General features: G+C 47.1%; 1 protein-coding gene across 2 annotated transcripts; it reads right to left on the bottom strand.

The window, feature by feature from the left end:
- Positions 1 to 26,460: 26,460 nt before the first annotated feature.
- On the bottom strand, positions 26,461 to 71,380 carry CWF19L1 (CWF19 like cell cycle control factor 1). 2 transcript variants are annotated; one of them, XM_066590519.1, is made up of 14 exons: positions 71,276 to 71,380; positions 61,004 to 61,088; positions 59,848 to 59,932; positions 57,979 to 58,080; positions 57,620 to 57,834; positions 55,208 to 55,326; positions 54,975 to 55,059; positions 54,546 to 54,689; positions 48,169 to 48,274; positions 44,894 to 44,973; positions 43,187 to 43,396; positions 36,520 to 36,639; positions 33,221 to 33,318; positions 26,461 to 30,882 (listed from the first exon to the last, which is right to left on the bottom strand). In XM_066590519.1, the coding sequence occupies exons 1-14, from the start codon at positions 71,296 to 71,298 to the stop codon at positions 30,738 to 30,740; spliced, it is 1,617 nt and encodes a 538-aa protein (XP_066446616.1). In that variant the 5' UTR covers positions 71,299 to 71,380; the 3' UTR covers positions 26,461 to 30,737. The 2 variants fall into 2 exon arrangements, with proteins under 2 accessions (XP_066446616.1, XP_066446617.1); XM_066590520.1 differs by lacking the exons at positions 57,979 to 58,080; positions 59,848 to 59,932; positions 61,004 to 61,088; positions 71,276 to 71,380 and having other exon boundaries at positions 55,204 to 55,326; positions 57,620 to 57,758.
- Positions 71,381 to 72,089: the final 709 nt, after the last annotated feature.

Below are 72,089 nucleotides of genomic sequence, written 5' to 3'. Positions count from 1 at the left end.
GGGTGCACAGAACAGGCGACAACTATTGCGTCCCATCTTGTTTGTTTGTATAGATTATCTAGCTCCTATATCGTCTCCATCTCCTAGTCATTGCATTCTGTAATTTCTTCTGTGTCAAAGATTTCCCTTTAAAAAGGAGAATTTCAAGAGATTTTCACATAATATGATGTGTAAATAGGAAACTCTTTTTCAAGATGGATGACTCAACATTAGAGAGCATTTTCCAATGACAGTCAGTGACGTCACTAATAACACTACACGGGAGTGGAGGTGCCCCCTACGGATTAATCATGTGCATTAATACATTTGTGTTATCTAGGTTCTGTTTCTGCTTTTAACAATTGCATTCCTCCCACCACAGCTCTTGTGCAATGAGGACCTGTTTCTCCAGCTTGGTAGGATAGGAGCTCTCAGAGGTTTGCCCTAACCAATATGGCATTAGGACGTAATGGCCTGATGGTAACGTGAAAATGCAAGCGTGTGACCTCGTTATGCGTATCCGTGTCAGCATCACTATTCTAAGGGAGTAGCTTCCTGCCAAGAGAGGAGTCAGGTGACTGGGAGTGTAAGGGTCCTTTTACACGGGATGACCTGTTGGGCGCAGATGCCCGATAGGTGGTCCCAGTGATGATCTTTCCTGTGCTTTTACACAGGCATGATCATTGCTAGTCCATAGATCCCTGACTGCTCGGCCTTGCAGTCTGGGCTGTTGGGGAGTTATGTGCCATGAGTGTTAATTCTCCACCACCCCTTTAAGAAAATGTATTCTCAATACCCAGATTATACCAGCATGCTCTATATCACTACAGGGATAATTTATATCAGCTGTAATTATATATATATATATATATATATATATATATATATATATATATATATATATATATATATATATATATATATATATATATATATATATACACACACACACACACACACACACACACACACAGGAGATACCCAGGTTATACCAGCATGTTCCATATCACTGTATACAGGGGAATGCATAATTTATACCAGCTGTACTTATATAATTATATACAGGAGACGCCCAAGTTATACCAGCATGTTTCCTATCACTACAAACAGGATAATAACTTATATTAGCTATACATATATAATTATATACAGGAGATACCCAGGTTATACCAGCATGCTCCATATCACTGTATACAACAGGAAGATGTACATCCCCCTGTATATAGTGATAGGGAGTATGCTTTTGTAACTCTACTCCCCTCCTCTAATACACTGTCAGTGCGCTGCCGGCCGGACCAATGACACGGTTGGCAGTGCACAGTTTTCATATTGAAAACCTTCCAGCAAGAAATTGGAATGCCTCGGGACCCTTGGTGCACTGGCGCTGATGCCAGTCCATGGTTTCTGATGCCCTTGCTCTCTCCCGCTCATTCTTAAGTCGTTGTTCACTTGTCTCACTCACTTGCAATAATTTCCATTTACTTGCTTTCGGCTATCTAGAGGATAGGTCATCAGTTTAAATGAACCCAAACAACCCCTTAAAAGGTTACTGGACAACTCCACTTCAATAGGACTCCCTGTATTAAAATAATAAAGTGAACTATACTTACCCCTCTGCAGCCGCTGTGATCCCGGTGATTGCTGTGACAGATGATGTCATAGGTGACTACTGCAGCCAATGAGGGTCTGCAGTGTTACAACTCATATCCTGAGCACCATAATGCCATGACTTAGAGAACGTGAACGTTATAATTTTAATACTGGGGATTGTCCACTAATGGACAACCCCTTTGACAGCTTCATTTCTATTTCTTGCGAATAGGTTAAGAATAGAGATGAGCGAGCGTACTCGGATAAGCACTACTCGCTCGAGTAATTGGCTTTATCCGAGTATCGCTGTGCTCGGGGCTAAAGATTCGGGTGCCGCTGCGGCTGACAGGTGAGTCGCAGGGGAGAGCGGGCGGGAGAGAAGGAGAGAAAGATCTCCCCTCCGTTCCTCCCCGCTCTCCCCTGCAGCTCCCCGCTCCGTGCCGGCACCCGAATCTTCAGGGACGAGCACAGCCATACTCGGATAAAGCAAATTTCTCGAGCGAGTAGTGCTTATCAGAGTACGCTCGCTCATCTCTAGTTAAGAACAGTAAGTCCTAGAGAGCTGAATTAGGTGTACAAGCACTTTAGGCTCTCTAATTTGCGCATTGCAGGTGGTATTACTTGGGCAACGTATAGCACATTCAGTTGAGGGGGAACTTGCTGTATTACTTGAACACTATGTGGATATCATGTGGATATTATATGGTATTATGAACTCTACAGTTGCTTTGGAAGGACTGTTGGGACTGTCTCGGTTCATTCTAATATAGAGGCTGGAAAATGTACATATTTTACGGGTAGCTCGTACCTCGCTGGATATTTTTACTTTCCCTCCATTTAAAAAAAAAGAAAGGGGGCGCCACACAGTGTTTTGTTCAGTGGCTTTCACAGCTCTTGATCCACCATGTGTTGGCAGAGGGCAATTACTGCCCGACTACTGGGTTGTTCTGGATCAGTGATCTACCACCATTGGCTGAAAGGGCATCCTGGGAGTTGTAGTTTTACAATTGTAGGAGATCCACAGGTTGGAGACCAGGGGTCTGAAGAAGGCCTCCCTTTATGTCTGGCGTTTCTATATAACAGAAGATGTCCTTGCCAATTTCCAACTTCCAAGCAGGTGAGGCTTGTATGGGCATCGGATACCAGCTTTGACTATAGAAATACATATTTGCATCACAAAAGTAACTAGGATCACAAATCAACCACAATAGAAGGAGTTCAAAGTCCAGCACACCTGTCTTAAAGGGGCCATCCACTGTCAGCAATGATGAGCAGCACACCTGTGTTAAGGTTACCATCCACTGTCAGCAATGATGAGCAGCACACCTGTCTTAAGGGGGCCATCCACTGTCAGCAATGATGAGCAGCACACCTGTCTTAAGGGGACCATCCACTGTCAGCAATGATGAGCAGCACACCTGTCTTAAGGGGACCATCCACTGTCAGCAATAATGAGCAGCACACCTGTCTTAAGGGGGCCATCCACTGTCAGCAATGATGAGCAGCACACCTGTCTTAAGAGGACCATCCACTGTCAGCAATAATGAGGACACCTGTCTTAAAAGGACTGCAGCATCCGAGGAGTGGGCCCAAGCCGAGTAGACAGCAGTGTAGAGTTTGGGCCTTGTCACAAGGCTCTACCATCTCCTACCCTGAGGGTAGCACGGGACCCGTCGAAGTTGCTTGTTGGAAACTTTCACGGGAGTAACCCAATATGTGGTTTACTTTGTACAGTCTTGTCACGGGTGACGCCATCGTTCCTTCACCTGCGCTGAATCCAGATGATTAAATAAGTGGTCCACATGCACAGGGAAACTTTTAGGAGCAAAGCCGGGAATAGTCGGCAGCGCTTGTTTACTGGAACAACATTTACAGTCTAACAGTTGAATTACACACGATAGCAGGAAAAATGGTGCAGGATCACAAAGTGGTGCGACAGGGAGGAAATCACAGGATATCAGAAGAGTCTACAGTCTTCGTTATCTGCAGGATTCTGTTCCCGGTACAAACTCCTTCACTCTCGCCAGCTCTCTACCGGTCGGCACTCACATTTGGTAGGCAGGCACTCCATGCTGCATGGTGGATCCACTCTCTCCCAGGGAAGGCTAGGGTTACTTCCCAGACTCTAACATTCAGGCCCACACAGAACTGATGGTGTCTGTGTGGGTTACTTGCAGTTCCTCCAAAATGCTCTTTACACTGGCAAGACCGGAACAGAACCACACCTTGCATTCACATATATAAAGCACGATCATGTGACAAACAACAAGATACATTTCTCAGACATCTCACATACCAGGCGGTTAAACCCATTCAGTGCTGCAGATATGCAATTCACATCATATTCATTCAACATAAAAGACACTGACAACACATAGGCACGAAACAAATGCATTCATACAATATGGAGGGGCCCCGTTAACTTCGGGCCACTACAGGACCATCCATGACCTGGAGTCCTTAGGATGGAACACTTGCAATGTCCACGTGGAAAATTACCCTGAATACAAGTTAAAGCTTGTTGCTGGGTACACTAATAGAGGAGGGTGTTCATGAACCAGGAAGCTCAGGATGAGCAGAGCCATAGCTAACAAAATGCAGTGAAATGATAGTAAGGCCCACTTCATAGGAGCATATGTGCAATTTTTGCGCACTGAACAAGGTTTTTCTTTTATCGTATCGACATATTTCTGCCTGTATGTTCATCTCTGTTTATACAGTACTTTTTCTGCCTGTATGTTCGTCTCTTCTTGTGTATTGCGCACCCCCTATTGACTTCTATGGGGACCTTTGGTGCACAAACACACAGAAAAATAGGAACTTGTTCTGTTTTTTTTTTTTGTTTGACCGAAATACACATGCAAAATACAGAAATGTGAATCAAGCCATGGAAATCAATGAGTTCTATTGTCTGCTTGGCACACGCAAATACGTCCATGTAAAACCGGCCTAATAGTGTGCAACCGAATACAGTTAGATCCGCCCCCCCTCTTCTCCCAACACATTTTCCGTGTTTCTGGTCTAGCGTGTGGATGGAGCTCAATAACTCTTCTCTCTGTGGAATATGTGTTTGACATCCACCCCGGGTATTATTTTTAGTGCTTTGTGGTGTTTGTACACCGGACTCTGCTTCATTTGTATCCTTACCCTCGCCAAGATCTGTTCTTGTGCAGCTTTTAATGTAAGCAAATCTTAAAGTATTCATGCGTCATTCCATCCATCCAGGGCCAGATTAAGAAAGCCCACAGTACAGAGCAGTCAAGTATAATGGGGCCCCTCATGCCCTCAACCATGGTGACTAGAGATGAGCGAGTATATTCGCTAAGGCACATTACTCGAGCGAGTAGTGCCTTAGCCGAGTATCTCCCCACTCGTCTCTAAAGATTCGGGGGGCGGCGGGGGAGAGCGGGGAGGAACAGAGGGGAGATCTTTCTCTCCCTCTCTCCCCCCGCAACTCACCTGTCACCCGCGCCGGCCCACGAATCTTTAGAGATGAGCGGGGAGATACTCGGCTAAGGCACTACTCGCTCGAGTATTGCGCCTTAGCGAGTAAGCTCGCTCATCTCTAATGGTGACCTCTCTCTAGTGCAGTAATCTTGCAGTAATGCCCCTTTTGTGCCCGCATAAGTAATAATGCCCACTTTCTGCCCCCATAATAAATAATGTAGCCTTTTCTGCCCAACAGGTGAAAATGTAATCTTGTCTGCGCCGGTAGGCAATAAATGACGCCATTCTTTCTGACCGGATAATAGATATCTTCATGAGTAATACATTTTGCCAATGCTACCTTTTCAGCCGTCGTAGCTAACATTGCCCCTCTTCTGCTGCCGTAATAATAGCAAATCTGGCTTTTTTTTAGTTACCATTCACCGTGCGGTTAACAGACATAACATTTTTATAGTGCAGTTCTTTATGAAAGCAGAATTTTCTTTTTTTTTTTAATTTAAACTTTTTAAAAACTTTTTTTCCCCTTGTCCCTCTAATGGACTTAATGCAATAATGCGACTGTTCGTTTACTAAATGCCACTACTAACGCACGTGTGCCAAGCATCCCAGATGGTTACTTTAAGGCCGGCTTCACATGGACAATAGAAGTCGCGCAAGATTTGTGCGTTTTGAGATGCACAAATATGAACCCCATTCTTTTGCACGGGGTCATGCACATGAGCGATGTTTTCCCGCACGGCACTGCGATGCCATACTATGCGGGGAAAAAAATTGCGGCATGTTCTATCTGGCTGCGAGATCTCACATCACAGCCCCATTGTTTTCAATGAGGTTGGCAGCAGCAGCATCGGCCACAATGAAAGCAATGGGAAACACTCAGTGATCCTCTGCCGCAGCTGTGACAGCCACGCCGGAGGATCCCCTCATCCAAAAAGTGATGTGAGGCCATTTTGCCATGAAAACACCTTGCTTCCTTGGGGATTGCACATGGTGGGGAGCGTGATATGGGGGCGGGATTCATGGCCCCATATTGCACTCACCCGTGTGAAGTTAGCCTTATACTAAAGGGGTCACTAAAGGACAATACTATGGGATATGGAGGGTGTGGCTTAGCATAAAGTGGCTCAACCAGTCCTAAACATTTTCTATAGTTGACCCTATTTTCATTGCTGGGAGGTATGATGTATAACAAGTGGATTTTCTCTCTCTGAAATTGAACAACAAACACATTTTGTATCCAAGTGAGAGGCGGTACAACAGGGTACTATAGCCTCCATGCCCACCTGTATCACATCTTGTATCCACGCTAGAGGCGGCACAAAGAATACTAGAGCCCCCATACCTGCCTGTATCCAATCTTGTATCCAAGCTAGAGGCAGTACAACAGAGTACTAGAGCCCCCATGCCTGCCTGTATCACATCTTGTATCCAAGCTAGCAGCGGTACAACAGGGTAATAGAGCCTCCATGCCCACCTGTATCACATCTTGTATCCAAGCTAGAGGCGGTACAACAAGGTACTAGAGCCTCCATGCCCACCTGTATCACATCTTGTATCCAAGCTAGAGGCGGTACAACAGGGTAATAGAGCCTCCATGCCCACCTGTATCACATCTTGTATCCACGCTAGAGGCGGCACAAAGAATACTAGAGCCCCCATACCTGCCTGTATCCAATCTTGTATCCAAGCTAGAGGCAGTACAACAGAGTACTAGAGCCCCCATGCCTGCCTGTATCACATCTTGTATCCAAGCTAGCAGCGGTACAACAGGGTAATAGAGCCTCCATGCCCACCTGTATCACATCTTGTATCCAAGCTAGAGGCGGTACAACAAGGTACTAGAGCCTCCATGCCCACCTGTATCACATCTTGAATCCACGCTAGAGGTAGTACAACAGGGTCCTAGAGCCTCCATGCCTGCCAGTATGACATCTTGTATCCACGTTAGAGGTAGTACAACAGGGTCCTAGAGCCTCCATGCCTGCCCGTATCACATCTTGTATCCACGCTAGAGGTTGTACAACAGGGTCCTAGAGCCTCCATGCCTGCCCGTATCACATCTTGTATCCACACTAGAGGCGGTACAACAGGGTACTAGAGCATCCATGCTCGCCTGTATCACATCTTGTATCCAAGCTAGAGGTGGTACAACAGGGTACGAGAGCCTCCATGCCTGCCTGTATCACATCCTGTATCTAAGCTAGAGGTGGTACAACAGGGTACTAGAGCCTCCATGTCCACCTGTATCACATCTTCTATCCAAGCTAGAGGCGGTACAACAGGGTAGTAGAGCCTCCATGCCCACCCGTATCACATCTTGTATCCACACTAGAGGTTGTACAACAGGGTACTAGAGCATCCATCCTTTATCACATCTTGTATCCAAGCTAGAGGCGGTACAACAGGGTACGAGAGCCTCCATGCCTGCCTGTATCACATCCTGTATCCAAGCTAGAGCCGGTACAACAGGGTACTAGAGCCTCCATGTCCACCTGTATCACATCTTGTATCCAAGCTAGAGGCGGTACAACAGGGTACTAGAGCCTCCATGCCCACCTGTATCACTCCTTGTATCCAAGCTAGAGGCGGTACAACAACAGGGTACTAGAGCCTCCATGCCTGCCAGTATGACATCTTGTATCCAAGCTAGAGGCGGTACAACAGGGTACTAGAGCCTCCATGCCCACCAGTATCACATCTTGTATCCACGCTAGAGGTTGTACAACAGGGTACTAGAGCATCCATGCCCGCCTGTATCACATCTAGTATCCAAGCTAGAGGCAGCACAACAGAGTACTAGAGCCCCCATGCCTGCCTGTATCACATCTTATATCCAAGCTAGAGGTGGTACAACAGGGTACTAGAGCCTCCATGCCCACCCGTATCACATCTTGTATCCACGCTAGAGGTTGTACAACAGGGTACTAGAGCCTCCATGCTCGACTGTATCACATCCTGTATCCAAGCTAGAGGCGGTACAGCAGGGTACTAGAGCCTCCATGTCCACCTGTATCACATCTTGTATCCAAGCTAGAGGCGGTACAGCAGGGTACTAGAGCCCCCCTACAAGGGGTCAGTTTTCCACGATAAATTCTCCTTTTGCTCTGTAATCACTTACTTATATCCACGTTATAATCACACAGAGAAAGTTACATTCAACTCTGACAACTCCTTCTTGGTTACTAATTGTTTTGACAACGAGAGTATTTCTCATCTAGCCCTTCTATCGCGCCGTCATGGGATGAGAATAAACATACGATCCTCATCCATATTATTCCACTCACTGAAATAGTAAAAAAAAACATATTTTGCAAAAACTATCTGAAAACCAGACATTATACGTTCAGCACTGAAGCTGTGGAAATTCCGCCCTCCCACCTCTCCCTAAAGTAACTCGGCCTTTAAAGTAGGCGGAAAGATTTTCCTGCTCGTTTGCTAGGTCCTGCCTTCTTTTCCCTCATTTAGGAAACATTCATTACAGGAAATAGCATGTTGCCTTTCCCCCAGCTTTCCATTTTCTGATTCCAAAACAAACAACAAGCAATATTTAAATAAAGTTTATTTTGGAAGTTAAAAAAAAAAAAAAAAGTTTAGTTGGACACAGACTGTACACTTAGTACACTTAGTAAGGACAGGAATGACACCTGGTGGTGAGAGAGGTGTCAGGAAGGGTCCGATAAGTACATCCTCTATGCTGCTTGGCAGCCGTAACGTTTAACATTTTAGTAAAAGTTTTAATGATTACTTTCTCAGGCAAAAAGTTTTTTTAATTAATCAAAAAGAATTATTTTTTTTTTTTTTACAATTTTTTACAAAAATGTTGATATGAACGCAAGAGGAAGCAAGGATATTTGTGACTTCGTAATTTTATTTTTTAACACTTTAAGATCTGTAGTACTTACTTTTTGTAGACTTTGTTGTGATGATCAGAAGGTAACATGGAGCCTCCCCCCCCCTCCCCCACAGGAAAATAATGAGGTCACCCCTCCCCAATTTTTCCATATCAGAGTTGAAACTCCATGTTGCTGTAAGGTGCATGTCTTGGAGAATGTATGTGCCGCTTTTCTGCTTTGATCTAAAGATTTGAGTAATGGATCACGGAGGTGAATCTACCTTGGAGATAGGGAATGGGGTCCAATAAGAAGGGGTATTAAATACCCCCTGCACAAGTAATCAGATTGGCGCTCAGGCTAAGAATATTTTGTCTGTCCTTTATATGGCTTTTTGGAAAAATCAGGACATAACAAAACCCTCCATGTCTTGAGCAGGGGAGGGAGCTCTTATTCGGGGGCGGGGTTTAGGATCGAGCACACATTGGCTGAAACAGCATGAAAATGGAAAAATAGTATTATTGTGCGTTCTTATATAAAAGAGGATTAGAACTCTATCCTGAGATGGTCCAACAACTACAAATGTTACACCAAGTTCAGCAACCAAGTAAGGCTGCTTGTCCTGCAGGGTCAGCTTACTAGATCTCATCATGCATCATCCATCCTCCCCCAAAAACTCACAGTAAATTAGATTCACTACATTCTCACTCTTAACAATGTGTATTACTTACATTATAAGTACCCATACTGATTGTATCTCTATTTTAAAAAAAGCTACTCAAGAGGAAATTCTGCTTAATTGCTTCCTTGTTTTTATAAAACACTTCCATGTATTTTATAGGGTCACATCGCCAAGTGTTTTACTCTGAAAACAAGAGAGGAAGCTGCAGGGTGTAAGTGACAAGTCCCCAAGGATATACTCAGAGGTAATACAAAAACATCCATAAATCTAGTTTTCTGGTTCTTAGGGCGGACACCCACTGGCGTTTTTTTCTCCACTGTGCTGCGAGAGTAAGTGAAAACTCTCGCAGCGCAGTGCAAGAAAAAAAACAGGATCACGCCGGGATATCGCCAGTCTTTTCAATGGGACCAGCGGCAGCAGCGCTAGCCCGACTGAAAAGATAGGGAGAGTACCGCGGACTTCTGCCACAGCTGTGGCATGAGTTTCCTTCATTCCCGCGGGGACAGCGGGATGACGGAATCCTCTGCCACAGCTGTCACAGTTGTGACAACTGTGGCAGAAGTGCAGCATGCTATCCCATTGCTTTCAATGGGATCGGCGCTGCTGCCGGTCCCATTGAAAGCAGTGATTTGTGGCAAACCCTGCAGTATGATTTTCGGGGAAGGGCTTGAAATATAAGCCCTTTCCTGAAAATCATCAATAAGTGGTAAAAAAAAAAAAAAATTACTCACCTCTCCGCCGCTCAGATGCGTCCTCCGGCTGGCTCCCCGACACTGCTGTCCAGCACTTTCAGCAGGCGGGGATTTAAAAATCCCCGCCTCCTGAAAGGGCTCTGCTGATTGGCTGAGCGCTCAGCCAATAGCAGCTAGTGCTTAGCTATTGGCTGAGCGCTCAGCCAATTACACACAGTGCTTAGCTATTCATTCATGAATAGCTAAGATAGTGCTTAGCTATTCATTCATGAATAGCACTATCTGTAATTGGCTGAGCGCTCAGCCAATCAGCACAGCCCTTTCAGGAGGGCAGAGAGGTGAGTAATTTAAAAAAAAAAGATTTTTTACCACTTATTGATGATTTTCAAGGAAGGGCTTATATTTCAAGCCCTTCCCTGAAAATCATACTGCAGGGTTTGCCACAAACCGCTGCTTTCAATGGGACCGGCAGCGCCGATCCCATTGAAAGCAAGGGGATAGCATGCTGCACTTCTGCCACAGTTGTTACAGCGGTGATGAAGGAAACTCCTGCCACAGCTGTGGCAGAAGTCTGCGGTATTCTCCATATCTTATCAATGGGGCTAGCGCTGCTGCTGGCCCCATTGAAAAGAATGGCGATATCCTGGTCTTATTTCGGCGTCTTTCTTGCGCTGTGAGGCGAGAGTTTTCACGTGCTCTCGCAGCACAAGATAGAAAATATCGCCAGTGGGTGTCAGCCCTTAATGTTGAACTAAAGCCATAACAGATATTTCTCCGGAAAGGCGGATTGTAATAATCATTCTTATGTTATAACAGAACTAGGTTAGCATCAACTAGTCTATACACAGTATATAAACGCTATATGTATTGTATAAGAGCACATAATGTCATATAATAATACAGGCATAATGTAGTATAATAGTATACAGACACTACTCAACCTTAACATTAAAATCACCTACTTAATATTATGGCGGTCCCTTATCTGCCAAAACAGCTCTGACCAGATGAGGCATGGACTCCACAAGACCTCTGAAGGTGTCCAACAGCACCAAGACATCAGCAGCAGATCCTTTAAGTTGACTTTCTCACCGCCATGCACATCAGTGGACCTTGAGCCATGACCCTGTCCCTCGTTTAGCAGTTGTCCTTCCTTTTTCGCTAGGTACAAACCACTGTATACCGGACACTGCACAAAAGATGGCATTTTGGAGATGACTAAGTCTTGCCCTCAAAATCTGGTTCTTGTCAAAGTCACTCAGATCCTCCCACTTGTCCATTTTTTCTCTTTCCAACACATCATCTTCTAAAACTGATTGCTGTCCGACATATCCCACTCTGTGACAAATGCTCATGTCCCCATATAATCATTGTTATTCACTTTACACGTCCGTCATTGTGTTTCACAATCCTATAAGGGCAAGAGGGGTATCATGTCTCCTTAAGGAGAGCACCCAAAAAGTGTGTGGAGACCCCTGGGGGGTGAGTGGGTTGGGGCATGGCATCATCTCTCCCCAAGTAGAGCACCCAGAAAGGGTGCAAGACACCACCTGGGAGGTGAGTGAGGAGACTTATACAGCCATGCATGCTCCACTGGGTAATTTATGCAAATAAGGAAGATGGAACAATACCTCTGCAGCGCCACCTATTGGATGGCAGCATTCCTTCAAATCAATGTGCAACTTTTTAACAAGTCTATAAAACAATAAAGTAATGCTGCCATCCTATAGGTGGCGCTGCAGAGGTGTTCCATCTTCCTTATTTACACAATCCTATGTGAAACACTGAATAATCAAACGAGAACTGTGCAGTGTAAACAGGCTGCCGGAACGGGAACAATTCTAGTTTTGCCCAAGCGATTCTCGTTCGGTCTAAAAGGGCCATCTCTCTCTCCTTTCATTAGCTCTGGCAGGTTTCTTCCATTGTCCAGGACTCTAACTACTGGGATCCTGCGCTCATGTATGACGATAACCAGTCATTGAAAACTGCGAACTTGGGCCGTTCACACTCAACATTTCAAGTTGACTTGCTTTTAAAATGCCAAACAAGGATTTGTTTAGTTGAAGGATAGAAATAGCTTCCATAAAGCCTCCGATCACTGAGGAGGATCTATTCCTGCAGTAGGTGCAAACATTTATAACCTTCCCGTTGACCACAGCTCAAACTTTAGACCTAGTGCTTCACATAGGCTACAATTAACTAGTTATCAACATCAGTGAGGACCCCATGCTTTATTAGGGTGCTTAGTGGTAACATAAGTAACCAGAAAGCCCCACAGCAAAACTTGGAATGGAGCCACTATGATCACCTTCAATAGTGAGTCCAGGTTTATGATTTGCTGGGCCCCCTGGGTTTTTCTCTCATTTTCTTGACTTTTTTCCCCTCAGGTTTTCCTCAGTCATCTCTCAAATTCCATTATCCACATTTGTCACTTACTGAACCTCAAGTCTGAGTGGAGATGGGATTCCTAAGTAGTTGCACCCCATGACAGATGCTATGCCCATGGTACTTTAAGCTAACAGAGAATTCAATCTGGGTGGCAGCCTTAGGTTAGATGGCACCCTGTGGGGATTTTTCTTTTGCCCCCCGTCATAAGAAAAAAAACCCAAATTATATATATATAGCACTGATAGAAAGTCTGCCTGTATTTTGCTTCTGCAGAAAGCAGCACAAGATGGCAGCATATGCTCACCAGAACACCTCAGTGAATAAATACTATACCAGAACCAAGCTCCTAATAAATACAGCCCCAGAGCCAAGTTCATAACAAATACAGTAGCAGAACTAAGCGATCATCTAGTAAGGTTGCGATGGACTGACAGTGGAACCTCGGAACATCAGAGGGGAGGAAAGAGACAGGCGGATATACTAGTATATTAGACTAGTATAAAAGACGTGTGTCCATATAGTTCAACCTATCAGCCCTTCCTCCCAAGACTGATCAAGAGGAAGGCAAAAAAAAAACCCCAAACAACGAGGTAGAAGCCAATTTTTCTTATGTTAGAGAAGAAAATTACTTCCCAACTTCAATCAAGGGCTCCCCCTTGTTACAGTCACAATTACTACCACAAGCTACTGGACTCGTCTTATTTAATTGGCATTCCATCCCAAGGATCCCGGTTGGAGTACTGGCGTCACCCGTGACAAAACAGGCCTTTCTGTTAAGCATACCACGGTACATTCTTTGGGCTACTGCACAACCCCCGAGCAGAGCACCCTTAGCGCCTCTGTCGGGAGGGACCACAGAGCCACCTGTGACAACCTTTCTGCAAGCCTTGTGGTCTCCCTCATTTTGGCACGCTTAGCCATTGCAAATACACTGGTGAAATACCGATTTAATAGATTTTCTTTCTCCTCCTCACCCTATACAATTGTTCCCACATTATTTATTAAAGGGCCAACACTTTCAGTATTAAATCTTTTTATTTGTATAACTGAAGAATAGTTTAGGGTTAGTTTTACTATTTTTGGCAATGAGTCTCTTCTCTTGGTCTTCGCCTTTACTACTTTTAACAAGTTATTTTTTTTCCTTATAGGCTTTTAGTGCTTCTTCGCTGCTTTCTTATTTTAGTCGTTTAAATGCTTTTTTTTTTGTGGTTTATTGCTTTCCTTATATCTTTACTAGCGGATTACCCAGCGTTGCCAGTGAAGAGGAGGTGGTCTGTGTAATATATTGGTATATGAGGAGGAAGTAGTCTGTGTAATATTAGTATTTAAGGAGGAGGAAGTTGTCTGTGTAAGATCTTATTATCTGAGGAGCAGGAGATCTGTGTAATACTGGTGTAATTAAAAATCCCAAACTCAGCAACTTCCCCTGTAAGTTTTGTTGCCAATAGCAACCAATCACAGCTCAACTTTCACTTGTTATACTGCTGAGGTAAAATGAACGATGCACTGTGATTGGTTGCTATTGGTGACACAGATTTTCATAAGAGTGGGGGCTGGGCTCATTTTTGTGTGGTACATAGTGGCTCAGTGCTGGTGGGAAGTACTATGGTAGTTGGAGCAGAGGAGGAGGTTGTCTGTAAGGAGCTGGAGGTCTGTGTAATATAGTAGTATTTGAGGAGGAGGAGGTAGTCTGTGTAATAGATTAGTGTATGATGATGAGGTCGTCGCTTGTGTCAGATAACAATGTGAAATAAAAAACATCTGCTGAAGTGCAATTCCGGCAATCCACCCTCCCCTTCCCCCAGGGGTAGTGGGGCTGTCTTATCCATCCCCCAAATTCGTCCCCATGGGATGAGTTATATATGTACCAAGTTTGGTTGTATGTGTGTGTGCGTATTATATATATATATATATATATATATATATATATATATATATATAGCGCCACATTGGTTCGATCCTATTCATAGTCCTTATATTTAGTAAGTATTTAAGGTGGTTTTAAACATTTCCCATTTACTGTCTGCACTCTCTTTTTGAGCAGATTATCTCAGTCAATGTTAAGGGCATCTCTACGCCATTTGAACTTAGTCTTCCTAAAGTTTGGTAGTTTTGTAGCTCCCTGATAAAACTCGCTTTTGAGAGACAAAGTGGAAATTTATTATATTATGGTCAGCATTTCCCTATTATTCCCAACCTGCACCCCTGTTATTCTGTCAGGTCTATTTAATATGAAGTCCAAAATGGCTATCCCTCTAGTTGGGTTCTGTACAACTTGGGTAAGGTAATTATGTTTAGTTAGTAACGGAAACTTGTTACCTTTATGTAATCCGCAGGTTTCACTTCCCACTTCCAGATAAAATCCCCCATAATAAATACCTCATTGTAATTTGTCACTTTATCTATGTGCTTCATTAATACATTTTCAGTGGCTTCTGTTATATATGGTGATCTATAGAAAGCTCCTATGAGGATTGTATTATTGTTGTTCCCTCTATGTATTCCTACCCATAAAGATGCCACATGTTCATCTCTCTCCTATATATCTTCCTCTAGTATGGGCTTATTTATCAGTCTTCTAGCATTAGTTGGCTTATAGTTAAGAAGGTTTTCCTTACTTTTTATATTCAGTGCATCCCTATTAACGGTTCTGCCATGTCTACCCCCATTCCCATTACTTTGTCCCAGGTCACTGTCTACACTATCCTCCCCATCAGTCCATAGTTTAAACACCCTCCCAACCTTCTAGCCAACTTCTCCCCTAGCACAGCTGCCCCCTCCCCATGGAGATGCAGCCCATCCCTACAGCAAAGTCAGCTCAGTTCTCCAGGAACTCCAAATCCTCCTTCCTTCTGGAGCCACTTGTTTACCTCCCCAAGCTGTCTTTCTGGTATGGCATGAGGTACAGGTAGTATTTTAGAAACCACTACTTCTGAGGGCCTCGTCTTAAGCTTGCGGCCTAGTTCCCGGAAATCATACATGATGTAGCTCAACACGATACTGCCACGTGGAGGAAGAAGATGACTTGCCAAGTCAGACCTGAGGGGGGTGATTGGCTCCCGCCTACATCCACCTTGTGCACCTCCAAGCTGGTGGCCTGCGCCCTCTGCCACCACATGGGTCACATGTAGGTAAGGCTGACCATGTAGTAGAGAGAAAGGCAAAGAGAGAATAGTATGTTGGGGACATAGCTATAAGGAGTGTAAAATGCGCCAGAGGAGTCTCACTCAACCGTACCAGCATCATATGAGGACAGGCGCCAAAGACATGAATGCCTACTACAATTTTGATTTGTACCTCCACTAAACACAAAATGATGATCGTTTTTTCCTGGAAAACCCCATTAATATTATTTAAACCAGAAACTGCGGAAAATGACACACTCCACTCGGCTTATATACTTACAGGGCTTTCCAAAACTGTTAAAAGCTCATTATTGTAATGAGAGGAAATATTCAGGATGTCCTGTGCTGATGTCAAATGTTCTCTGTCATCATCCGGGCAATCCCTTCATTGTTATTATGGATTAAAGGGCAAACATTATATTCCAGGATTCAGGAGACATGGCAACCAATAAAAAAAAGTTTTGACATGGACATTTCTGGGGAAAAATGGTGAAAAATAGCAAATTACATAGAAATCTGGTGTTTTGATGAGTGTTGGGATCTAGTAAATTAAATCTGATAGACAGCAATCGAATTATGAAATACTATATAACAATATTGGATTTCTATCCCGCTGATGTCCACAGGATTATGTGATAATCTAGCCGCTATAGGGCCTGGGGTGCACTCAGAAATAATATAGCCCCATACTAAAAATCAGAGAGCTTCAGCAAATGTACTACACCTTTTTTAAGGTATTTAGGACTATAACCGGTATAGGAGAGTTTTTTTAATATGATAAATGATCGAATTCTGACTGCATGCAGCCACCACTAGGGGGAGCTAACCACATATGGATTTATACAGCTAGTAAAAGTCTATATAGAGTGATTAGCTCTTCCTAGTGGTGACTGCAAGGAAATCTTATGACTGTGATAGAAAGTGGGGAAAACAGTTTAGTGCCTGCTCTATATGGCATAGATGCTGGCTACTTAGCGTTGGGGCAGACTTACTAATACGGTCTAATATTTTGAGACCGTCCAAAACAGTCCAGATTTACCAGAAACAGACTAGACAGTGCAGTCGCTCATGCAGAACTCTAAGCTGGTGCAGGTTGCCATCTAGCACATGTAGGTGCAACCAAATGCGACGGAAGACCGAGGCATAGTTTACTTAGACTGAAATATTAACTTCCTGACTACAGTAGGTAAATCTGCCCCCTCTTCCTAAGAGCTTATAATCTAATACAATATTGTTTTACTGAAGCTGTAACCATACTTTAGATAGCTGTCAGTCAAACACTCATTCAGCCAATGGCCGTTCCTCCCAACTCCACCATATACATGCACACTCGGCCAAACATGCACGTGTTTGCAATGAGGAGAGAGGAATAAGATGCTGCCAGACTGTCTCACAGCTACTCATCTCCCGTTTCAAGGATCAAGCCTGTTGAAAATCAAGAGGCCCGATCCTTCCCCCCCCCCCCCCCCAACATATACAGTCGCTTGCCCGCCGTACACTTTAGATACGAGTAGTTGTCTGATCCTGGCAAAATCAGTGGATTCAAACTATTTTCATGGAAGATGTATGAGACCTCAAGTTTCTAGTGATATTAAAGTGGTTGTATCAGATCAGAAAAACATGGCTTTCTTCTAGAAACAGCGCCACACTGGTCCATGGGTTGAGTATGGCACTACAGCTCAGGCTCATTCATTCAAATGGATACATAGTTCATTCTTCTGTTTTGGAAGAAAGAAGCCATGTTTTTCTAATTTGATACAATCACTTCAAGTGGCAATTACTAAAATAGACATGGCAGGAGAGCTGAATAGTCTCTTAAACCCCATTTACACTGAAAGACGATCGCTCAAAAATCACTCAAATGACAGTTTGAGTGACAGTTTTGAGCGATCATCTTTGCATAGTCTGTAGTAGCTAATTAGCTACTAAAGAGCTATGCAAGCAGAGCGGGACACCGCCGCTATTGCTCGAACAATACAGCTGTTTTGCATAAGCAAACAGCTGCATTGTTCTTCGCGCTTAAAGCCCACATCCCGCTGTGAAGTACCAGTGGGACATGAGCTAAAAGAATCTCATTAGCATTGCGACTGTGATAACAGCCTGCACCATTGATAAGAGTTCATCGCTCAATTCTAGAAAACTAGAATTGAGCAAGTAGCGAATCGTGCACGAAAACTGCACGATGTCTGTGCATTTAGACGCAACGGTTAACGCTCAAAAGACAGCTTTAAGCGAGAATTGTGTCTAAATAGGCCTCGTTCACATGGAAAGGAATATTCCACATGTCTTAATGCAGAAAAATACTCTGCGAAGTTCTATGGAATATTCTGTCTTATGTGGAAGCGTTCCTAAAAAAAGATAAACAAAACCCCTCTGCCTCTTGTATTTGATCTTGTTATATTTAACAAAGTGTATTCTTGCAGAACAACAAATATTTGTCCATTCGCAAATAAGCCGCTACAGATCAAGTACCGTGCACAGAATCACACAGGTTACTAAGTAACCTGCCATAGGTATGTCATTAGTATTGTAGGCGAGTAAGGAAAGTAGACATAACCTTACTGGATGAACCGGTCATACGGAGCCCACCCTCGAGCGAGCACTGCCCTTAGCGAGTACCTGCCCGCTCGAGAGAAAAGGTTCGGGTGCCGGCTGGGGGCAGGGAGGAACAGAGGGGAGATCTCTCTCCCCCCTCCCCCCCCCCGCTGACTGCTGCTACTCACCGCTCCCCCGCGCCGGCACACGAACCTTTTCTCTCGAGCGGGCAGGTACTCGCTAAGGGCAATGCTCGCTCATCTCGAATTATAACGTTTTTGATGGCACAATTCAAGATTGCAGAATTAACTAACTTTCCAGTGTGAAAAGGACTGAAAATTTAGTTCCACCCAACACAATTTTTTTTTTTTGGGGGGGGGGGGGCATGCAAAGGCAAAAAATCCAGATCCAGTGTGGCCACCTTCAGGTTTTAAGGGAACAGGCCGCACTACAATTTCTGTTAGGGGTTTTAGGACTTCAGACCAAGAGGAATAAATATACCGTAAGAGTGACCCCATATAATGCAGATAAAATATGGCTGGCACACATGGTCTCCATGGCAAAGAGTGTGTCCCTCTTCTGTCCTCACATAAGTAAAATATAGATTTTATAAATAACAGTAGCAAGAAAAAGTAAGTGAACCCTCTGGAATTAACTAGATTGCTGCGTTCATAAATGTGGTCAGATTGTTATCAAAGTCAATATAATCGAGAAATGCAACCTGACTAATAGCACACATATAGTTGCACCGTTCATGTTTTTTATTGAGCACATTGAATAATCATTCACAGTCCAAGTGAGGCTTCTTTCCCACGAGCGCATATCGGCCGGCCGTTTTCACGGGCCCCCCAATATGCGCTGTGATCTGATGCATTGGAGAAATGGGAGACTGCCTCACCAGGCCATATGAACGGGCGCACATAGTCTGATTTGTGCGCCCGTTCACCTTTTTTTTTTTTGCCCCTGACATAACGTATATCAGCCGTCCGCAAAAACGGCCGGCCGATATGCGCTCATGTGAAAGAAGCCTAAGGCCGCTTTCACATCTGGGCTCAGGCTTCTGCTTTCCTGCGCTGTAGCAGAACCAGAAAAAAGGGGCATTCCTGGCTGAACAGATCAGTCTTATGACACAACTGAACAGTGCCAAAACGAACTCCATTGACTATAATGGAATCCATTTGGTTTCCGCTCAGCTGTCTGGCATTTAACCGGACGAAAAAGTAATGCATGCAGCACTTTTTCCTCTGGTATTTGGTGCCAGATCTGGGACGGACCCTCAGAACGAAGGTTCCAGTGTGAAAGTAAAAGCGGCCTGAGTGAACCTGTGTTAATGACTTCTCTAAGAAATAATTGGCAAAGGTGTTTCAATTAAGGAAAGGAGATTGGAAATGTGGGTTTCACATGTGCCATGACCATTACATAAAGGCACACAAAGCCTGGTTAGTGTCAAATCTGTTCTTATCAATAAAGATTAGTTAGTGTCAACCCTGTCCCGATGTAAAGAACTTTTAGAAGATGTAGTTCCAAAGGGATTACTTACCTTTTCCTATACTTTTAGGATTCTGCTGCAGCTAATTGTTTGAATCAGTTGTTCATAAATGACATTTTAGGATTTCAGCTGAATTTGAAAGATGAGAAAGCAGTAACCTTAAGTATGTCTTCTGTAGCCAATTCTTTGAGGCTACACTTACTTTAAGGCCTCATTCACATGGGTGTATGCATATTTTGGTCCGTGAATCCAGTGTATTCATGGACACAAAAAAAGAAATATATGCCTGAAAGGCCATTCAGTTAGTGCGCACATACGCAGTAAATACAGGTCCTACGTATTCTCTGCATATTTGCACAGTGCCATTCACTCCAATGGACATGTTGCACATTTCTTCACACGAATATGCACATGAATAACCCCATTGAAATCAATGGGTTTTATTCTGTACATATCATGCGTGTAAGAAAGAAGTGCGTGATATGTGGTGTATTTATGCTCGTCTGAGTGAGCCCTCAGTAAGTATAAAGAGCAGATATGATACCTTGTGGCGTTGCATCAAGAAAACTCTAATCAAGGAAAGATCCAAGGCTTGGAAAACCAACTCTGCGATGCGTTGGACCAGAAGGGAATTTCATCAGATTGTTCTCAAGGATACCAGTCCTATTGCTTACTTCTAGAATATCTAAAAGGGTTTGAGGAAATAAGGCATAGCATTCTAAGGCTAGCCATATGATTGACATTCCAATATCGGGCTAGATGATGCACCGGATAATATATAGGCTCAGTTTTGGCCTAGCCCCCCCCCCCCCCCCTCCCCGTAAGTTTCATTTTTGGGGCCCATTACACATTTTCATGTAACTATTACCTGCCGCTGCACTTTCTGTAACGGCTGTTCTGAGCATTTCAGCTTTCTGCCATTCACGTCAATGAGAAGCTACAGTACTCAGAACAGCCACTATGAATAGTACAGCATTCAGAGAATGAACAGGATTGTACTCGTATGTAAAACATTGCTCACTCGCCTGCTTCTGGACCACTTTGCTGCCTGGCTCTCCCACTTCCTCTCCTACGAAATCCTCATCCTAGGAGACTTTAACATCCCCACTACTGACCCCATCTCCCCATCTGCCTCTCAGCTTCTCTCGCTCACCTCCTCCCTTGGTCTCTCAACTCACAGCCTCTCCCACTCACAGGGATGGCAATACTCTTAATCTGGTCTTCCTCCGTTTCTGCTCTGTTTCCAACTTCACTAACTCCCCTCTTCCGCTCTCGTCCAGAATCTCCTATCTTTCTCCATCAAGCTTCCTAGTATCTCCGCAGACCCTCCTACCTCCTGTACACACAGGAACCTTCAGGCTGTTCACACCCAAAACTTTGCTAAGTCCCTACAGTCTTCTCTGTCCCCTATCTCTCTCCTCTCCTGCGCCAACCTGGCTGCTGCACACTACAACACCACTCTCAAAGATGCCCTGGATGAAGCGCTGCCCCCCTATGACCCAAGCCATCCGATGCAGACCGCGGCAACCATGGCTCACGCCTCAAACGCGCTTCATCCAGTGTTGCTTTAGATGTGCTGAACAGCTGTGAAGCAAATCTCAAACGTCCGCAGACTTTCTCCACTTCAAATTCATGCTCAGAACCTACAACCTCGCCCACCACCACACCAAACAAGTCTACTTCACCTCTCTAGTCTCCTTACTATCCCATAACCCTAAACGACTGACACTTTCCACTCCCTTCTCAGCCCAAAATTGTAGCCCCCGGTGACGGATCTCAGTGCTGTAGAGTTGGCTGCCTACTTCAAAAAGAAAATTGACGACATCCAGCAGGAAATAACCTCCGAATTCCACACTAGCCTCGACCCTAGTCTCATCAGTACTGCATATGGCTCCTGCTCACTGTCTGTACTTAGACCAAACAGCAGAGGAAGAAGTCTCCAGATTGCTTTCCTCTGCTCGCCCCACCACCTGCGCTAGTGACACTCTCCCCTCACAGCTCCTCTGGTCCCTCTCCCCGGTGGTCATCTCCCACCTCACCACTCTATTCAATCCTTCTGACCTCTGACATCTTCCCCACCTCATTCAGACACACTATCATATCCCCATTGCTAAAGAAACAGACTCTTGACTTGACCAATGCTGCCAACTATCAACCCATCTCCAAACTACTAGAACTTCTGGTTTTCTGCCGCCTTATAATCCATCTATCAGAAAACACTCTTCTTGATCCCTACACTCGACAGAAACCGCCCTGACTAAAGTGTCAAATGACCTGCCGATGGCCAAATCGAGGGGAGACTACTCCCTACTGATCCTCCTCAATCTCTCTGCAGCATTTGACACTGTTGACATTAACTCCTCCTCAGTATGCTTTGCTCCATTGGACTAAAGGACACTGGCCCCTCCTGGTTCTCCTCCTACCTATTCGACTGCTCCTTCAGTGTCTGCTTTGCTGGCTCTACCTCCCCTCTACTTGCCTTTGCTGTTGGGGTCCCCCACGGCTCGGTCCTCTCTTCTCCATCTACACAGCCCCTACTGGACAAACCATTAGTACCATCTCTATGCTGATGACACCCAGTTATACACCTCTTCCTGTGACATCACAGCAACATTCTTCCAGAACGCCACCGACTGTCTGCTGTCTCTAACACTATGTTCTCTCTACCTAAAACTGAACCTCTCTAAAACTGACCTTCTGTTTCCCCCTCTACTAACAGACCTCATCCGGACATCTCCATCTCAGCACGTGGCACCATAACTCCCAGCACGCCCGCTGTCTTGGTATTATACTTGACTCTGATCTCTCCTTTACCACCTATATCCAATCACTCACCCGAACATAACAGCTGCACCTCAAGAACGTCGCAAGAATCCGCATTTTTTCACCATGGACACGCTAAAAACACTTACTGTCGCCCTAATCCACTCTCAGCTCGATTATCACAACTTGTTGCTGATCGGCCTCCCCTGCACCAGACTCTACCCTCTCCAATCCATCCTGAATGCGGCAGCCAGGCTCATCCTCTTGTCCAGCCGCTACTCGGATACCTCTGCCCTGTGCCAGTCAGTGCACTGGCTGCCCGTTAAATACAGAATACAATTCCCCTGTCTTGTAAGCGCTGCAGAATACATTGGCGCTATATAAAGATTATCGAAGAGTCCGCAGAACTCGTGGCTGAACCCACTGTGTCCCCCACAATCACATATTGATGGCCTATGCAGAAAATAGGCCGTCAATTTTTAAAAGCCAGATGGCCCCTTTAAGAGAGTACATGAAGAATGGATCCGTATAAAACTGAATGCACATACTGAGCAGTAAGCCCATAGTGCAGATTCCTTTCGAAAAAGGGCAGAAATACAGTTCGAAAGAACAATGCGGCTAGTCAGTGCAGAGAGGAAATGCCCTTTAAGAGGAAAAAAACATAGGAAAAAGTCGAAGGGCACTTGAATGTCTGTAATAACGCTATGTACAGTATGCTGCAGGAGCACAGGAACTTATGATGTCCGAGAGCTGACCATAGGGTCTAAAGCAGGGCCTTAAATTCATTTTCACTAAAAGCCACATCAGCATTATTGTTGCAATTGAAATACTGTATGTTAAAGTATATATTAAGAAGGTAGAGAGGGGAGGGAGACAAGACGGACCTGAGCAAGATTCTAATCCTGAACAATTGGGGCACAAGTCTCCCAACACAGATACTTGACTCAAAACTGTCAGGTAGTCAGAGAAAATGAAAAAAATTATGGGAGTTAGCAGAACCTGGTGAAAGGTTCCCAAAAAATTCCTTAGGCCAGAGCCCTTACTTACTGGGATAAGCAGCAGTATAACACAACGTCCTCCCTGATCCTTGCAGCAAACTCGCAGGATATGGACAGGTAGGTTGGAACAGACTGTCCTCTGCAGGATAGTGGTGAGGACCAGTCGGGATGTACAAGCAGTTTTACGGTCTGAGCCCTGGCAAGCAGCGTTTTACTGCAGGATAGGCTCCCAGGTAAAGCAAACAGGTGAATGCACAGCAAAGGCTCAGGGGGCTACAGCAACAGCCACAGCGCTCTAATCCAGAACAATTGGGGCACAAGTCTCCCAACACAGATACTTGACTCAAAACTGCCAGGTAGTCAGAGAAAATGAAAAAAATTATGGGAGTTAGCAGAACCTGGTGAAAGGTTCCCAAAAGATTCCTTAGGCCAGAGCCCTTACTTACTGGGATAAGCAGCAGTATAACACAACGTCCTCCCTGATCCTTGCAGCAAACTCGCAGGATATGGACAGGTAGGTTGGAACAGACTGTCCTCTGCAGGATGGTGGTGAGGACCAGTCGGGATGTACAAGCAGTCTTATGGTCTGAGCCCCGGCAAGCAGCGTTGTACTGCAGGATAGGCTCCCAGGTAAAGCAAACAGGTGAATGCACAGCAAAGGTTCAGGGAACTACAGCAACAGCCACAGCGCTCAATCCGCATGCTCCACACATTACAATGTAGAACCAAGACTGTAACTGCGATCCTGATGCTCAGCAAGTCTACACTGCCCCAGGTCTTCCCGGCCCAGCTCAGGACCCTCTGATCTAGAAGAGATTCTCGGGCATTCCAACCTCACAGGTCATATAAAATGATGTGGCAAGCCAGATTCAGCCTGCAGGCCTAGAGTTGGCAAAAGTGGGCTAAAATATCCAACTCACCAAACTAGCATGTAAAAGGTTAATTGGCTTAAAATATCCCTTTATAGACTTCATCTCAAACCAGTGTATTCGGGAACTGCATAGACAGCAATCCTCCAATATATTGTTTATCTGATACCGTGTGACAGCGATGTATGTAGGAGGCAGACGGCTTCCGGGGTCCAGATATCAATTGGATTAGTTATGAGGATGCAAGCAAATGTTATGCGAGACATGTAAGGGGAGCATTAGCATTAAACATTTGAAAATTTCTTGTCTATGACCTGTTCCCTCTTGTCCCATTTGCTTGCTGCCAGCAGTAGGGAGAGTATACAGCATACAGAGTTTTACAGTTACAATTGAATGCCAGCATTTATGGTATAGACTAATATCGAAAGAGCTCCCTCTAGTGGTTGCAAATGTACTGTTCTAATTATGACTGCAACAACAAGGACTTGGAGGGGGTTGTAATGAACACGTAGCACCAAATTTCTGTAATTTTCAAAATAGCGCACTTTTATGCAAGATCTACTTGTGCAAAAATTAGTGTTTTTTGTGCCCCTTAGAGCAATGCAAAAAAAAGGGTTTAGCAAGAGAGAAAGAAAAAAAAAAAAAAAAGGAAGGCGAGTCCTCCCATGGCCCATCAAATTTAGTAGACCGTGAACCAGAATCTGGCTTAAATTATAGTGAAACTCTACACCAGCTCAAAGCTAGCACAGACTTCATATTCTGGCCAGATCTTAGTAAATTTGGCGCACTTCACTTCTGGGCCCTCTTTAATTAGATCGCCCTATAATACCCTGGTATAAGTAAATTTCAAACTCGTGGCTCCTAACAGGTATATTGTAAAAGGAGCACCTTATACTGAGGCTATGCGCACAGATCACCGATAGAATCCCCATGCGGATTTTGACGGCGGAACTCACTACCAGCATTGGAATGAATTGCGGATTTCACGCCACAATTCTGCAGCCTTGTGTCAGCTCACCCTCCTACTTTGGGCTTCAATACTTCATTATTTTAATAATCTTTCTTCGCAATCATAAATGGCACCAAATAGACCCCACTGACCATTTAGTTTCCAGGCGGCATTTTCCAGCTGCGCCATTTCATCCTATATTTTAGAAGAATTCAGCAACAGAAGCTCAGAATGGAAATCAACATTCATGTGACCCGACCCTTCCTTAGGCTGGATTCAGACGACCGTATATCGGCTCGGTTTTCACGCCCAGCCGATATACGTCGTCTCTCTCTGCAGGGGGGAGCCTCTCGGAACTTAGCCCCGCTCCCATCCCGCCTCCTTTCATTGCAAATAGTGCAGAGGGGCGGAGAGGGGGTGGAGAGGAGGCGGAGAGGAGGCAGAGAGGGGGCGGGAGCTCAGTTCCTGCTCCTGGCTCTTCCATCCTCCCCCGCTGCAGATGAGGACACCGTATATTGGCTCGGCGTGAAAACCGAGCCGATATACGGTCGTCTGAATCCACTCTTACACTGTACCAACCCGTCAGCAGGACTAAATCCAGACTTCTGTCTGTGACTGAAGGCGTGTAGGTTTGCCTCTCTAGGCTGAAGGCCAAAATCTTGGAAGTGGAGAAGATTTGCAGCGCAAAGTATATTAGAAAGTTGCAGAAGTTTTCATTCTACACCAATTAGGCTTTATTTACATAAAACGGATGACCGATCGGGGCCAGTCCATTTGCTGGAAAGAAGGAAGCTGCCGTATGTAACTGTCTGCAGAAATCTCCGTAAAAGGTTAAACACACGATAAACAGAGAATCTGGTTGCAACATAACAGATGTGAAAAAGTCAAGGCTGCCAAATAACCAAGACAGAACACGATCCCCAAAAATCTGCTTTAAAGAGATATTTTAGGGAATGGTGGCGCTCTTACCCATAGGCTACGGCCAGTGTTGTAGCCCAGCTGTATTTATCGAACCTGCAATACCGGACATAGCCTATAGCCAAGGGTGGCGTGGTTTCTTAAAAAAGCAGATCTCATATAGCCCCTTTAAAGTCTCGTCTTTTCAAGAAAATCCACGAGGCATCTTACAGCAATGAATGTTTATTTACATATATCAAAATATTCTTAAAAGTAGCGCAAAATAAAATCCACAAATGAATCTCACATTAAAATGGGCTGTCCAGTTGTAAACGACGGATCGCCTATCCTCAGGATAAGTCATCAATAGTTAACCGACTAGGGTCAGCTCACCAATAAGCTGTTCTCTAGGCTGGTGTGTTCGTACACTGAGCAGATTTCTACAGGAAGCAGACAACTCCGTTCCCACTGCAGTGGCCAGGTTTGGTATTGCAGGCATTGAAGTGAGTGGGAACTTTGGCTTTAATACCAAATCTGGCCTGAAGAAATTGGCTTAGTACATGTGTGCACTGGCTCAGAGAACAGCGGATCACAGGGCATCCCAGACACCTGCTTGATTTACTACTGATGACCTATCCTGAGGCTAGACCTTCAATAGTTTTTACAACTGGACAACCCCTTTAATGTCAGAGAATAGAAATCCTGTGTGCAAAGACGTTCAGCTACTGAACACGAATACAACTAAAAGAAAAGTACAGTTCAGATGAATGTGATCCCGATTTTAAAGGGGATTTCTACCACAAATGTAAAATTGGCCATTTATTAATAAAGTAGTAGAAGTTAAAACAATAGAAGGAATTTGGTAATTATGTTTATTTTACTTAGAGAAACCAGATACCTGGTTTCTTGGGACAGCCGTTTCCAGATAAATGACAACAGGAAGTGCAGCCATCTTGGTTGTCACCTTTCAGTATTGGTTGGATCACATCTATATTGCAGCGTTGTGTACAGAAGTCCCCCCAGAGTTCGGGAGTAGCTGGATTTTGATTCTAAAATCAATCTGTATGGGATAAAAGTATCTAAGGGGCTCTCTAGGGGTAAAAGGACAGTATATCAAGTGCTCCAATTTCCTAATACTGGATAATAAGTATACCATAAATCAGAGATCCTCACTCCAGTCCTCAGGGACCGCCAACAGGTCATGTTTTCAGGATTTCCTCAGTGTTGCACAGGTAATGTAATTATGGTCGGTGCCTCAGACATTGCCGCAGGTGTTCTTACCATAGGATATCCTGAAAACATGACCTGCTGGTGGTCCCTGAGGACTGGCGTTGGGGACCTCTGCCATAAATGATGGGTTGCAGATGAATCAAAAAGCTTGTTGTCTTTCATTGGACATTGACTGATATTCTGGGATGTTACGATTTTGACTGAATAGTGTGCGGGTTTGTACAGATCCGTAATTAAAGTGCCCACAGCTTGCCTCAACACACTGTCTTATGAAGTATTGTCTCCAGGGGATAATACGGTGCTTCACTTGCTGCAGGACACAGACTGCATATTAGACTAACCCTTTGCAATCCAATTTTGGATTCAGGGTTTTCTAGAGGGCTTTCTCTTTCTGCCATTATACAATGGTGCCATCTGCTGGCTAGAGCCAGTACTGCGGTATACGACATGCTGGAGAGGCCCCCCCCCCCCGACAACAGAGCAGCCAGTAATCTACAGTAAGAATACCCTGCCGGACATCTTCCGACATCGGAGCTGTACAGGCTTCAATCAGAATGTCTTTAGACGTCCGACAGTGGATTGGAAAGGGTTAGGGGTAAGGTGGAAATGCTGCTCAAAATCCGCATCATTTCCGTATCAAAAACCCTGTCAAAATACGAATCCCTGGTGCAGATTTTGACTTGAAATCGACTGCAGATACGCAGCTGATGTCAGTCTGCGCAGCTCTCCACTCATCTCAGATACTGTGAGCTACTGTACGCAGCACACACCGACTGCTACGGAGCGCTGCCCCTTGTCATGTGATGCAGAAGTGGCATGATAGGACCGTGGTGGCACTCAGTAGCAGTTGCGCTCTGGGCACAGTAGCACGCAGTATCGGTGGTGAGGGGAGAGCTGCGCAGGCTGACGTCAGCTGTCGGTCATCAGATGTTTTTTAGTTAAAATCCACACCCACGATGCTGATTTTGATGAGTTTTTAACCCTTTCCAATCCACTGTCTGACCTCTGAAGACATTATGATTTAAGGCTGTACAGCTCTGATGTTGGAAGACGTCCATCGGGGTTCTCTTACTGTATATTGCCAGCCTCATTGCTGTCAGAGCCTATCCACCGTGTCACCTCATGCAGTACTGGCTTTAGCCAGCATATAGCGCCATTGTTTAACGGCAGAAAAAGAGTAAGCCCCCTAGGAAAACCAGGATACAAATTGGATTGGAAAGGGTTAATGCACAAATGCTGCAGATTTTGCAACAGAATTTCTGCAATGTGTGAACATAACGTAAAGAGATTCCTGTTTTCATGGCCTCTCTGATAAAAAAAAAAACAAGGTAGCAACAGGCACGCTAATTAATGTAATATGCTCTATCTGTGCAATTGTTTGGGAGAAATTTGCATTTTATTAGTAGCAGCTACTCAGAGGACTACAGGAAGTAGTCAGTCATCCATATTGAAAAGCTGCCAGCTAGCCATGCCAACCATTACCCTTAATGTGGCTAGCCTGCAGCTCTTCAATATAGAGCATGTGTCGAACACAAGGCCCGCTGCCTCGTGTTATGTGGCCCGCGGCGTGCCGACACCCGTTACCACTGCAGCGATTACCATTGGGGGTGCCGCAGCTTCCCGCTGGTAATCTCACTGTTACCGCTGATCCCGGCGCACACCGACGTCAGTGTGCAGCCGGGATCTTCCTCTCCCAAGTCCCCTGCTCATCAGTTCCACAGGAGAGGACTCGGGGAGGAAGCGTGCGGGGCTACACACTGACGTCAGTGTGCACCCGGGCTCAGTGCGAGCAGAGGAGGAGCGGCGCTGACGGCAAGGAGAAGGTAAGTATATGGGATGAGGGGAGGATTACTACTGAGGGGGGCTTATCACTGAGGGGCCCACTAAGATGGTGCGCATTTACTGTGCATTCACCACGTATTTGCGCGGCCCATTCACTTCAATGGCCTATCGGGGTGCGTAGTACGCAACAAAATAGGTCATGCTGTGTGAAAATATCCATCATGTGAATAAACTCATTGACATCAATGGCTTCTATTCACTGCATATTATGTACGCAAATACGCTTGTGTGAACGAGCCCTTACTGTACTGTCTTAGGCCCCCTGCACACGGGCGGAAATTCTGCGGCGGGATTTCCCACAGAATTTCCGCCCGTGGAAGCTGCCATAGGATTGCGTTAGAAAACGCAATCCTATGCAGACGGCCGCGATTTGTCCGTGCGGAAAACAAGTTGGGGCATGCTCTCTGTGCGCGGCTCTGCGAGCCATGTAGAGAAATGTCACTCCCCGTCTGCTGGCTCCGCTCTGCGCACGCGCTGGCTGGGCGGCAGCCGGCACATCAGAGCCGAAGCCATGGGAGCAGGTGAGTGCCGCGATAGTCCCTGCAGGGCTCAATTCTCACAGCGGGATCCGACCCGGCCATCTGCAGGCGGCCTTACAATCGGCCCTTTGAAGGTCACCATAAGCCTGATCTGGCCCTCGGTGAAAAGGAGTTTGACACCCCTGATATAGAGGATGCCTTCCTGTAGTCCTATTGTATGTGGCTGCTACTAATAAAATGCAAGTTTCTCCCAAACTACTGCACAAGTACATACAGCAGAAATATCACTGTAATCAGCATGTTCTGCTACTCTCAGTGCTCTAAAAAGATGGTCAGCGATTGCCTTTAAAGGGGTCATCCTATCTTATTTATCCTGCTGACATGCAATGAATGCCCAAGATAGGAATACCTTTAATACAGACCCGTACGAGGACTCCATGTGTAGCGTACAGGGTCCATGGGCCAATATAGGGGTTATGTCTGGAATAGCTCACATCCACACAGTGTGGCCACAACCTATAGGTCTTAGAGGGAGGGCATGTAAACAGCATCACGTATTTCATTACAATACTGCCCATGGGGTGAATTTTTAGGACCCCTCTTTGTGGCAGGTTATTTATGCAGGTTTTTTTTTTTTTTTTTTTTAGCAAAAACCAGAAGTGGAGTCAAGATGAAAGGGAAATATAAAGGAAGGAAGTCTAATTCTCTTTCCTGCTGGATCCACCTCTGGCTTTGGCTCTAAAAGCCGCATGAAAAACTGCCACAAGGACCAAACTACCTAAAGGTCTCGTTCACATCGCATTGTGCGCACCATTTCGGCATTCTATTTAATGCTATAAAATAAAAGGGAAATCACCTCAATTACATGATATTTTACGTAAAATATAGCTGTGTACTCAGAAACTGTCCATCGATGATATCGAATATAAATCAGATCCCCCAAACGCCACATTTCAGTCTTGTAACGAAAAGTCAAATGATTCAAAGTCTCTTCTGAAGGACTTGGCCTGGCTCTCCTCCTCGTCTTGGCTGAGTTTACAGGCCCTCCAGTCAGCCCTCGTCGGTATGTTTAAGACGGCTTCACTGGCCAATACCTCCCTGTAATCAACAACACAGAACGATGAGTGAGCAGATCAGAATCAACAATATTGGTGTCCGTTACAAATCCCTAAACGCTGGGCCTCATTTATAAAAAAGTCTACCAGCAAAACGGTTTTGAACTGCTCTAAAAAAAAAAAAAAAAAAATTAAGGTTAAGTCCTGATTGGTTGCTGACCCCAATGCTGTTCCTTTAATAGATCAGAGATAAATATGAACTGTAGCGAATATACCATTTATATTGAACACGGGTGATATCTGTAAAGCGTATCATTTGGTGCCGGCACTTAACTTCTCTGAAGAACGCTGATCAATTTTTGTGGCGTAGAAGTTGCTTTGTAATTAATTAATGGAATACACATATTTATATTCATTACTCCATTACCCACCTGTCACTGCACTTAGCCTGATCTTCAGTCTGGGATACCCTGGTGTCACTGCATTGAGCCCAGTACATATAGATCATTAGGGCTGTCTAGGGTAATAGGGTGAGGTTCCTACACGGGGTCACCCTTCTCAGGGCGATAGCCCTGTCTAGACATAGGGGAAAGTGGCAAGGCATATCTAGGATCATTTCATGCACTATGTATAACCCCAGAATGTGGTTTTCCACCTTCTATGGAGTTTATTTTTACATTTTGTATGTAAGGATTACCTGAGTATATACATTATTTAAGAAAATAGGTCCAACTCCTAGAAGAAGTTGTCGTTCTGCTGCAAAACTCAACATCTTAGGCAGATCTGTAAATGATGAGTTGTGGTGTGATTAGATGAACAGTTTTGCCACCTGAGGTTATAAAACTGGTTCTACCCTTGGCCTATAAAGGCTTTTGGAGGCTTGTTGACCACTAGACGCCTCTACGATGCAGAGAAGAGATTTCACCCGGTTACCAGAGTCTGAGGGGGGCGCATTATTGGGATGTGAGAAACTAGATGGTCGGATCGACGAACTGCCGCCAACTGGGACGTTCTGACTACTAGGAGGTGTTGGGACCAGTGAATGGGTGCTAAAGCCTCCCTTCCAAGAGTCCATATTCCGCTCTGATATTTTAATCCCTTACCTATATAAACATTACAAATCACACACAAAGTTTCATTTGAGTCGGACAACTCCAAGGGGCTTGATTTTATTTTTTAACAATGAGTATTACGGCAATAAGAGGTTTTTAATGGTTTATAATAAAAGTTATATTTTAGTTACTATCTCTTGGCAGTGATAGGTTTGCTACGGGCAAAAAAAAAAAAGTTATTGTTAAGACACTTTTGATAAATGAGGTCTAAAGCCGTTTTATTGAGTAAAGTCTATATACCTAAACTCAACCCTTTCCTGCCCTGTGTCATAACAAAGTACCCACCGTACTATCACGGCGCTGTTATGCTGTGGGCTTAGGGGCTGTGGCGGTGCCATCACTTATGGGTGATAGTATCATAAAGCTGCTACCCCTGCACAAATATCAGAGATTGGCGATAATTTTGATGCTGGCATTTAACCCTTTAGATGCCAAGGTCAATGCTGATCAGGGCATTCAACAGGTTAAAAAAAAAAAAAGGGGGAAAGAGCTCCTTCTGTCAGCCCAGTGGTTATCCGCGATGCAAGACTTGAGGTCTGATGAGGTTACATGGCATACTCGATATGTCATGGCTGCCCAAGTGAAAGAATAGAGATAATACACTGCAATGCAGAAGTATTACAGTGCATTACCTGAGTGATCCTATGACATAGAATAAAGGGGATATAGGGGGGGGGGGGGGGGGGAACCCAAACATAATAATTGGTATTGCTAGGTCTGTAACAATCTATAAAATAAAGTTCATTATTTATCCTGCATGATAAACATTGTAAAAGGATACATTACAAACAACAAATAAATTGCTGGTTTTGTGCTTTCCACCTTGCTTCAAAAAAAAAAAAAAAGAAAAAAGGCGCTGCATGTTCCCCAAAACAGTGCCAATAAAATAAACTACAATTTAGCACACAAAAGGCAAGCACTTACACAAATCAGGTAATGTAATAAATAAAAAATAAAGTTACAAAAAAAGTGCTGGGTCTGTGAATGCTGCATTGCCAAAAATAAAATTATTTTCCAAAAAAAATTATAAGAAAGGGTTTCTATTGTGCAAAATAATTTTGATATTTTTGTCAATGGACAGTGAAAAAAAAAAAAAAAACAAACAAAAAAAAACCCACAATGGCAGAAGTGTTGTCTTCCATCCCCCCTTCCCCCCCGCAGATGAGGGCGACGTATATCGGCTCAGCGTGAAAACCGAGCCGATATACGTTCGTGTGAATCCAGCCTAAAAGTAAACTCCCAGACCTGCACATTACTGCACTATCCTACCTTCCAAACTGCAATGGAAAGTTTCTCTTGATCCTGTGAAAGAGTTTTTCCCCGTTATCCAATTCGACATAAAAATAAGGGGTTCCAGGCTGAACAATCTAAAAAGCAAGAAAAAAAATAATCAGATGTTAGATTCCTTTAGAATACAAAGAAAGGGTTCTTTTATGAAGAGTCCCATATTATGTCCCAATAGAGGAGGGTCCCCAACTCAGAACTCTGCTCTATTAGCCAGAGCTACAAAGAGCTTCTTCTCTGTATGGCCGGCCCATCCACGTTCAGCTCTTCATTTTATTGCCCATTATGCAATACTACATTTTCCCTGCAGAGGGCACTGTAAGGGAAATCCAAGGCTCCTGTTACATGGGCTGAGGATCAGCCGGCTATAAAGAGCGCTGATTGCCAGTGCAGGTCAAGCGGTACTCATTTGATGCCGTCCACTCACAACAAAAGGATAGCTGGTTAGCGCATCAACAATGAATACCATAACGGTTTGGCCCTATACACCTATTTTTGGTCAGCTATGTATCCTCTATTTATTTGTTGGTCAGCTGATCAGGGACCCCTTTACCAACCCAATGATCGTACAAAACACAGTTCAGGTGAACATTGCTGCGCAATTATTGGGCTTCGTAAAAAGTCCTTTAGTGGGTATTCCCAAAATTCACTCTTATCACCTAATGACAGGATAGGTGATAAGTAGAGATGAGCGAGTATACTCGCTAAGGCACATTACTCGAGCAAGTAGTGCCTTAGCCGAGTATCTCCCTGCTCGTCTCTAAAGATTCGGGGGCCGGCGGGGGAGAGTGGGGAGGAACGGAAGGGAGATCTCTCTCTCCCTCTCTTCCCCGCAACTCACCTGTCGCCCGCGCCGGCCCCCGAATCTTTAGAGACGAGCGGGGAGATATTCGGCTAAGGCACTACTCGCTCGAGTAATGTGCCTTAGCGAGTATACGCGCTCATCTCTAGTGATAAGTCTGATCAGTGGAGGTCTAACCACATAAACCCCCAATCATCCCCAGATTGTATCCTCCTTCTCACAGCGACATGGAGATTGAATGAAGTGGCGGCTGAGCATGTGTTGTGCCGCGCCATTCATTTCAGTGGGACTGACAGAAGGAGCAGAGTAAAAGCACTGAAGATGAATGAAGAGGCACCACGCATGGCTGACTGACCAGAACTCCATTCAACGGGGTCCCTCTGTCCCATTAGGTGAATAAGACAGAGGGACCCCGTTGTCAGAATCAGTGGGGGTCTCAGTAGTGAGACCAGCGCTGATAGAAAATTTAACACCTATCCTGTGGATAAGTGATAAAAAAAAGATGGGAATTTCCCTTTAAGGCTACTATACACACCTGTTTATGGGTTGTACCTGGTAATACAGCTCAGCTTCACTTACAGGCTATGGAAACCTTTGTACATGAAAAATAAAAGACCTCTTTCTAAGTCTGCAGAAAAAAAAAGGGCCGTTTTTTTGCATGGAGTTTCCTTCTCATGTATTTAGAAAGCCTCATACACTCTTTGGCAAAACAAATCCATCCCCTCTCAGCAGTTGTCGGACTCGATTGAAACTTTGTAACTTTGATATAAGGAAGTGATTACAATATCAGAGCAAAAGGAGAATGCGCACACATGTGCAGTGGAGGTTTTCTTCTTTTTGAAGTCCTGCTCTTCTGCGGAATCTGCACCCATCCGCAATTACATTGTGGATGGGCCGCAGATCGGACAGATTCCATTGACTTCAATGGAAGTCATCTGTGCGGGTTCCCCAGTGAAATGGAGCATGCTGCGATTTTATTTTCCAGACCAAAAGGTCCACAAATCAAATCCGCATGCTCCAATTCATTTGCGGATGTCAATGTATCCTACGGGCGGCTTGATTTGCGGATCTTCCATGCAGGTGACACGTACGGATTCCGCAAATCAAATCCATCCGTGGACATTGGACCTTATGCACACATGCTCAGCTCCCCTCCCCTCTTGTGGTACATATTAATGCTCACTCAATACTATCTGTATAGTATCTCTTCCTCTCTCCAAGTAGCTGCTGGTCATTCCCCCTCACTGTGAATAGCAGAAAATTCACCAAGTTAATTAATGTCCTCTGTAATAGTAGCTTTCTCTCCTGTACTCTGTCCTCCACCACCATTCCCCGTCACTGTCATACAGCCCTCTGTAATAGTAGCTTTCTCTCCTGTACTGTGTCCTCCACAACCATTCCCCGTCACTGTCATACAGCCCTCTGCAATAGTAGCTTTCTCTCCTGTACTGTGTCCTCCACAACCATTCCCCGTCACTGTCATACAGCCCTCTGCAATAGTAGCTTTCTCTCCTGTACTCTGGCCTCCACCACCATTCCCCGTCACTGTCATACAGCCCTCTGTAATAGTAGCTTTCTCTCCTGTACTCTGTCCTCCTCCACCATTCCCCGTCACGGTCATACAGCCCTCTGCAATAGTAGCTTTCTCTCCTGTACTGTCCTCCTCCACCATTCCCCGTCACTGTCATACAGCCCTCTGTAATAGTTGCTTTCTCTCCTGTACTCTGTCCTCCACCCCCATTCCCCGTCACTGTCATACAGCCCTCTGTAATAGTAGCTTTCTCTCCTGTACTCTGGCCTCCACCGCCATTCCCCGTCACTGTCATACAGCCCTCTGTAATAGTAGCTTTCTCTCCTGCACTCTGTCCTCCTCCACCATTCCCCGTCACGGTCATACAGCCCTCTGTAATAGTAGCTTTCTCTCCTGCACTCTGTCCTCCTCCACCATTCCCTGTCACGGTCATACAGCCCTCTGTAATAGTAGCTTTCTCTCCTGTACTCGGTCCTCCACCGCCATTCTCCATCACTGTCATACAGCCCTCTGTAATAGCAGCTTTCTCTGCTCTGTCCCCTTGATCTCCTCCATCCTTGGCACTGCTATACAGCCCTCTGTAATAGCTTAGTGGAAAGGCAGTGAATGCAGGTTCACAACAGGGAAGCAGGCTGGGGGGGGGAGGGGGGAGAGATGTTAGTTTACTCTGAGTGACAGAATGTGCTAATATTTCAGTCCTCCAGTCTGCTGTGCCTTGAACAATACAAGCATAGAAATTGAACAAATCAGAAATTTTTCATGAAAACGAATTACAAAAAGTCTTAATTTCCAAAAACGCACTAATTAAAAATTACAGACTTCAAAGAAGTGCATAGCCTTTAAGTGAACGAGATGAAGTTGCAATACCAGATACAACCTGTGGACAACTGTGGCACTACTTTGGAGGAAAGCAGCGCTTTCTACATAACCCTGTTGGACATCTCCACGTACCTGCTTGATGTCCGTGTGCTCCGGGATTTCCAGCAGCTCTATGTTCTGTTCCTGAGCTTGGACAATGAAGGACTCTTTAATGTCTTCTGTGGCACAACAGCTGAGTGGCAGAGGAACCACCTGGGAAAGAAATTCACCGATAGATCAAGAGATTAACTTGAGGAAAGTGAAAACTTGTTGGAAATTAGAACAGTCTTCTGTATCACTTATGTGATGCATTTGCATGCAATGACCTTAAAGAGAACCGGTCATCACCTCTGAGTCCTATGGGGCTCATAGGTGAAGGAACAGGGAGCCCAGAAAGCCATGTTTCATACTCACTGGGTTCCTCGTTCCTGCGCTATGTCCCTACAAATCAGCACTTCAGGGGTAACCGGTGAGTGTGAAACAGCTCCCCGGACTCCCCGTTACCGCACCTTAAGAGCCCCACAATGTAGTTTATGGGGCTCAAAGGTGATGACAGTTGCCCTTTAAAGGGCGATTGGCTGCCAGGAGCAACTAAGACAGTTTTAATAAATCTGTCCTAAGATCCCAAACCAGGAGATCAGAGGGAATTGGGAAGGAGCAGGTAATACACTATGTTAACCAAAGTATTGGGACACATCGGTGGTGGGGAATTTGATTTAATTTACATTTTGAATACAGTGTTGGGCCGCCTTTGGCCTCAATGACTGCAGTAACCCTCCTAGGCATGCTTCACACCCAATTCCAAGATGCGAGGAGGAATTTTCCTCCACTCCTTGAGGAGAGCTTCAGAGAGTGATGCGGGGGAGGATGGGTTTGCATGAATACAGTGTTCTAGTTCATCCCAAAGATGCTCGAGGGGACTGAGATCTGGACTTTGGGCCGGCCAGTGAAGTTTGCAGATGTTCTGCTCCTCAAACCAAACCTCAACACTGGTGCTCTATCATATTGGTAGAGACACACAGCTATACCAAAGTATTGCCCCAGGGCAAGTAATAAACGTCTCTGTACCTACTGGCGGACTCCACTATGACTAATGGCTCCAGGCCTTCGCAGCAGAACCATTCCCACACTCTACCAGAATCTCCTCGAAACTTCACTTTTCTGACATTGCAGTCATGTAGAAACCGTTCTCCAGTCAACCCCCAAACCCAAGTATTCCATTTGATTGAGTTATCCACATAACTTGTTTCCACTCATTTACAGTCCAAGAACGACGCGCCGAGCTCCATCTCAGGCTCCTCTGTGCATTCACTCCTGTGATGTTGGTCTTGTGTGCCGCCGCTCGTCCATGGTAACCCTTCGCATTCAGTTCCCCATGGATGGTTCTGGTGCTAATGGGTGTTTCAATGGCCTGTGAGACCACCTACCTGAGCGAGGGAAGACTATGTACAGGATGTCTTCACAACTCATACAAGGCTTCATGTCAGTTTACGAGGTCTCCCTGAACATGGCTGTACAGCATACATACTGGATGGTTTCCATTTCCGAACAACATGGCCAACAGTGGACTTTAGAAGGTCCCAAAGTGCCGTTATGTCCTGTACGGATTGGTTGCTCAGATGACATCCCACCACCATTCTTCGTTGTTCCTCGTGGTTTCAGTACTGGGATATACCTGTGTGCTCCTCTCCTTTATACCTACTGCTCACTCCTCTGATCCGCATATCCCCTTCGTCTGACAGCACAGGATTAGTGGGGGTCCCAATACTTTTGTCAACATAGTGTATATACCCAGGGGCGTAACTAAAGGCTCAGGGGCCCTGATGCAAAACGTGAGCTGGGGCCCCCCTCTATCTGTATCTGTACCCGTACCCATACCTAAACCATGCTGCACAGAGGCATAACTTGAAGCTTCTGGGCCCCAATGCAAAACCTGTAACAGGGCCCCCAACTATAATGCTTTATTCATAGTACTGGGCTCCCTAGATGGAGAAGAGAGGCCTTATGGGCCCCCTAAGGCTCCTGGGCCCGGGTGCAACCGCATCCCCTGCACCCTCTATAGTTACGCCCCTGTATATACCCCATCCTCTGGTACAGGGATTGAAATTTATTCTGAAACTGGAGAGAACTGCTAGTGGCTACGCTCCACTAATACTTACATTTACAGATAGGAGCTATGTGTTTTGTCACACTGCTTTTCCAAAAACAGACAAAAAAAAACAAACCTTTAAATGTTTTTGCGCATGCCGGGTAACTCAATGCAGCGCTGCACCCCTCCAGTTAGACGAGGGCGTACCAACGGCGCACATGACTCCACTCTTTCCCCCATCACCTACATTTCGGCAGATTGTGTCAGTTGCCAGCAGCCTCTGCAGCTCCAACGGGACGTTGTTGATGCTACAGGAAGTTTACTGCTGATGTTGGCAGACGCAGCGGGCGATCTGAATCACGCTGCATAATAAAAATAGATCCAAAAGCCGGGCTTTAAAAATAAGGACATTTCAGTGGAATATCTGAACTCAGAACTCGAAATGCTGACGTGCAGAAGCCGCTGCGGCTCTTCTCTGGTGGCGTAAAATGGACATTTTTTTATATGCAAACATAGCTATTCTAAATGTTGCTTTGTTTTTAACATTTTGTTGTGACCGCTGCTGTCACTGGAAGTCAGGTGACCCCAGTAGCCAATTAGGGCCTGCAGCGTTAGCGCACGTCCTCCTTGCAGTGGCACTCACATTTCATGTGCCACGAGGAATGTGAACCTGCAGTGGTCACAACAATCACTGGGACCGCAGCGGGGGTGATAGAAGGAGGAGAAAGTAGGCAAAAGCAGGAAAAGCATGTTTCACAAAATGCAAATTTGTGAAAGCAGCCTAGAGGAGAACCCCAGAACGAATACACTTAAAGACAAGCTATCAATATCAGATCTATGGGGTTCTGAAAGCAAACACAGCCCTGTACATTTTGCAGTGGCTGTGGCTGGTACTGCAATTCTCCGCTGCGCAGTCACGTTCAAGGGAATGGGGACCAGGCTGCAGGCATTGCCACTGCAAAATGTATAGCGGTAAACAATGAGGGGAGCGCAGAGCACACCAGGGGTGTCGTGGCCCATCAGTCAGCTGATTGGAAAACCACTTGGAAGACCTGAGCGAGAAGCCCGCGATCCAGCAGGGAGGTCCGTCAGTGTAAATGCTCTGCACAAGCGCCAACGACCTAAGCGGTGACATCAGCACTTGTGCAATCGTTTACCCGACCGTCGGCCTGAGTATAAAGGGCCATCAGACACCAGGGGAGACATAATAGTTCTATCACAGGTAGAAGGACAATAGTAAACCTGCATGTGATTGCAAAGAAATGTGCGGTTCCATTTCCTTAAGAGGGAAGTCATCACCGGGAAGATTCTTCCCTCAGACCAGGCAAGTCATCATGTCAGACAGGAAAACCTGACTTTCCAGACTTAAACTAATGAGATGTAATGAGCTGTTAGAGCAGCCGCAGCCCCAGAGAGGGCATGGATCTGGAAATGACCTCTTCAGACAGCCGCCCACGCTCTGATTATCTATGTGACGTCGTCAAGACTGATCCACAATGGAAGAGCCTCTGCCAGAACATCACAATGTCAGGATGCTTTTGGTTACACTGTAATTACTAGACATTTACGGAGGTTCTAAAGACATTACAAAGAGAAGGGCGCGTTCACACGGAGCTGATCTGATGCAGATCTGCAGGGGATTTCACCGTTACAATTAAATTCATTTTGATGGGGTGAAATAGTCTGCGGATTGGCACAAAAAAAAAATATATATATATTAATCGGCAATGTGTGGACATACCCTGAGAGAAGGAATGACAGGATTAGATTTCTGCTCCATTAAACTAGAAGCCCCCAGAACAAAGAGGGGGGTATTCAGCGCTTGGTGGTCCCATGGGACGCATGGGAGGGGTTTCAAGTCACCAGACGTTCTCAGCAAAGTTAGGGCTCCTTCACACGGGCGTTCCGATTTTCGGCTGCATGAGAAAAAGACGCAAGGAATTTGAGGGGAGAGATTTAAGCTTTGCTAAGCCTTCTCCCTCCTCCCTTTACCAGCTTAATCACGGCAATAGAAGCTCCCCTTGAAGTTTATGGGAGCTGTTGACAAAGGGAGGGAGGTAGTTTAGCAGCGCTTAGGCCTCCTTCACGCGGGCGACAAAGTCGCGTGATTTTGTCACGATGCTACAGATTGCATGTATGATAAGCCCATGGTTTCCTCTGGGTTCCTTCACACATGAGATGTTTTGTAGCATGCTAACCTCGCAGGTCCGGCGATATGCCCGCGACACGCGGGGTTTTGTAGCCCATGCTTCCCTATGGGGCCTTCCTCTCTGTTGCATCGCATGAAAACACGGTTTGCATGCGATGCGATGCAACTTTGACAGTAGCAGATGCTACAAAGTTGCATGATTTCGTAGCATCACATGCGACTTTGTAGCGCTACAAAATCGCGGTATTGCTGTGAGAAAATCGCAGCGATATCGTATGGTGCAGTGATGCGATACCGCTGCAATTTTCTCGCAGCGATGCGATGTCACCCCTGTGAAGGCGGCCTTATGGTTGCAGGACGATTGTGGCCAAAAGATAGGGCAAGGCCTATCTTTTACGGCCGTGCGTTAAAGTGGCCGGCTGGAATCCACAACGCATGTGCGATCTTTCGGCCGGCATAGATTACGAGCTGGAAAATCCAATGCTTCAGATGGCGGCAATTTTGGCCAACATTGTCATCACGGCAATAAAACATTCGGGTGAACAAGGCCTTAACTGCCTGACAGCTGTCAACCGGCAGACCTCTTCCCACAAAGTTCCTCTTAAATTTCCTTTTCGGCTCAATACTAAAAACAGCCATTGGGTCCCGCAGCACTATAGAGGGAGAATCACAGCTTGTATGTGCTAAGATAAGGTGCAATTAGGATAATTCTAAACGAGCTGCAGAGAGTTAATGTCAAAACATTTCTATTCTCCATAGTCCAATATGAAGCAGAAACTGCCTTGCATCATCCTACTTAGTAGGCTCATTATAGTTAATTGACCATTATCATACCCCAACAGGCAGGCCAGATGTTGGCCAAGTTGGGCGCTTAAGTTCCCGAAAGTCATCCAAGCAATAATCCCTCCTATGCTTTCACAAAGGAGTGGCGATCACTCATGGAGGCGGAGCACGCCGAAGATCGCACCACCTACCTGCCTCCAGTAAACAGGCCGACGTTTACAGATGAGGGACTGCTTGATTACACAAGCTGATCGGCGTCTGTTTATCATGCGTCGTCCAGTTTGTGCAGGCATAAAAATCAAATTATGGTCCGTCGTTAAGTCGCTGGCAGCATTTACACTAAATGATTAGAATTAGATTCCCGCGATCCAGTGAGAATCTGAACCGTAACTGTTCCATGTAAAAGAGCCCTTTGTCAGGCATCTGTCCACTAGAACAGAGGGATCGCAAAGGAACTTTCAAAGCACTTTTCTGGACTGCAGTAAATCACCATAAGGCTGGATTCACACAAAGCGGTTTTGCCGCGGAAATTCCGCCTGGAATTTCGCCGTGGCAAATCCGCCTGTGGCCGCTAATCCCGGAATTAGCCAGCCATGTGGACGAGATTTCTCAGAAATCTTGTCCACGCGGGACGGAAAATCCGCCGTAGCAAAGCTGGCATTGCGGTGCGGATTCGCCGGCCGCAGCATGTTCATTTTTTTTTACTTCTTCCGCTGCGGTCACACTCTCCTCTATGGGAGCGCCGGCAGCAGCGGAGAAGCAAGCGGCCAGGCCGATTCAAAACCCGCGGGTTTTGAAGCCGCGCTTCTCCCGGCAGAAATCTCGCGGTTTTTCGCTGCGGCCAAACCGCGGGATTTACGCTCCGTGTGAACCCACCCTAAATCATTATTAAAACCCTGCATGAAAACCACGAGTTACTTAAAACCACCAACAAGGAATGTGAGCCGCTGGTTGTAGGCGCATCCTGTACAACCGCACAGACAGAACCAGCCACTATATGTGTCCACTAGACGCCTGGCCCAAACCGCCAACACTCCGGAATCTCTGTACAGATCTGGCAGCTATAAATGCTGCCCATATATGATGCAAGTATCAGTAACATACAATGCCAACTAGTGAGTTTCAGAATAGAAGACCTGCACTCCGCCACTTACTCCGCTGCTGCCGGTCATCTCTCCTGGCCGTGCGGTTGTATTGGTGATGCAGGTGCCCAAAGTGAACGCTTCTGCTATTTTGAAGCTGGGTTAAAGAAAGCTCAAATTTGATGGACCAATCTGCTGACATGGTTTCAGAAATTACATTTTCGAACAATGCGTGTGCGATATCACACAGAAGCTTCCCGCTGTATGACATGAGAAATAGAGAATGGCACCGCAGCGAGCCCCATCTACCGGGACTTTGGGCCTTAGTCAACCCAACTGAAGTAGCAAGGCTTTCTTTATATGGCACCTACTGGATCACCTGGATCGTCCAGGAGAGATTACCTGCAACGCTGGAGTGTGGAAGCGGTGAGGGACTTGTTGTATAACACCAACTTATGGCACGAGGTGGAGGTACATGCGTACTGACACGCTCTCCAATGGGCATTAACTATTAGGTGACACTTGCACCCTGCGCAGTCAGCATTTATATCTGCTAGATCCCTACGGGGATTGAGGTATTAGCGGTTTGGGCCAGGTGTCTGGTGAATATATAAAGTGAAGCATGGCCGTTTCGGTTGTTGCTTCGACCGTTCTTACTTGCAACTGAAGGTGCTGACTCCTGTAGTTTCTCTCGAACATCACATATCTCTTCCCCTTTGACTTGTAAAACTTCTTCAAGGAAGCTTTGTACTTCTCACACTCTTCAACCACCTCAGTAGAGAGATCCACTATGGCCTGGTAGTGTCCGATGGGCAGGATGAGAACGTGGTCCGACGTCAGGCCACCTTTAGCCAGAGCCACGTAGCACTGCAAGAGAAACCCACACAACAATATTAACGTCAAAGAGGTGCTGTGATCTCCACTAGCCTGCAGGGGACGTAACCCTATTTGTGCAAGGGTCGGGGTCACTTTAAATCCTCCTCAGAAAAAAGACCCAAATCCTACAACGCTTTGTATCCAAGCTCTGTAACAAACAAGTATGACATCTGGTAGTCACTGGATGAGCGCCAGTCTGCATGGCGCAAGCCAGGGCAATGTACTGCAGATGCAATGATGATGAGGAGTGCAGGAAGAGGACTGATGTGCAAGCTACAGACAGAGGAGGACTACTACCTCCAATTCTCTCCCTCCAGATTAAAGCCATTATATTTGAACCCCCTAACCGTCACATTAAAATTGGGAAAACCCAACCAATCATCCATGCTTGCTGCAAACCAGACACTTTTTGGGGAATATTTCTTGACCTCAGTGGCAGGGATGGGGTGTAAAACGTGGCGCTGTGTGAGCAGCTTTATTCTACAGGGACGACGGGTTTTCACGGCCCTGTAGAATACAGCCCAGACACCCAAAAATCAACCTAAAAAAAAAAATTCTGCAAAAACACTTTGCTGCAGTGGTCAGCAATGACTGCTACATCTGCAGGGGTTAAATGGTGTACAGGAGTGATTAGATGAGCAAGGGTTCATCTTTGCACTCTTTTTTTGAGAGGACCCCCATATGTGACGGTTAGAGAGAAAATACATTCTCTGATTGATAATGGGAAAGAAGGAGGGGGGGGGGGGGGGGTATGGAGAAAAGTCCAAAGTACCCTCTCTCCTGGGACAGGGGGCAGACCGAAGACTCAAAGATGGCTCTCTGCTGTTTCACTCATTGCTCCCCCACACTGCTCTGCACACAGACTGAAGTGACTGCTATAAATTCAGTGTTCCCGGCCCCACTTCAAACGGCTTTATCTCTGGCTCTATCGTGGCTACAGTGATGCTTTTAGTATCATTTGAAAGCCAAGATCTGTGTCTGCAGCCTCAATAGAACCTGAGTTACAGCCATTTATAGAATGAACTCTCTTTGGTCAAAACTGCAGTGTCCTCTTTGAATAAACAGACCTTGGAGTAGTCAGTAAGAGGCGGAGAAGGAGGTCTGGTCTATCCAGACAGCGTGACAAGTTCAGGGCCTAAAGGGGCGATGCATGACTATTACAGTCAAGCTCCGCTTCCCCACACCTTGCATTAATTTGCTGGGCCTTTTAGTAGCATTTATATGTAAAGATAAGTGGACAATTCTATGCTCAGGTGGGAGGGTGTATGTAAAGAAAAAAACAAAAACATTGGTATTGTACAACATGGATTGGTTTTTGAAAGGTGGGCGGTTTTTATTTAATGCAAAGAAAAAAAGTCAGTCTACTAAGGCAGTATGTGGATTGGGCAAACAATCAGCCCTCCCCTCCAGTTGTTTGAGCGGCTGCTGTTTAAACCTTTAAAAATCAGGCAAGTTATCAGTCTGGACATCTTCTCCTCCGATACTTACATGTTCCCCAATACTGACCACCAGATGCTTCTCCACTTCAGGACTGGCAAGACAAAACCAGCAGGGTCCAGTAGGCTGTGCTGGAAGGCAGAAGGAAGACATTTATCTACTTTGATCCACTGATGTTGCAGACAGCATACATTCTACCACGGCCCCTCCGGACCGTCACGTGTCAACCTGCTCTTGTCTGAGAGGAGAACCAGGAGAGCTCCCCCTTCTGGTGGTCTTTGATGAATGCTAATGGAGCTGCACGGTGCTGGGCTGTGAGCAGAGGTCCCACTACAGGACGCTAGCCGCTCATCTAGTCTACTTCTGACAATGTGGTCAGAAACCTGCAGACCAGTAGCTGCTGGAGGTCACTCTGTAGGGCTCTGGTAGTGCTCCTCGCACATAGGAGCGGCTACTGGTCGCAATGCTGGTTTGACGCCCTCCTACGGCCCCGTCCAGCTCTCCACGTCTAACAGCCCTTCACTGTTCTGTATTTGCTCCGTGCTCTGGAGACTGTGGACACAGCAAACCTTTTTGCCACAGCACGTATATATAGGATTATCTGTGCAACCTGATTGAGCTGCAGTTAGCGGCTCATGCTACTAGTAGTGACAAGGATAGTAGCAAAACGCCAAACTAAAGAAGAATCGGCCGGGAAGGAAAAGGAGAGTAACTGTAGCCATCATCTGCACATTCCCATGCTGTGGCCCCTCCAGTGCACCCGTTGTCACCTTCATGTGCAGCACCCAGGAGGAACAGATTCTCATCTGCTTCCTAACAGGACAGATTGGTATCCTTGAAGTGTAAGTGACTTCAGGTTATACTTTGAGGCTTAAGTGTTCCCTTTGTTTTTTTTCAGTGGTGTAATTAAAAAACACTTTCTCACTAGCTTAAAGGATGTCCACATTACCACTTTTACATAAAAATACATTACTTATCCTGTATGGACCCGGGGTTACATCAAGTATTATACTTCAGAGCTGCGCTCACCATTCTGCTGGTGGAGTCACTGTGTACATACATTACTTATCCTGTACTGCTCCTGAGTTACATCCTGTATTATACTCCAGAGCTGCACTCGCTATTCTGCTGGTGGAATCACTATGTACATACATTACTTATCCTGAGTTACATCCTGTATTATACTCCAGAGCTGCACTCACTATTCTGCTGGTGGAATCACTATGTACATACATTACTTATCCCGTACTGCTCCTGAGTTACATCCTGTATTATACTCCAGAGCTGCACTCACTATTCTGCTGGTGGAGTCACTGTGTACATACAATACTTCGCCTGTACTGCTCCTGAGTTACATCCTGTATTATACTCCAGAGCTGCACTCACTATTCTGCTGGTGGAGTCACTGTCTACATACATTACTTATCCTGTACTGCTCCTGAGTTACATCCTGTATTATACTCCAGAGCTGCACTCACTATTCTGCTGGTGGAGTCACTGTCTACATACATTACTTATCCTGTACTGATCCTGATTTTATAGCCTGTATTATACTCCAGAGCTGCGCTCACCATTCTGCTGGTGGAGTCACTGTGTACATACATTACTTATCCTGTACTGCTCCTGAGTTACATCCTGTATTATACCCCAGAGCTGCACTCACTATTCTTATGGTGGAGTCACTGTGTACGCACATTACATTACTTACCCTATACGGATCCTGAATTAAAGCCTGTACTCTAGTTCAAAGCCCTCACTCACAATTCTACAGGCTTCAGTCTCCCAGAAACAAGGCTTGCTGCTGTTATTTGCATTCTGGGACAGGATGAGGCGCTGTACAGTAATCCCATGCAGTAACAAACTAACTGCAGTTGAATTATGGGTTGCTGGGGTAATGCCCCGTGTACACGGGATGAGGTGTTGGGCAAGCGATGCCAACACTCGCCCCAATGATGCTGTTACACAGGAGCGAGTAATCACTTGCAGCGCTGCCAGCAGGGAGGCGAGAAGGCTGGGGAGCGCTCACCCCGACAGTCTCCGCTCACTTTAAACAAATAGTTGTTCAGAAGTGAACCGCTGCTGCTTACACTGAACAGCGCGGTATTCAGCTTTCTGCATACAGAGACGGAACAATTTTCATTCCGTCGCTGCATGCATTTATATAGGACACGGGGATTTGAACAACTCTTAACACTAATCGCCCCGTGTAAACAGGCCATAAGCCTCTTAGAGTTATGACGGATGACACGTTTGTTATTGCAACCAGCAGAACAGTGAGTGCAGCTCTGGAATGTAATATAGGGTGTAACTCAGGATCAGTACAGAATAAGCAATGTAGTATAATGTATGTACACAGTGACTCTACCAGCAGAATAGTGAGTGCAGCTCTGGGGTATAATACAGGATGTAACTCAGGATCAGTACAGGATAAGTAATGTATGTACACAGTGACTCCACCAGCAGAATAGTGAGTGCAGCTCTGAAGTATAATACAGAATGAAAGGGTGCTAGTGCAGCGCTGCATCCAATTTTTTCTCTGCACAGCCAATCAGTTGTGCAAGAAACTTCAAATGGCTCCATACAAGTGAACGCTACCAGCATCCTGCACAGCCGGGGGGGCCGAAGAGTGGCTATGCAGAAAAAGGCGGGGCTCACACCGGTGGGTTTTGAATTGCGGATTCTGCGATCAGCATCCGCACAGACAATATGCAGAAATACACGGGCATGGACGGGCATGAACTTTCACTGGTTCACTTAGATCTGTGGGCAGAAACTCTAAATTCTGCAAGTGGAGGAAAAATTGCAGCCTGCTCTATTTTTGTGTGGATTCTGCGCAGACGGCCTCCATGGAAGTCAATGGATGTGAGCGTTCCGTCGCCTATATGAAATTAACTTTGCCTATGAGATTCTGAAACGCTCGCTACTTCAAAAGGAAAATAGATAGAAGAGCCGGAATGCCATCTGGAGAGAAGCGAGAGATCTTTCTTCCGTGTGGATGATACGCTGTGCACTGCGTGTATCTGCGATCATTCGCAGCTCCTTTCCTCGATGCATCGCAGGTCTTCCACCGAGGAAATCCGCATGCAGAATCCGACCAGTTCGTGTGAGCCCAGCCTAAAAACAGTGAATGGGACGCTAAACCAGCACTGCAGCCCCTTCATTCTCAGAAACAATGGGGGTCCAAGAGGTCAGACCCACACTGATCATTAAAGGGATAGCATATCCGGGTGAAACACCTCTTTATAAGATGTGAATATCCCTTTAAGACCGCTATTTTACAGTTATCGGGCAAATATCATCCCACTTTGTAAAGTGAAGTCACTCACGGTGTTTCTTTGGCTGTTTCGTCTGCTGTCCACCCCTCCCGTCCGAATGACGTTTTTTCCCTTGCTGCCTATTCAAGTCAAAGAAAAACTGCTGAGCCGGCTCTTCCTGTGGAGATTTAAGAAATAAAGTAATTAGTCGGTGTCTGTAACAATGAGAATAATCTAAATTACACTTGTAATCAGTAATTAAGCAAAATGTCTGAGCAACGTTAAATCCATTAGGTCAAAAGGGAAGCCTTGTAAATAACTAGATGCTGTGTCGCTACAAGCCAGGGCCTTCTGGGAAGCCAATGCCAGGGAGAAATTAATTAGAACTGCTCGGAAACGAGCCAAGATTAATGAAGAATCAAATGGCTCAGAACATTGTATGGACATGCAAATGGCTGCCATCTAGTGGAGGAACAGGGTATAACTCACACATGACCACACACATTTCTGGAACACTGAAGCTATTGTGAACAGGAAAGAAAACAAACATATAAAAGTTGGAGGTTTATTAAAGCGGCAGTGAGCGACCGACAGCTACAAGTGTTAATTACACATCTCAGGGGCTCTGGTCTCAATATAACCTCCGGAAGATACAAAGCGGCAACAGAAAATTAGACGGCTTTTAAGTTTGTACATTGAATAAGAAAAAAGAAAATACAACAACATTCCCTTAAAAAGGGACACCAACATAAACTTCTTTCAGTTGTGTGATATTAGCTCTAACAGTATCGGCCATCGTGTTCTTTGGCGGCCAGGTCTTTTGCCACTGATCTGTCAAAGCATTATAGATTTTTCAGCTACTCTGCTCGCATTACATGGCCAAAATATGCGGGCCTCGGCCCGCCCGAGCCCGGCCCGGCCTCGGCCCGCCCCGCCCGCGGCCCGCCCTCGGCCCGGCCGCGGCCCGCCCCCGGCCCGCCCCCGGCCCGGCCCCGGCCCGGCCGCGGCCCGGGGCCCGCCCCCGGCCCGGCCGCGGCCCGCCCCCGGCCCGCCCCCGGCCCGGCCCCGGCCCGGCCTCGGCCCGGCCGCGGCCCGGCCTCGGCCCGGCCTCGGCCCGGCCTCGGCCCGGCCGCGGCCCGCCCTCGGCCCGGCCCCGGCCCGGCCGCGGCCCGCCCGCGGCCCGGCCTCGGCCCGGCCTCGGCCCGGCCTCGGCCCGGCCGCGGCCCGCCCTCGGCCCGGCCTCGGCCCGGCCTCGGCCCGGCCTCGGCCCGGCCTCGGCCCGCCCTCGGCCCGCCCTCGGCCCGGCCTCGGCCCGGCCTCGGCCCGGCCTCGGCCCGGCCTCGGCCCGGCCGCGGCCCGCCCTCGGCCCGGCCTCGGCCCGGCCTCGGCCCGGCCGCGGCCCGCCCTCGGCCCGGCCTCGGCCCGGCCTCGGCCCGGCCGCGGCCCGCCCTCGGCCCGGCCTCGGCCCGGCCGCGGCCCGGCCGCGGCCCGCCCTCGGCCCGGCCTCGGCCCGGCCGCGGCCCGCCCTCGGCCCGGCCTCGGCCCGGCCGCGGCCCGCCCTCGGCCCGGCCTCGGCCCGGCCGCGGCCCGCCCTCGGCCCGCCCTCGGCCCGGCCTCGGCCATCAGTTGTGTGATATTAGCTCTAACAGTATCGGCCATCGTGTTCTTTGGCGGCCAGGTCTTTTGCCACTGATCTGTCAAAGCATTATAGATTTTTCAGCTACTCTGCTCGCATTACATGGCCAAAATATGCGGGCCTCGGCCCGCCCGAGCCCGGCCCGGCCTCGGCCCGCCCCGCCCGCCCCCGGCCCGGCCGCGGCCCGCCCCCGGCCCGCCCCCGGCCCGGCCCCGGCCCGGCCGCGGCCCGCCCTCGGCCCGGCCTCGGCCCGGCCTCGGCCCGGCCTCGGCCCGGCCTCGGCCCGGCCGCGGCCCGAGGCCCGCCCTCGGCCCGGCCTCGGCCCGGCCTCGGCCCGGCCTCGGCCCGCCCCCGGCCCGGCCCCGGCCCGGCCGCGGCCCGCCCTCGGCCCGGCCTCGGCCCGGCCTCGGCCCGGCCTCGGCCCGGCCTCGGCCCGGCCGCGGCCCGAGGCCCGCCCTCGGCCCGGCCTCGGCCCGGCCTCGGCCCGGCCTCGGCCCGGCCTCGGCCCGGCCGCGGCCCGCCCTCGGCCCGGCCTCGGCCCGGCCTCGGCCCGGCCTCGGCCCGGCCGCGGCCCGCCCTCGGCCCGGCCTCGGCCCGGCCTCGGCCCGGCCGCGGCCCGCCCTCGGCCCGGCCTCGGCCCGGCCGCGGCCCGCCCTCGGCCCGGCCTCGGCCCGGCCTCGGCCCGGCCGCGGCCCGCCCTCGGCCCGGCCTCGGCCCGGCCGCGGCCCGCCCTCGGCCCGCCCTCGGCCCGGCCTCGGCCCGGCCGCGGCCCGCCCTCGGCCCGCCCTCGGCCCGGCCGCGGCCCGCCCTCGGCCCGCCCTCGGCCCGGCCCGGCCTCGGCCCGCCCTCGGCCCGGCCCGGCCTCGGCCCGCCCTCGGCCCGGCCCGGCCTCGGCCCGCCCTCGGCCCGGCCCGGCCTCGGCCCGCCCTCGGCCCGACCCGGCCTCGGCCCGCCCTCGGCCCGGCCCGGCCTCGGCCCGCCCTGATATAGCGGATCTTATACGATTCAGGACTTCTCTGTTCCTCTCGCCGTCCAGGGTATACGCAGCAGCTTTCGCCAGCACCACAGCATCAATCCTCCTCCTATCAGCTTCCCTCGTAGTCCGGCTCTCACATCCATACATGGCTTTGGGGAAACTGGTGATTTGCACTATCCTGCGTTTAGTTGCTATACTGATATCCCTACTTTTCCAGATTTTGTCCGTGTTTAGTATTGCCCTCCACCCCAATTCTATCCTATGTTTTATCTCTGACAGATTCTCCAGCCTGGTCAATTCTTGAGCCAAGGAAGATGAAGTCTCGCACGCATTCTATAACCTTGTTGATTTGAATTTGGCCATTTTTTGCAGTTGTCATAATTTTAGTCTTCTTTTAATACAGGTAGAGGCCCATTTCATCACTTTCAGCTTTAATCTTCCATATCAGCTTCAGACCGGCTTCTGTTTCTGCAAGCAGAGTTGTGCCATCCGCATAATACAGATTGTTGATGTTTCTTCCACCTATTTTCACCCCGATTTCCAATTCGTCTAGTTCCATTTTCGACATGACCACTTCCACATATAGGTTAAAACAAGAAGGGTGAGAGGATGCAGCCCTGTCGGACGCCTTTGCCAATCCCAAACCAACAGCATGTAGGACTTTTTCATCCCATCAAATACCGGACAGGATGACAAGAACCAGTTGGACCCCATTATAGTGGATTAGGCCCATCATAAAACTGAATAGTTCCACCAGGGAAGTCCGTTTTCCTGCTCTTGTGCACGGGCCCATCAGTCTCCCTGGATACACATACAATACTACAGACTGTCATTTCCCTGTGTCTTGCCTGCCCATTCTCCGGTGGGCCGAGAGGGACGATTCAACATTTTAGAATATCACACTTTGCCCACAGCGAGCATTACTGTGGCTTCTGGAAGACATGGCAGATAGAAGCACAGCGGGTCACAGGTCAACGCGGTTACATAACATGCCCGTGGCCCACTTCTATCATCTCTCAGTTGCAGGCAATCTGCAAGTCTCCCTGCATTTCAATAGTTTAGAAAGCCGCTCCATGTAAGGTTACTGGGTGTGCAGAGCGTACAGGAGTTTGTGTGTCTGTGTTATAGATTGATTTCTTTCTGTATTGTTTGATGTAAAGCTATCATGAATCAGATGTTGCATCCCATACACTGCCATGCCAAAAGTCACGGGACAGTAACTAATATGTAGAACTCCCTCTAGCTTGGGATAGTGCAGCAACTCAACGTGGTGTTGATTCCATAAATGGACAGAAGACTTTTGGTAAGTCATGCTGTCCGTAAAGCTCCACAGCTCCACGATACGTATAGGCGAAGGCTCTTGGGTACGAATGGACTTGACCACATCCCATAAATTCTTCATTCGGCTCATGTCGAGCGAGTATACAGGCTACACCATTTGTAGGAACTCTCCAGAATGCTCCTCAAACAAATTCTGGACAACTTGGGTCTTCTGGCACAGTGCTTTAGCCGGCTGGAATATAGCATGAATATGTTGGTATATGAAGTCCATGAAAGGCTGCAAACGGTCACCAAGCAGTGAAACTTAGCGGGCGCCGATCAATGACGTGCTTTAGGTGGACCAGTGGACGCAACCCATGCCATGAGAACACAGCCTACACCAGTATAGAACTACCACCAGCCTGCACAGTGCCCTGTTGACATCTGGGGTCTATGACTTCATAGGGTTATTGCCTTCTGGGAGGTTTTCCACTGTGTGGATCACGGAATGTTAAATGGCCTCACAACTTCTGAAATAGACTTTCCCTATCTGTCTGGGGCAAGTCCATTTCAGAAGTTGTGAGGCCATTTAACATTCCGTGGGGGAAAGTCTGGCACCCGCTAGCAGGCCCTGCCCGAACTTCAATTCATTTGGTCATTCCAATCCTCCACCTACTAGTTCAATGAGATTATTTTGCAGATGACAGGGCAGATTTAACCCTTTCCAATCCACTGTCTGACGTCTAAAGACATTATGATTTAAGGCTGTACAGCTCCGATGTTGGTAGACATCCGTCGGGGTTCTCTTACTGTATATTGCCAGCCTCTCTGCTGTCAGAGCCTATCCAACGTGTCACCTCATGCAGTACTGGCTTTAGCCAGCATATAGCGCCATTGTATAACGGCAGAAAAAGAGCGAGAACCAAGTTTACGGCATAGATACGGTACCTGGTCCAGAAACAAGCTTACAACACAGATACTCCTGTCTGCGCGGTCTCTTTCCAAGTCTCTCTCCTACCCCGCTGTCCTGTGTTGGAGTAGACAGCAGTGATGCCTATCTCCGTGTGCAAGGAAGGCAGCAACTGGATCTCATCTGGGGCTGGAACTTTAGACGGGCTGCCAGCGGGCTTATTCAGTATGTTTGGTGTCCCGTGGCAAGTCATTTTATGCCGCTTCCCGATTAGATAGGCACGCTACTGTGATACATCCCCCCTCTGGCATCCCACTGTTCTGGACGTGTGCATGTGGTGACTGCTTCTGAGAGAAATCTGGTGAAAGGTGGTTAGGACTCACAATAGTGGATTATTACTGGAGGCACTTTGGGTGGCCATGGGTGCCCTGGAGCCTTGGGCCGCCACCCATACCACCATTATAATCTGCCATTGGTTACCCCCTTCCTTCACTCCCTCCTGTTATCTTTGTTACTACAGAGACTTCACCTGACAACAGGCAGTGGACAGCACATTAGAAGAAAGGCAGCCCCCCAGTCACCAGCACTTTGGAGGGATTTTTCAGCGCAGAAACCATTTAAGGTAAATTAATAGGAGTGATTTGAACTTTTGCTAGTTGCCATCCCATTGGCTATCACGTAAATACCGGTTGCTAAATCATCACAGACTTTTTAAAGTCTTCATGGGCCCCCTAAACAGAACAAAAAATTGACACATACAGCTTGGCTTCCCAGGTCAGCAGGCTATCAAGATATACTGCGAGTTGTAGTCCGAACAGGGGGAGAATTACTGCTTGCTGCATCCCAGGAGACATCCATTTTGCCTCCTCTTACTACTTAACCCTTTCCAATCCAATTTGTATCCTGGTTTTCCTAGGGGGCTTACACTTTTTCTGCCATTATACAAAGGCGCTATATGCTAGCTAAAGCCAGTACTGCATGAGGTGACATGTTGGATAGGCTCCGACAGCAGAGAGGCTGGCAATATACAGTAAGAGAACCCCGACGGATGACTTCCAACATCGGAGCTGTACAGCCTTAAATCATAATGTCTTCATAGGTCAGACAGTGGATTGGAAAGGGTTAAAAAGGTATTCCCATCTCTGCTTTCATGGCCAAGATAAACCCGGCCCTCTGTTTCTGACCACCTGAGCACGTCAGCCCAGCGCAGTTTCTGCAGCTCTCGTTGCAGTGAATGAGACCTATAGAAATAGCGCAGCATGTGACTTCATTAACTCCCTGACATTCCGTAACTACAGTAGACTTCAATGAGAGCTACAGTAATGGTCTTGGGCTGGAGCGCCCTGCTGTCCCGGTAGGCTCCGGACAGTAACTATAGCAGTGGTTTCCCCATCTTTGCTATGAATATACCCCTTTAAGTCTAATTTATAGCTGGGGAGAACCTCATTACAGCAGGAACCTCCAAATAGTGCCAAGCAGCAGCCTCAAACCACCCCAGCTGAAAAGGAGTAACTTATGAACCCATTCCCTCTGCTACATTTCACCCCATTACAGAGTGTCCATTTAAGCTATAATCACAAGTTTCCATATGCCTTTTACCTCTGAGTAGGGATGGGAGGCTAAAGAGGGGGTATATACGCATACACACAAAATCAACTCCCTTTTACCTCCTCTATGGCTGTAGTCGCTGAAGTCTTCTTAGCAGCTTTCCCCAATTTCCTATATGGGTTTTCGGTGACATCTAGTGGTTGCTTCACCAGCTCGGCTGGATCCATCACACTGACTGGCACGATGTTGAATGCATAGATGTACTGCAAAATAAAATTGGGGGAGATCATCTTTAACATTGCCCACATTGAACAGCATGCACCAAGAGGCAGAGGGTAGGTAAAGCAAATTCGGAATTAGACTACCCGGGGTCTGATCATATTCTATAACCATGGGTTAGCATAGGAGCTGTAAACACGACAGGAGACTTTGAACCAGTATTTGCAAGATTGCTTCACCGATTCCTTTAGATGCACTGGGCAGTTATTAAAAAACACACAAAGGCATGTAAAAGGGAACATATAGAAGACCCCATTGGCATACTTTACCTTTTTCTTACCAGGATTGCCAACACCTGCCAGCGCTATGAACCGACTGACGTGCTGCGCGTTTTCTTGCAAGACCACGTGGTTTCTGTATGGGTCAAATAAAAAATATATATATGTTCAAACTTATCCAAATACCAAAAAGTAGAAAGAAGGCAAACAAGTCAAAAGTTTTCAGTTGACAGATCAGCACAGCCATACATGCTGATGAAGGAATTTAAGGCGTCCTTACCTACCTGAATGGAAGGCGCTCATAGTTTTCTCCTTGCAGCGCGGAGAAGTGATATCGAGGCTTTAAGCTGGCAGCAAGATAGGCGACCAAAGCAGATCCGCAGGTTTTCACATCTACATTATTCTGAGGACAAGGCAGAAGGTAGCTATTTTACGTGTCTCTGGTCATTCAGATTGTTATACTAGTCCATAGGGGGCAGTATTACATTAGTTGGTATTGGTAGAATTTAACTACTTAGTGCAGTTTTTTTTTAAGGGGTTTTCCAACACTTATGTATTGATGACCTACCCCCTGAGGACCGGTCATCAATAGCTTTAGAAATCGTGTGTTTATGTTAACATTAACTCACTTAACTATAATTGTGGTATCCCATCTAATAGCTCGTCACTGCCCCTCTTATAGTTGATCGGCAGGGGTATGCTGCTCGGGATTCCCCGATTGAAGTGACAGCAGCACTCAGGTGAGCACCACTTTCACTTCAGTCCATAGTAAACACAGTGCTGTGCATTTTATAGCAGCTGTGCCCGGCATTGCAGCTCAATCCCATTCACCTGAATGGCACCGAGCTGCTCCCAGGCCACGCAACCGAATGCGATGCCCCATGCTTGAGAAGAGGCCGAAGTGCTAACACGAGTAAGGCATCCCCATCAATCAGCTGATCAGCAGGGGTCTTAAGTAGCAGATCACAGATGAACTACTAATGACCTATCCGCAGGAAAATCATCAATTATTTAGTTCACGTAAAAGCCCTTTAGTGGCACGCCCAGAAAATCTCCAGGGCTCGCTGCCCTGACCATGCAGTTAAACCTCGGAAGATTTCCGTGGACAGCTCTAGTGCTAAAGTGTGCAGAGCACTGAGCTGTCATCTGAAATCTTCTGGGGGTTTTACTGCATACTCAGCGCAGCAAGCTCCAGAGATTTCCCTGCCGTAATATCAAATGTCAAAGTAGTACAGTACTTTCAAATAGAGATTAACCCCTTGCCTGACTCAGTCATCAGGCATGCGTTCGGGAGAAAATAAATAAATAAGTCTCCCTTCCCCAAAAGTCATCCCAAACATGCGTAAAAAAATATATATAACTTACCTTTCCACCACTGTCGGGGTCCAGCGGGTCTTGCTGCTTGGCATCCTGGCTCTGTACTGAAGCCTGCTGAAAGCGCTGTGTTCGATTGGCTGAGTGCTCAGCCGGTCATTGAATGACAGCTGAGCGCTGCCTGTGATTGGCCACAGCGCTCAACCAATCTGACAGTGCTTTGAGCTGGCGGGGATTTTAAATCCCCGCCGACTGAAGGATCCTCAGAGCAGGGAGACAAGCGGCAAGACCCGATGGATCTGGACTGCGACAGAGATGTAGGTGAATGAATGAGTGTAAAATATATATATATATTTTTTTCCCTTCACACAAGCTAGGCATGATTATAAGGTAAGGGCTTATATTTGAAGCCGTTCCTCAAAAATCACTGCTAGGGTTGCCGGCATCCCATTGCTTTCAATAGTGCCGGCGGCTGTAGCATCATATCGCCTAAATATTTTTAAAGACCTTACACTCCCAAGTTTAGAAGAAAAAAAAAACACATAGAATTTAAATTGCTAATAAAAAAGTGACCTTTTTTAAGCAGTAAATAACCAAACAATGCGTCACTTAAGTGGTTAAACTGCATTGTTGACCAATTTAAAAAACCTGCCCTGTGAGGCATGACATGGTAATAAAGGATGTTGATAAGTGCCTGACTGCTGGGGAGCCCCCAACAATCACTAGGTCGGGCGGGTCCCGAAGACGTTCCCCCCCCCCCCTCCCATCTACATGGCTGTAACAAGGAACTGGAATAGGGCGATTGTTTTACTCAACTGCTTTCATTAAGCTCCATAGGCACAGAATAAAGTAGCAGAGTAAGTGGGATCACCACTGCACTCCAAGGGCTCTTTCACACAAGCATCATTTTAATGCTCAGATTGTCGCACTAGAACAGCGTGGCTATCTAAGCGTTAAATCGGGTGAACGAATATCAGCCGCAAACACGACGCGGCTGCTATTAGCGAGTATGCTACGCCCCCCTCCCTTTGCCTGCTGGCCCCCATAGGAGCCGCCAGTGCTGTTTCTCGGCGTAAAAAATAAATAAATTAAAAAAATACAAAAACAAAAAAAAAAACCACTTCTATTGCGCTTTTGACCCGCGATATTTTCGACGTGTCAAAAATCGTTCATCCGAAAGAACCTATAGGAAACCATGGATTCTTTATTGGACGCACCTACTCAGTGTCAGAACGGAGCTGGTATGAAAGAGCCCTAACTCCTCACTGTGGTCATGTAGCTTGGGACTGCTATTCCAGTGATCGGTGCGGGTCCGAGTGATCAGACATCTATTCTGCTGAAATTGTGCATGGATTAACTTTTTTTTTTAAAAAGCTACACACCGGAGCATTGCCGTAATTCCAGACGTCTTTGGGCCACGGAGATGTCAGCAGTACATCCACACCTTTGAACTTGGAGTTTGTGGTTAGAGTCCCTTTCAGTGATAAGGCATCTTTTTCAACAAAGCAGTAGGCAGGAGCCGGCTCAGTGGAGGACTCCACGCCACTTAAATAGGCAATCTGGAGGCCGGACACGCCGGTGAAGACTCCTTTACGACCTGCGAGTGAACAAATAACCAGATAGACGGTATATCAGCTGCATTAAGAACGGTCCTTGCCGAATTGCTTCAAGTAGGGGGGGAAATCTTTGCGGGCTTCATGGAAGAGCAGTAGATTGTTGCCCGGTACAGAGAATCACTTACCCAGGTAGGTTATGTTGGCAGCCAATTCACAACCTTCAACATCTTGAAAATATTTTACCGTCTCTTGATTATTCGCCCCGAGGACATAGGTCTGAATAGGAGCTGCAGGGACAGGGGAACGTCATTAAAACACAACACGTCCACTTGTAGGAATAGATACATCGTAAGGAGGTAACTAAAGGGGAACTCCGCGACTTACATTTTTTTTTTCTATTGCGGACCCGACAGTCATGAATAAGATGATCAGTGGGGGCCCGATGCTTGGATCTCCACCGATCAGCTGATTCCAGGAGCTGCGGTGACTGCAGGAAGCACTGACCATAGCACAGTGGCTGGGGTTGAATTCAACGAGAGCTGTGCCTGCAATACCAACCCGGGCCACTGCACTAAGGTCAGCGCTTTCTGCTTCTTGCACGGACCACAATGACAGCAGCCCCGATAATGAGTGGAGATTTGGTCATCTAATAGTAGAAAGTAGTGGACTACCCCTTTAAAAAGATTTCTGAGGTATAGCATTGACAATGGGCGATTACAGGGCCAAGATAAAGTTCTACCAGAAATAGAAGTAAAGTTCTGATTTCTTGTTTTGTTCACATTTCTCATGCTGTACGAATACCGCGCATCACCGAGGGTTAAAACGTTGTGCAAGTAACCTTATGCCCTCTACAATCCGACCATATGTTGTGAAAATCTGAGATGGTTGGAAAGTTGATTATTTTGTGATGATTTCACGTGAAATTACCCCCTCTGCTTATTGTTGAAACGGCAAAATCTCTTTGTGGCCCTGATCTCGTTTTTGCCTCCTGTAACGCACTAAGGCCAAGTTCACACCAGCGGGTTCATTTTAATTCTGCCATTTTGTCGTGGGAATAGCAAAACAAAGAAAACATTAGTTTTCCAGCCCGTAGAAATGTATTGAAAGGAAAAATCTTCCGTTTTAGTTTTTTCCATTGCCATTCCGTTTATTACATTGGAACAAAAAGCGCAGATTTTTTTTTTTATTGCATTGCAGTCAATGGGCCACAGATTGAACCAGAAAGCTAGTGCTGGTTCTTGAATGAATGTGGCTCAGTGGTTAGCGCTGCTGTCTTGCAGCCTAGTGCTGGGATCCTGGGTTCAAACCTCATCGAGCGCAAGATCAGCTTTGAAAAACAAGATGTCACCCCTGGCCAGAATGGAACTTAGAAGTTCAGCAATGCAAGGCAGCAATGCAAACATCTGAGCCACCATGCTCGTTTTAATCTTCTTCCTACTCTAGAGAAGAAAGAAAAACAAATACATTCAGAACATCCAGCCTTCATGCAGATATTGTCCCTAGTCCGACGTGAACCTAGAACCCCAGGGCTACAAGCCAATAGTGCTAGCCACTGCTGAGCTATCAAGCTTCTTCCTCTAGAAGAGAAGATCTTATTTCCCTCCTCTAAGAATGTCGGCCTAGTCATCACCACTGTTGGCTTGCTGCAATGGGTCAAATTTGTCCAAAGACAACATCTACCTGGACTTTGTATGTTCTCATGTGTTTCTTGTTCTCCACTTTGGCTTGAGTTCTAGGTTGAAATCTGACCCAGGGTGACATTCCATATCCCTTCTGGTTCCCGATTTCCGTTTTTAACAACTGATCCCGAGTGATGGTCCCTCAACGATTAAATATTGATGACCAATTCTTAGAGTAGGTCTTCAATAGTTAAGTCCGAGAAAGCCCCCTCATGGGTGACCATGTAATGCCTGTTTATCTTGAGATGCTTCTCATAGCATCTCTCCGAGGAGGCACTTCTCCTTGCACCCTATTGGGGATCTAGAAAAGGGTTTCCCCAATAGGACAACGCCGGTAAAGAGGCCGTCTGCTCCTATTTGCACAATACTACGTACCTTGCTTGGCTCCAGATTTATATTCTTGCCAGAACGCTTCACTTTCCGGGCCGGTACCAAAAAAATTTCCAACGCACAACAACAACTGCAAGAGACAAAAGAGTGAAATGTCTAACTTCAAGACCTATGGAAGTGTTCATAGAGGCACCGTGGCAACGTCGTTACTGCGACCACCACATGACTATGGGGGTAGAAGTCACACGGCAAACACAGCAGACTAAATTGAAAAAATTCCTACAAAAGACATTGCAGCCATCTGATTTTATGTCACCATCCTGCTTCAGCTTAACACCACAGGACAGAAGTTTACGTCCTGGCAGGGTGGTAATTGACACAACAGGGCATAAACCTACATCCTCCCTCGCTGACCTACTGCTACAACAGCAGTGAGAGGCGAGAACATCGATTCCTGCTCTTAACCCTTTACATGCCACGATCAATATTCATCGCAGCACATAAAGGGTTAACAATCCCTCTGTGATGTCATCGGCCCTTTGCAATGTAATTGCGGAGGGCTGATGGGTTGCGATGGTAACCAGATGCCATGGTCTGTGGTCACTATTGTGGGGATTCAAGAGCTTCTATGGTTCATAAAAAGTGTTTCGGAAAAAAAAGGTAAAAAAATACCATAAAACCTTTTTTGTGCACTTTTCCCATTTGTGTGTGCATATAAAAAAAAAATTGCGTCCTTATGGCTAAAATAGTGTCCTTGAGGGGTTCAAGCAGACCTCCAGGCTTGGAGAAACAAGGATGGACGAAATGCTTCTCCGACTAGCTACTGCAATTCTGTATGCATTGGTAGTCTAAGACACTACATGCTGCTCCTACTGGTCACTGCTGCTCACATGGGTAGCGCTGGCCAATCAGCAGGTGTGGCGTCGTAAGGTACATTTAGACAAAAAGATTATCAGATCAAACGAACGAAAGCGTTTAAACGTATGATGAACAAGAATTGCGCGCTTCTCGTTTATCATTCCGTTTCATCCGGCATAAAACCCATCGTTGGCTCGTTGGCTTCTCGTTAGGTTTAAACACTGATCCTTCATAGGAGTATGGAGCGAGAAGCTCACGATTCCCATCGAGGATCTGCCTGTTTAAACAGGCTGATACATATTGTACGCGCCAAATATCAGCTCCATGAATTAAGTCTCCTTACGTCGAACGGCCCGCTCTTCTTCTGAATCTGACGAACTCGGGTGAAGAGAACATCGAAGTTTCCATTGACGTCACCGCAGGCCAAACTGTAAAGAGAGAACAGAGCGTCAGAACCAGTAATTATAGTGACAAAAGGCTCCCGGCTATCAGACTGCAGTCTCCCTTGGTAGATAAGTTGTATGTAATGCCTTTTAGGCCTCATGTCCACGGGGAAAATCAGGCCCGCTACGGATTCTCCATGGAGAATCCGTAGGGGGTCCCTCCTGCCCCGCAGACATAAGGGCTGAAATTAGAATAAACTCACCTGCTGCGAGCCGTGCGTGTCTTCCCTTCTTCGCGGCCGGATCTTCTTTCTTCGGCCCGGTGGATGTGCTCGGCACGCCGGCAGTGTGTCGGACGCATGCACCGGACATATCCGCCGGGCCGAAGAAAGAAGATCCGGCCGGGAAGGAAGGAAGACACGCACGGCTCGCAGCAGGTGAGTTTATTCTGATTTTAGGTCTCCCGCGGATCCGGACGACTTCCATAGGCTTCAATAGAAGCCTGCGGGAGACCTGCAGGAAAATGGAGCACGTCCATTTTTTTTCCCGCACGCGGATCCGCGCCTGACGGGAAAAATGACATCCGAGGGTATTCAACTACCTGCAGGAGTCCAATGCATCCCTATGGGGCGCGGATCCGCGTGCGGGAGAAACGCTGTGGATTTCAAATAAACATTTCCTAGTGGATATGAGGCCTTGGATCTCCTCATGTCCACAGGCAGATCGGATTGCGCATGTGGATTTCCACAGCGGGAGACCTGCAGAAACCATTCGCAGGAGATTGCGCAGCCCCCCTCCCTAACTGATTTTAACCTTCAAATCCGCAGTGCCTTCACAGTTGTAATTGCGGATGCACTGCAGATCGTCCGCACCCCTTGACTTCTATTAAGCCCGTCCGCATGGAAACGGAGCGTGCTGCAATTTGTGTTCCCACACAAAACGGTCCGCAAATCAAATCCGCTTGTGGACATTGGGCCCTTACTCTTCTATGCAACGCTTTTATAGCAGCTCCCCCCCCCCCCCGACACTCTCCAGCAGTAAATATTTGTTTCTTCTGCAGTGCCACCACAGGAGAAATGAAGTATTACACCGTGCCCACCAATATAAATGGAGGTGGACGTGCCGAGTCCCCCAGAGTGAGAGACGCTCTTTCTAACAGTTCTTTACGTGTAAACATTGAGGATGTAAAATGCTCATGGTTTTGGAGGCCTTGCCGCTTCGGTCTTACAAGCTGTATATAGTGTGGAGTTGTATATAAGGCGGAGTCTTTTGCTCCAAAAGGTTTTCCTATTTTACCTGTATAGCTGCCTGGACATTATAGAAATTAACTTTTTTTATTAATTGTAACTAGGGCTTAATTTCAGGGTACAGTGCAGATGAAAAGAAACGATGCAAGAATAAGACCGGGGTCACACGGGCGGACTCCAATTGTGGAATCAGCGCTGAGGATCCGCAGCAAAACACAGCCATTGTAAAGCGCATGCATTAAAGAAATTTATATATTATATATATCGCTTTTTCACTCACAGATTTGAATTGTGTATTCCGCCAGCGGAGGGAAAGTCGCAGCTTGCTCTATTATGCTGCGGTCGGCCTCCATTGAAGTTAATGGAGGCCGTCCAACCCGCAGCCCATACGCAATTATCGCTTAGCAACAACAATACAAATATTGAAAAAAAAACAACTTGTACGGTGCGTGACGGATGGCAAGCGGCCACGGCGATCCGCAATACGAGAAAAGAAGGTACGCAGGGTCGTCGGTCAGGGTCACAGCTGGAATCCGCTGCAGTCCTTCCGCATGAGGAATCCGGTGAGCCCGGCTTAAGGGCGCATTCACATCACTGCTTTTGGTTTCCATTCTGCTGTTCCGCCAGAGGAACAAAAAATAAAAATAAAAAACTAGGAGAAAGACCGTTTCCCTTAACCCCTTAGTGACCAAGCCTGTTTACGCCTTAATGACCAGGCCAAATTTTGCAAATCTGACGTGTCACTTTAGCATGGAAAAAGACCAGAAAGGTTTTGCATATCCAAGCGATTCTGACATTGTTTTTTCGCCACATGTTGTACTTCATTTAGGTGGAAAAAAAAGACCGATAGAATTTGTGTTTATTTATTAAAAGCGCCACAATTGGGAAAATTTTGAAAAAAAAGCGTCATTTTTTCACATTTCCAACTGCAATATCTCAAATCTGTGCAAACATAATATAGAAATTTTTGCTAAGATTTATATTTCCATCCGTTTACTTTATTTTGGGGGCAAATTGGAAAAACTTTCGTTTTTTTTTTTAACCATTTAGGAGACGTACAAATGTAACATTACTTTTCAGCATTTTGAGGAACACTTTGTTTTCCTACACCAAACCATGATTGGAAAGGCTCATAGGAGTCAAAATGATAGATACCCCCACAAGTGACCCCATTTTAAAAACTACACCCTTTAACGTATTCACTGAGGGGGGCCAGGAGTATTTTAACCCCACAGTTTTTTTTCAGGAGTCAATGCAATTTAGAAGAGAAAAACAAAAATTTCATATTTTTGCAAATATGTCATTTTAAAGACAGGACTTTTTTCTATAGTACACATGAAAATTAGGATTTGCACCCCAGAATGGATACCCCTGTTTGTCCCGTGCTCAGAAACATACCCATTGTGGCCCTAATCTTACGTTTGGATGCACAATGGGGCCCAAAATGAAAGGAGCAATCGGTGGCTTTCGGAACAGAAATTTTGCTTGAAGGAGATTTAGGCCCCATTGCCCACTTGTAGAGCCATTGAGTGACCAAAACTATGGAGAACCCCCACAAGTGACCCCATTTTGAAAAGTAGACCCCTTAACGAATTTATCTAGGGGTACGATGACTTTTTTGACTTCACAGTTTTTGAATGAATCTAAGCCAAGCCGAAGGAAAAAAAATTACAATTTTCATTTTTTTGGTAATTCTGTCATTTTAAAAGCAGTTTTTTTGTACAGCACATATATGAATGAAGACTTGCACCCCAAAATGGATACCCCTGTTTCTCCGGTGCTCAGAAACATACCCATTGTGGCCCTAATCATATGTCTGGATGCACAATGGGGCCCAAAATGAAAGGAGCAAGCGGTGGCTTTCGGAACAGAAATTTTGCTTGAAGGAGATTTATGCCCTATTGCACACTTGTAGAGCCCTTGAGCGGCCAAAACAATGGAGATCCCCCACAAGTTACCCCATTTTGAAAAGTAGACCCCTTAACGAATTTATCTAGGGGTACGATGACTTTTTTGACTTCACAGTTTTTGAATGAATCTAAGCCAAGCCGAAGAAAAAGAAATACGATTTTCATTTTTTTGGTAATTCTGTCATTTCAAAAGCAGTTTTTTTTGTACCGCACATATATGAATGAAGACTTGCACCCCAAAATGGATTCCCCTGTTTGTCCTGTGCTCAGAAACATACCCATTGTGGCCCTAGTATTACGTCTATATGCACAATGGGGCCCAAAATGAAAGGAGCAACCGGTGGCTTTCGGAACAGAAATTTTGCTTGAAGGAGATTTAGTCCCCATTGCCCACTTGTAGAGCCATTGAGTGACCAAAACGATGGAGAACCCCCACAAGTGACCCTATTTTGAAAAGTAGACCCCCTAACGAATTTATCTAGGGGTATGATAACTTTTTTGACTTCACAGTTTTTGAATGAATCTAAGCCAAGCAGAAGGAAAAAATTACGATTTTCATTTTTTTGGCAATTGTGTCAATTTAAAAACTGTTTTTTTTTGGAAAGTGTACATAGGAATGAAGACTTTCGCCCCAAAATGGATACCCCTGTTTGTCCCGTGCTCAGAAACATACCCATTGTGGCCCTAATCTACTTAAAGGGGTTGTCCCGCGGCAGCAAGTGGGTCTATACACTTCTGTATGGCCATATTAATGCACTTTGTAATGTACATTGTGCATTAATTATGAGCCATACAGAAGTTATAAAAAGTTTTATACTTACCTGCTCCGTTGCTGGCGTCCTCGTCTCCATGGTGCCGACTAATTTTCGGCCTCCGATGGCCAAATTAGCCGCGCTTGCGCACTCCGGGTCTTCTGCTGTCTTCAATGGAGCCGCTCATGCAGAATGCCGGCTCCGTGTAGCTCCGCCCCGTCACGTGCCGATTCCAGCCAATCAGGAGGCTGGAATCGGCAATGGACCGCACAGAAGAGCTGCGGTCCACGGAGGGAGCAGACCCCGGCGGCCATCTTCAGCAGGTGAGTATGAAGACGCCGGACCGCCGGGATTCAGGTAAGCGCTGTGCGGTTTGTTTTTTTAACCCCTGCATCGGGGTTGTCTCGCGCCGAACGGGGGGGGGGGTTAAAAAAAAAAAAAAAAACCGTTTCGGCGCGGGACAACCCCTTTAAAAGAAACATAGCTAGGCCTATAATGGAAGGAGCACCCGTTGGATTTCAGGGTGCAACGGAATAAATTCCAGTCCCCATTGCCCACATGTAGAGCCATTGAACGTCCAAAACGATAGAGAACCCCCACAAATGACCCCATTTTAAAAACTAGACCCCTTAACAAATTCATCTAGGGGTGTACTGCATATTTTGACCCCAAAGTATTTGAATGAATCTAAGCAAACCAGAAGGAAAAAATTACAATTTTCATTTGTTTGGCAATTTTGTCAATTTAAAAACTGTTTTTTTTTTACAGCACACATAGGAATGAAGACTTTCACCCCAAAATGGATCCCCCTGTTTGTCCCGTATTCAGAAACATACCCATTGTGGCCCTAATCTACTTACAGGACACATGGCTAGGCCCATAATGGAGGGAATGCCCACTGGATTTCAGGGTACAACGGAATAAATTCCAGGCCCCATTGCCCACTTATACGGAAAAAAATTTGACTTCCTAAAAATAATCCCCCCCCTCCCCGCCATCCCCATTTTTTGGCATTCCCTAAATATTAGATAAAGGTAATAATATAAACTGCGTTTTATGTCCGAAGACAGGGGTAATTACGGAGGCTCCTTGGGATGGGCACATGGGGCAAGAAAACCGGGTATCCCCCCTCCTCTCATGTATTTTGGGGGGTATTTCGTAACCTCAGCAGCGGGTATGGGGTGTAAAAAGTGGCGCTCTGTGAGGCTTTGTAATTTTGCTGCGGTGCGGCGATCTCACAGACAAGGCGCACAACAAGCTGCTCCTGGAACTGCAGGAAGGCGAGCGTTCCCGGGGCTTCTTGTAAATTACGGATTACTGGTAGCGGTCTGAATAACGCCAGGCTCACGTAACCGTAGGCGGAATCTGCTTGCGGAGGCCAGCAGCGGATTCCAGCTGTGAGCCCGGCTGTGACCCTGCGTACGGCCGCGTAATGTTCTGCGCATAACTGCCTACTCACACAGGCAGTTTTTTGTTTATATTTCCCGTGCCGTCGCTTAGAGATGACCCGGGTACCCGCAGCCCGTACACAATGTGTTTGCATATGGGCTGCGGGTATATCCGTGGTCATAGAGCACAAAGGGCTCTAGGTCGCGGATATCCGCGGTAAAATATAGCATGCCGTGTTCTGTTTCTACGAGTGGATTACGTAATTCCGACCCGCTAATTGGGGGGAATTGTGTAATCCAATGCATGCGATTGATCCGTGGATTACCGCTGATCAAGCGCATGCAGAACCCGTAATTCCTCTCTGGTCATGTGTGACCGGCCTAATGTTAGTTCGCTACTTTATCATGTGACCGGGGACCGCTCAACGAGGCCCCAGGTCACTGCTCCAAGCACGCAGCAACCATTGGTCGCTGGGAGCAAGGAGATTTAAAATTTCCTGGGCTCCCCGGCTCCTGCGAATGTGTCCAGCATTTTGCCGGCGGGCGCATGCGCAGCAGCCGGAAGGGTCCATGGAGGATAATCGCATCTAGATTCAAATGCGGAAGCCTCTGAGAAGATGTTTCATCTCCTCTCACCGATCGCATCGGTGAGGGGAAATGAAACTGCCACTTTTTAAAGAACTTTTACGTGATCGCCATCATGCATTGGATAACGGCGATCACGTGACCAGTAACCGCATACCGCGGCTCCCCGTGATATCTCCAGGCTCTTGGCGACCTTTGGTAGCCAGCAGCAGGGAGATTTTATATTTCTTGGGCAATCTTTCACTTTTGCGCATGCGTCCGCCATCATGCTGACGGGCACATGCGCCGAAGCTGGGGTAAGATCCGCGGATCAACATCCCACCAGGGAACAAATCTGGGACCTTGGGTACGTAATTTCATCCCCCCTTACGGATACGATCCATAAGGGGAGATGAAACTTTAACTTTTTAAACTTTTTTTTTTTTTTTTTTTACTTTTAACTTTATATGATCACCGTTATCTGATGGATAACGGCGATCACATGACTGGAAACCGCATACAGCGGTCCCCAGTCATATCTGCCTGCACTCGGCTATCTGTGACAGCCGGGTGCAGGGAGATTTTGAATTTGCCGGACCCGCCGGCTTCTGCGCATGCGCGCCGCATCGGCACATTGCAGAAGCCAGCGGGGGGTCCCGACACCGGCCGGAGGACATCGGCGAACCTGAGGTGAGTATTTTCACCTCCCCTCATGGATCCGATCCATGAGGGGAGGTGAAACTTTTCTTTTTTTACACTTTTTTCACTTTTCCGCGATCGTCGTTATCCATTGTGTAACGGCGATCGCGGTATCGGGGACTGCTCACCGCGGTCCCCGCTGACATCTCCTGCCTCCCGGCTACCTACAGGAGCCGGGAGCCAGGAGATTTTAAGTCTCCCGCGCCGCCGGGCCTTCTGCGCATGCGGCTGACGTAATGCCGCCTGGCGCGCATGCGCAGAAGGACGGCTACGGCGCCCGGAGCATCGGGACAGCTGGGAGTCGTGCGGCGGACATCGGTGAGTAATTTCAGCTGCTCCGATGGATCCGATCCATCAGAGCAGCTGAATCTTTAACTTTTATTGCACTTTTATTTACTTTTTTGCGATCGGCGCTATCCATTGCATAGCGCCGATCGCAATGCCGGGGGGGGCTCCGAACAGCCCGGGATGACAGCTCCATGCTGTCAGCGACCTGCGGACACCGACAGCATGGAGCTGTCACGTCCACAGCCCGAGGGGCACTATTCTCTGCAGGAAGCATGTTTTTACGTCCTCAGAGAATAAAGCCCACTTCGGGAGGACGTAAAAACACTATGGGCTGGTCGTTAAGGGGTTAAATACACTGCAGCCAATGGGAGACTGAAGCGGAAGGGAAGACTTCCGTTGGGTTCCGTTTTTGTTGTCAGTTTAGTGGATCCGTTTTTAGGTGAGCATGCAAGGAGAAAGACAAAACAAAGCCGCTAAAAACGGATGTAAAGGGGATAAAACAAAAACAAAAACAAAAAACGCCTTTATACATTACTTGATACACATTGAGCGCTCGGGAAAGGAGAAGGCAGAAGGGGTTAAAAACCCCTCCTGCCGCCTCCTCTGGGTTCGCAGCTGTGACTAACAGCTGACAACCCATCCTGCTTCTGATTGATTGCAGAAGCAGGGGCTTTAATCCCCCAGGCCATCGGCTGGGCCTAAAGCCCAGGGCCAAGCGCTGTAAATGTTCTGTGCTCGGTCCTTAATGGGTTAAAATAAAAAATGAACCCCACCACCACATTGTTAAAAAAGAGAAATCACAACCGTGATGAGGACGGGCGCTTTACTGGATTCCTTCCCACAACAGCCAGAGGGACATGAAACAATGGGAGAACTCTTCACGATTTCGGTACACCCTACAGATTACGATGTGGCGCCGTCTGTGACACTAGATGAAGTAAAGCATCACATCTCCGCTGCAGTGGATATACTGAGAAGCATGTACACAGAATCGGACTGCCCCGTCACCAACAGCGCCCCCATCAGCATCATAGGCTTGTAGAGTAATGGCTGCTGTATGGCAATGCATGCAGGACAGGAGCATTTAAAGGAATACCACGTATCTCACGGAGGGAAACCGGGTATTCTCTGCTTATTGTGTTATTTGCACGCTTATCCATTTCCACAGAGGCAAAAAAAAAACAAAAACAAAAAAAAAAAAAAAAACCACCCACCCACCAGGCGCCCGCTGACTCCACAGGGAATATACACGCCCCGAGTGTATCCATGCAGTCCCATGACCTTAATGGGCTCTTTTGATCGGTGACACGCAGGGTTTTCTTTTAACACGCGTGAAGAACACATGTCTGAATACCACAATGCGGATCAGTGGGGTTTCAGCTGGCCACATCACACGTGTAATATGGAGCGCAAATACAGCCATGTAAACTAGACCGCAGGCGACATTTACACTAATTGCTTTCACATGCGGGTTCTGCTCATACGTGTGAGGACCGCATTATTACATAGGTTAACTTACATGAGAGATTGCGTTCGCACAAAACGTCCTACGAGAATCAGACATTATTTCTTATTTATATCAGACGCTCCTCTTTACTGGTAGTCTGTAGGGGGCGTCATGAGCCCGGTCGCCTTGTGTGCCCCCATCTACTGGTCCCAACACCTCCTAACAGTCTGGTGGTATAATTTTATCTTGTCACCACTAGGAAGTCCTGGTGGAGACAAGAGTGACAGGCCAATGATGCCCCCTGTAGCTGATTGGCTGCAGAGCAAGCTGGCCGGCAGGGCACTAAGGGTTCTTCCCCAGCGGCAGCAGCACCTGCATAGGATCCATACGCAGGGGAGGACATCGGCAAATCTGGGAGCGGTGGGGCCAGCAGGACACACAGAGCCGTCCGTCCCAGATCCCTAGTGCAGCGGCAAGTGTCGGAGCGTATGCGGCAGGACACACCGCAGCAGTGAGGCAGCGGACGGCCTGTCTCAGTGCAGGGGGATTGCGGCGCCGGCAGTAGACACCAGAGTAATGAGGGGAGATGCTAGGAGAACGACTGCTCCAGGGGAACTCCTAGCAGCAGCGTGTGTATAGATTGTTGCCTCGGCTGCACGGTTAGGGTTAGGGCTCCGTGTTCATGTTAGGCTTAGATTATTCACTGTAAATGCTTCCATGTTACTCCTGGAACATGACAGTTAATAATGTACCCCCAACATGAACAAGGACCCCCTAACCCTGTCCGTGCAGCCGAGGCAACAATCTATACACACGCTGCAGCAAGGACCTTACAGAAGTCACCCAATAGGGAGCTAGAGGTTTGACAGGGGCGTTCTTGCATGGAAGCCCTGTCAAACCCCTAGCTAGCTTCTTGGTGGTGACAAGATACAATACCACCCAGTGGGGTCAGACGCTCCTCTCTACTGGTGGTCTGTAGGGGGCGTCCTGAGCCCGGTCACCTTGTGTGCCCTCACACATCCACTGGTCCTAACACCTCCTAACAGTCTGGTCAGAACGGCCCGGTGGGGGACAAATTGATGGATACGACCATCCTGCTTCTCACATCCCAATAATGCCCCCCTCTCAGACTCTGGTAACCGGGTGAAATCTCTTCTCTGCGTCATAGAGGCGTCTAGTGGTCAACAAGCTCCACACAAGCAGAAGAGGTCACTACACACAAGGAGCCTCCGAGAGCCTCTTATAGGCCAAGGGGGGAACCACTTTTAGGGCCTCAGGTGACAAGACCGTTCATCTAATCACCACAACTCTCATCATTTACATATCTGTCTGAGATGGAACTGCATGCCGGGTTTTGCAGCAAAACGACAACTTCCACTAGGTGACAGATGTCAAACACAAGGCCTGCTGCCTCACTTTGTGGCTCGCCGGCCCTGCATTACACCTTAAAAACGGTTATCCAGGAAGTGGCCGTCAGGATACACCCAGGTAGGAGCGGAAGTGCTGCTCCGACCGCTGTAGTGGCCGGCCCTTGTAATCGCAGGCGCAGCTCTCATTAGAATCAATGGGACCCCAGCCTGAAATTATAAGCACAGCTCCCATTTACTTAAAGGAGACCTGCGCCTGCAATTACAAGCGCTGACCACTACACAGCGGTCGGAGTAGTCCTTACACTCCAACCCCAGTGGAAGCTGCCTGGATAACCACTTTTAAAGAATTCTATTGGCCTCTGTCTGGGTAGCTTCCCTGGGGCCACCATTGATCTTTTCGGATAGCAGTGCAGGTAACACTTGCGCACCCCGTATCACTCACCCAGGTAATACAGCCGGCGTTGTGCAGCATTCTCCTGGAATCACCCTGTATATGTTATATATATATATATATATTACACACACCCCTCTCTCACCACCTCCCCCGCTCTCACAGCCCATACTCACACCCGCTGCGCTTTCTCCGCCATCTCTCCGGTAACCACGGCTGCAACAGAGCGAAATACCCCACTAGTCTCTACAGCATGGACTACACACAAGACAACTTCCGGCCGAGCGTGTACCTGATAGGACAAACTGCGTCACGTGATCAGTATCGCGGTCAGCTTCCTTCTGGGAGTTGTAGTTTCACGTTATGAATGATAGAATGTTGATGAGGTACCCGTCACGTGGTCTGAAGGTCACGTGACTGTATTGGGAGGGGAGGGGCTTACTGCTAATACAGCTCTATGGCGGGGAAGCTGTTGGGACTGAGGATATTATGAGGAACAGTGTGTGAAGGGGGGGCGCATGTTAACTTTTTCTACAACACTTTGGGTTGGCCTAATTAACAAACAACCAATCAGGTTGCTGGAATTGCTGAATAGGGCAGAAGTGTTGTGGAAAATGTTAATATGCTAGCGGGGCAGTCTGAGGAGCAGTATGCACAAAACCATGTGATGGGGGGGGTGCCTGTTGCAGTAGGGTGCTCTGTATGAGCTGCTCCCCTGTAGGCGCCTCCTCTGCACCGCTTTTCATTTTGTTTGTTTCTTAGAAAATTTTTTTAAAAACCTCACATTTATCCTTGTTTCTTTGCAGGTTCTGGCGGTGAGAAGAGATTAAAAAAAATCTGTACCGTGTGTGTCCGACGGCGAGCCGTGCAAACCATCAGCAGTACAGATGAAGAAAAAGGAAGGAAGGAGCGTGCGGACGCCGCTGCTGCCAGGGCCGGAATCCACATGCTGGATCCAACTCACCTGTGTGCAGGTGACCTTAATAAAGG

This window comes from Eleutherodactylus coqui, chromosome 2 (assembly GCF_035609145.1).
Source record: "Eleutherodactylus coqui strain aEleCoq1 chromosome 2, aEleCoq1.hap1, whole genome shotgun sequence".
NCBI lineage: Eukaryota > Metazoa > Chordata > Amphibia > Anura > Eleutherodactylidae > Eleutherodactylus > Eleutherodactylus coqui.
This window is presented reverse-complemented; position numbering and strand designations above follow the sequence as displayed.

Bases quoted from the DNA above. Each gene is read 5' to 3' on its own strand.
- CWF19L1 (XM_066590519.1), bottom strand. From the start codon at position 71,298: ATGGCGGAGAAAGCGCAGCGGGT. The intron at 43,397-44,893 runs GTAAGTATCGGA...TTTCTCTTGCAG, and splicing joins TGGTCAGTATTGGGGAACAT to TGCTACGTGGCTCTGGCTAA. The intron at 33,319-36,519 runs GTACGTGGAGAT...CTTGCTTTTTAG, and splicing joins AGCACACGGACATCAAGCAG to ATTGTTCAGCCTGGAACCCC.